Source organism: Hordeum vulgare, chromosome 4H, assembly GCF_904849725.1.
Source record: "Hordeum vulgare subsp. vulgare chromosome 4H, MorexV3_pseudomolecules_assembly, whole genome shotgun sequence".
Taxonomy (NCBI): domain Eukaryota; kingdom Viridiplantae; phylum Streptophyta; class Magnoliopsida; order Poales; family Poaceae; genus Hordeum; species Hordeum vulgare.
This window is the reverse complement of record NC_058521.1, coordinates 547,336,331-547,408,070: the sequence shown is the minus strand read 5'-3', so window position 1 is coordinate 547,408,070 and position 71,740 is coordinate 547,336,331. Positions and strand designations below refer to the sequence as shown.

Here is a 71,740-nt window from a genome sequence, read left to right as displayed (position 1 = left end):
AACATGCTACGTCTATTAGTTTGGATCTAGTCCATCACATGATTCTCCCAATGATGTGATCCAGTTATCAAGCAACAACACCTTGTACATAGTCAGAAGACCCTGACTATCCTTGATCATCTGGCTAGCCAACTAGAGGCTTGCTAGGGACAGTGTTTTGTCTAGTTATCCACACATGTATCTAAGTCTTCATTCAATACAATTATAGCATGGATAATAAACGATTATCTTGATACAGGAATTATGATAATAACTTATTTATCATTGCCTCTAGGGCATAATTCCAACACTTATAGAACTGCTTATAAGAATCCCGTGGGCATGTCTCCGTACAAAATGGTTTACGGTAAAGCATGTCATTTACCTCTTGAACTAGAGCATAAGGCTTATTGGGCAATCAAAGAGCTCAACTTTGATTTCAAACTTGCGGGTGAGAAGAGGTTATTTGACATTAGCTCACTAGATGAATGGAGAACTCAAGCATATGAAAATGCCAAGTTGTTCAAAGAAAAAGTTAAGAGGTGGCATGATAAAAGGATACAGAAACCTGAGTTCAATGTAGGTGATTATGTCTTGCTATACAATGCTCGTTTAAGATTTTTTGCTGGCAAGCTTCTCTCTAAATGGGAAGGTCCTTACATTGTTGAGGAAGTGTATCGCTCCGGTGCCATCAAGATCAACAACACGGAAGGTAATTTTCCGAGAGTTGTAAATGGGCAAAGAATCCAGAATTATATCTCAGGTACTCCCGTAAATGTTGAAAGCAATATCATTAATACCATAACTCCAAAGGAGTACATAAGGGATATTTATCAGCCTGTTTCAGACTCCGAAAACGAAGAGGTATGTGATTCGGTAAGTAAACCGACTCCAAAACTTTTCTAGTAGCAATTTTTCTCCGTTTTGGATTTTTTAGAAAATTAGAAAATTTTGAAGTAGTCCGGAAAGTGCACGAGGAGGCGACAAGCCTGCCAGGCCCGGCCTACCCCCCTGGTCGGGCTTGTGTGGCTTGTGGGCACCTCGTGTGCCTCCTAGACTCTGTTTTCTTGCGGAGCACTCCTTTTGGTCAGGAAAAATTCATTATATATTCTCCTAGAAGGTCTGACCCTCGTATCACGCAAATCTCCTCTGTTTTCGTTTCAAGCCTGTTTCTGCTGCAAATTTAGGGCAAGGATGTCGTCTGAGGAATCTGTCGGGGAGAATGACCTCCCTCAAGTTTATGAAGAAGTAAATGCCGATCTGAAAAGAATGGAGGTTATGGAGGCCGAGGAAAGGCTGCTTGAAGAAACTAAGGGCACAACTAAGGAGGAGAATCCAGCGTTGGACGAAGGGCAATCTGTGCTCAACAAGAAAGAAGCTGAGGAAGAGGATTTTCTTCAACCCTACCTCCACCTTCTACCTCCATCCTTGATCAAACTCTTGAGGTTATGTGAAATAACTCGTGTTCGTAATACTTATCTCACCCGTGAAGTTGTTTTGTTGGAGAAACATATTACAGAGCTCCAAAGTATAAATCGAAGATTGATGGCCCTCTTGGAACCAAAAGATAGGACAACTCCACCACCATCACCTTCGAAGGAAGACAACTAAGCACGGGTATGGGCAATTCCCTTGGCTTGTGCCAAGCTTGGGGAAGTTGCCCCGGTATCGTATCACCATCACATCTTTTGCTTTTACCTTTTTCTTAGTTCGATCTTTTTTGGTTTTATCTTTTTCTAGTAGATTAAAGCTCTTAGTATGTTCTAGGCTTGAGTTTTTCTTTGTGTCACCCCCGATGTAATCGAGCTCGTGAGTCATATAATAAAGAGTGCTTTAGTTAAGTGCCTTGCCTCATGCCATGATCTAAATAAAAGAATGATAAAAGAACAAAAGCATGAAAGATCATGTATTGATCTTATGGGAAGTGGTGGATTCACATATAAAAAGAATGCTGATTGAAACTTGTTGCAGGTGGAAAAACGTAGACCTTGGTCATTGTTGCAATTAATAGGAAGTAATAAAGAAGGAGAGGTTCACATATAAATATATCATCTTGGGCACCATCTATGATTGTGAACACTCATTAAACTATTACATGCTTAGAAGTAGATGTTGGACAAGGAAGACAACATAATGAATTATGTTTGCTTGGTTCCGAACAATGTTATATGACTAGAGATCCCTTAGCATGTGACGCTTGCTTCCACCTCATATCGGCCAAAACTTCCGCACTAAGTAGAGATACTACTTGTGCATCCATGAACCTTCAACCCAATTTTGCCTTGAGAGTCCACCATACCTACCTATGGATTGAAGAAGATCCTTCAAGTAAGTTTTCATTGGTGCAAGCAATAAAAATTGCTCCCTAAATATGTATGATCTATTAGTGTGCGGAAAATAAGCTTTGTACAAACCTGTGATGAGCGAGACATAAAAGGAACAAACTGCATAATAAAGTTCTTTATCACAGGAGACAATATAAAGTGACGTTCCTTCACACTAAGAGGTCACACATCCAAACCTCAAAAGTGCATGACAACCTCTGCTTCCCTCTGCGAAGGGCCTATCTCGTACCTTTACTTTTTGTCCTTAAAAGAGTCATGGTGATCGACACCAATTCCTTATTTCGCCTTTATCTTGGCTAACTTCATGTGCTAGGGAAAGATCTATATTCATATGTCAACTTGGAAGTAAGTACTCATGAATTATTATTGTTGACATTACCCTTGAGGTAAGTAGTTGGGAGGCGAAACTATAAGCCCCTATCTTTCTATGTGTCCAACTGAAACTTTGATCTCATGAGTACCACGTGAGTTTTAGCAATTGTAGAAGATGAAAGGATGATTGAGTATGTGGATTTGCTTTACAAGCTCTTATTTGACTCTTTCCGATGTTATGATAAATTGCAATTGCTTCAATTATTAAGGGTTATTGGTTGTTAATTCTCAGTAAGATTCTTGATCCATACTTTACTTTGTGAAGGAATTGTCACTTTAGCATACGTAATTTCTATTCTAATTATGATCATGATGCCTGCATGTCCGTCCTTTGTTTTGTCGACACCTCTATCTCCAAACATGTGGGCATATTTGTTGATTTCGGCTTCCGCTTGAGGACAAGCGAGGTCTAAGCTTGGGGGAGTTGATACGTCCATTTTGCATCATGCTTTTATGTTGATATTTATCGCTTTATGGGCTATTATTACACTTCACGGTACAATACTTATGTCTTTTTTCTCTTATTTTATAAGGTTTACATGAAGAGGGGGAATGTCGGCAGCTGTAATTCTGGTCTAAAAAGGGAGCAAGTTTGAGATACCTATTCAGCGCAGCTCCAAAAGCCGTGAAAATCAACGGGGAATTATTTTGGATATTATGAAAAATACTGGGCGGAAGAAGTACCAGAGGGGCGCCACCAGGAGGCCACAAGCCTGCCAGGCCCGGCCTACCCCCCTGGCCGGGCCTGGGTGGCTTGTGGGCCCCCTGTTGCCCCTCTGGTGCTCATCTTTTGCTATTTGAAGGGTTTTGTTCCAGAAAAAATCAAAAGGAATCTTTCGGGAGGAGGTGCCGCCGCCACGAGGCGGAACTTGAGCAGAACCAATCTAGAGCTCCGGTAGGGCCGTCCTCCCGGGGAAATTTCCCTCCCAGAGGGGGAAATCATCGCCATCGTCATCACCAACACTCCTCTCATCGGAGGGGACTCATCTCCATCAACATCTTCATCAACACCATCTCATCTCCAAACCCTAGTTCATCTCTTGTAACCAATCTCCGTCTCGCGACTCCGATTGGTACTTGTAAGGTTGCTAGTAGTGTTAATTACTCTTTGTAGTTGATGATAGTTGGATTACTCAGTGGAAGATTATATGTTGAGATCTTTGATGCTATTCATTACCTCTCTGGTCATGAATATAATTATGCTCTGTGAGTGGTCACTTTTTTCCCTGGGGACATGGGATAAGTCTTGCTATAAGTAGTCATGTGAATTTGGTATTCGTTCGATATTTTGATGCGTTGTATGTTGTTTTTCCTCTAGCGGTGTTATGTGAACATCGACTACATAACACTTCACCATTATTTGGGCCTAGAGGAAGGCATTGGTAAGTAATAAGTAGATGATGGGTTGCTAGAGTGACAGAAGCTTAAAACCTAGTTTATGCGTTGCTTCGTAAGGGGCTGATTTGGATCCACTAGTTTAATGCTATGGTTAGACTTGTCTTAATTCTTCTTTCGTAGTTGCAGACGCTTGCGAGAGGGGTTAATCATAAGTGGGATGTTTGTCCAAGTAAGAGCAGCACCCAAGCACTGGTCCACCCACATATCAAACTATCAAAGTAGCGAACGCGAATCATGTGAACTTGATGAAAACTAACTTGACAGAAATTCCCATGTGTCCTCGGGAGCGCTTTACCTCCTATAAGAGTTTGTCCAGGCTTGTCCCTTGCTACAAAAGGGATTGGGCCATCTTGCTGCACCTTTGTTACTATTGTTACTTGCTACTTGCTACGAATCATCTTATCACACAACTATCTGTTACCGATAATTTCAGTGCTTGCAGAGAATACCTTGCTGAAAACCACTTGTCAGTTCCTTCTGCTCCTCGTTGGGTTCGACACTCTTACTTATCGAAAGGACTACGATAGATCCCCTACACTTGTGGGTCATCATGCATCCACTTCCATAAACCCAAAGTTGTTCCATATGAGTCCACCATACCTACCTATATGCGGTATCTACCTGCCGTTCCAAGTAAATTTGCATGTGCCACTCTCTAAATCTTCAAGAAATCATCTATTTTGTATGCCCGAACCACTCATGTGGTGACAAGGGGCGGTCAGTATCTTCCATGCTAGGCGTGTTATCCTCGATACGTGTTTATTCACTATCACTCACGAGAAAGGGGCCGGTAATTGGAATGGCCAGTTCCATGCTCAAATCGAAAAGGTAATTGCAAACAAAACTCCGCCTGGATTGTTGTTGGTATGGACGGCACCCGAGGATTCGGCTAGTCGTGGAGTGTGATTGATCGGTGGTGGGGGAGTCAAAACTTTACTTTTCTGTTTGGGAACCGCCTATAATTTGTGTAGCATGGAAGATGGTGAAAACTCTTGGTCATCGCGTTGACAATGAAAGCATGCCACCCAAAATTATGTATCTCTCCTTTAAAAGCTTGAGCTTTGGCACCTCTGCAAATCAATGCTTCCCTCTGCGAAGGGCCTATCTATTTACATTTCTGTTGAGTCATCCTCTTCTTATAAAAGGCACCAGTTAGAGAGCACCTCCGTTATTTTTATGCTTTGCTATTAATTCATATTGAGTATGACTGTGACTGGATCTTCTTTGCCATGAATTACAATGTTCAGTCAACCCTTGGTCTTTGAAGGTGCTTTGCATTAATGTTTTGCGTTCTCAGAAAGAGCTAGCGAGATACCATCTGTTCATATTGCTTCATGATTGCTTTGATTGAAGTGTTGACGTTTGAAACTTATTATTATTGCTCGCTAGTTGATTTTGCCATTGATATGAGTTTACCATGAGACCTAAATGTCATTGCTTATGTGGTTAGCTTATGATCTTGCTAAAAATCTGAATATGAGTTAGACATAATTACAACAACAAGATCAAACAGAGTTCGTAAAAGTTTTTCTTTTGTCTCTTTCAGTTTGTCAACTGAATTGCTTGAGGACAAGCAAGGCTTTAAGCTTGGGGGAGTTGATACGTCTCCATCGTATCTACTTTTCCAAACTCCTTTGCCCTTGTTTTGGATTCTAATTTGCATGATTTGAATGGAACTAACCCGGACTGACGCTGTTTTCAGCAGAATTGCCATGGTGTTGTTTTTGCGTAGAAATAAAAGTTCTCGGAATGACCTGGAAATTTACGAGGATTTTTTGTGGAATATATAAAAAATACTGACGCGAGAATTACCTGGAGGGACGGAGCCAGGAGCCCACAAGGCCAGGAGGCGTGGGCCCCCCTGGCCGTGCCTTGCAGGCTTGTGAGGCCCTCGTGGCTCCGCCGCCTCCAACTCCAGCTCTATTTAATCTCTCTCGCCCGGAAAAAATTCAAAGAGAAGAGTTCATCGCGTTTTACGACACGGAGCCGCCGCCACCACGTGTTCTTTCTGTGGAGGGCAGATCTGGAGTCCGTTCTGGGCTCCGGAGAGGGGAAATCGTCGTCGTCGTCATCACCAACCATCCTTCATCACGAATTCCATGATGCTCTTCACCGTTCGTGAGTAATCTCATCGTAGGCTTGCTGGACGGTGATGGGTTGGATGAGATCTATCATGTAATCGAGTTAGTTTTGATGGCGTTTGATCCCTAGTATCCACTATGTTCTGAGATTGATGTTGCTACTACTTTGCTATGCTTAATGCTTGTCACTAGGGCCCGAGTGCCATGATCTCAGATTTGAACCTATTATGTTTTCATCAATATATGTGTGTTCTTGATCCTATGTTACAAGTTGTAGTCACCTACTATGTATTATGACCCGGCAACCCCGAAGTGACAATAGCTGGAACCACTCCCGGAGATGACCATAGTATGAGGAGTTCATGTATTCACTATGTGCTAATGCTTTGTTCCAGTTCTCTATTAAAAGGAGACCTTAATATCCCTAAGTTTCCATTAGGACCCCGATGCCATGGGAGGGATGGACAAGAGATGTCATGCAAGTTCTTTTCCATAAGCACGTAAGACTATATACGGAATGCATGCCTACATTACATTGACGAACTGGAGCTAGTTACAAATCACCCCATGTTATAACTATCACATGATGAATGCCATCCGGCATAATTATCCATCACCGCTACTGTTGGGGATATTACCTGCGGATAACCCGCCCTTAGTGGGTCGGGTCATGAAAGGGGCGACTTACCATTCAACGCGCGTCCCGTGACCCAGAAGCTGGATGGCGGTTGAAGAGGGCGTGCGTATGATGGATTACTAAGAAAGCTCATGATCGTGGAGGACATGGCGACTTAGAGATAAGGAAAGCCACAAAGAGTAGCATGGCAGGACTTTGTAAACCCTAGGGCCTCGACCTGTATATAAAGGCGAGTCCCAGGGAAAGGTCAGGCGAGTTAGAGAGAATCTAGATCTAGGTCAGGCGAGTTACGCCCTCCTTGTAATCGAAACCACCATTAATCCACACAAAGCAGGACGTAGGCTTTTACCTCCTCACGAGGGGCCGAACCTGGGTAAATCTGAGTCTCGCTTTCGCTCACCCCCTTCGAGTCGCCACCAAGGTGCGATGGCTCCATCTCTAAGTCCTTTCACGAGGACATGTGTCGTGACAAAACCACGACAGTTGGCGCCCACCATGGGGCTAGCGCACGGTGGAGTTGAGTTCTCGAAGGGATCCTTACCGGGGTTAGAAAGCTATGCGGTCAGCATCATTTTTGACAAAGAGCCACCGCGGGAGGTACTACATCGACAACTCGCTTTGGGAGCCGGAAGCCGATTCAGTCGAATCTGGCTACCGAGTCACCTTCGGCAGGATCAACGTCTTCATCGGCATGATTGGGACGCCCGTGCCTGAGCCGGACACCTCCACCGACATCGTCGAGACGGCCAGGTACGTCCTCCCCATCACACGGCGGGCCAGGAGTCGCCACGCTTTCGTCGGTTTTACATAGGGAAACGACGTGCAAGATGAGCCAGCGGTCCAAGAGATCACCCCCGTCAATTCCGACGGCGAGTCATCCATGGGTGAAACAGATTCAATCCACCCTCTTCAGGAAGGATAGCTCGGAGGACTGTCGTTTACGATGGATCCCGAGGTCGTTGAGAGATCCCGTCGACAAATCGCCATCTACATGGCGGGGTCGGCACAGCCTCAGCAAAATCCGGCCGGTAACAATGAGACCGGCGGGACGTCCAAACCCCCGGCACAAACCATGGCGGAGCTAACGGCGGAAGTCGCCAGCCTTATGGCAACTACCGTCACAACCGATAATCAGGAGTCTATTAATGTCGAGATCGCAAAGCTGCAGGAGGCGATGGCCCAGGCGCAGCGAGACATGGAAGCAGAAGCCGCCAGGGTGGAGACGCGGCAAGCTGCGATTGCAGCAGATACGGAGCAGTTGAACACCGAGGGATGACGGCTCGAGAGACGGCAGCACGCGTCCGATGTTGTTCACCAAAGGAGGCACCACGGGTGCATCCCGGCCGACTTACATCCAACTCGCCTTTTCGACACCCCGCGCACCCTCGGGGCGGGTCCTGATCGGCCTTTACAAACTGTCCCGAGGGGAGGAACGGTTCCACCGCCCAATCCGCCGTCGCCTCAGCCAATGGATGCCCATGCGACTCGGTTCCAGACGCCACGGAGTCACTTCTGAAATCCCGTAGACAATGTGTTGGTGGCAACCCGCCACCTGGAGTCCCTTCCGATCTACAAAAACTCCCCGACCGAGATAGAGGCCAGAAACGCCATCGAGATGCTAAAGACGGTCGTGGTCCAGCATGCGCAGTACTCTCATAGCCTCGATCGGCTGCACTCCACGCCTCAGGCGAGTGACACCAGAAGTCGCCATGAGGACTTGCCCGCAGTAACCAGTGGGCCGCGGCGATTCCCTCAACACGACCCGCTCGGGATGCCCAACGCGCGAGCCCAAGATATCATGGATGCAGCGCGAGCCGCGCTTCAAATAGAGCCAACAGCCGCGGCGGGTCAGGTTTACCCGGCTTACATGTCATCACCTCCCGTGCCCCTGGACGCCGGGGGCAAGCACATCGGGGTATCGTGTCTTGCACCGGTTTTGCGCAACGAGCGAATGCCAAAGGACTTCAAAGGGCCCCAGAAGGTCCCTAATTACTCACCAGATCTCGAACCAGGATCGTGGATCAATAGTTACGAGCCGGCGATGGACATGCTCGACGTAAATGAGGCGGTTTGCACTAAGTACTTCACTATGATGCTCTAAGGGACGGCACGTGCGTGGTTGAAAAACTTACCACCCAACTCCATCAACACCTGGGTGGAGCTAAAAGAACGTTTCATCAAGAATTTCAGAGGGACTTGCAAGCGCCCGATGACCATCGTCGACCTACAGCACTGCGTCCAGCGGCCGGATGAGTCGGCCCACCATTGGACCCGGCGAGTCACGGAAGTTATTCATCCATCGGAAGGCATGTCGGCGGCTCAGGCGGTGTTGATCCTGGAGAAGAACTGCCATTACGAATCTCTGGTACTAAAGCTAGGGCGACTTAAGCAAAAAGTACAAGACATGGACGAGTTAATGGATACCCTTACTAGGTATGCTGAGTGAGACGACACCAAGGATCCTGGGGAGGACGACGACAAAGCTAGTACCGCCAGGAAGGGCGAGTTACACAAGAGCCATTCTCAGTTTCAAGGCCGGGGCAACCACCACCATGGTGGGCACGGCAAAAAGAGACAACGGGAAGGTCCTACGGAATTTGTTTCTAATACTAATACCGGCAACGGAAACCCGCGTCAGAAGAAGCGGGGCTTTAGCGAGAAAAACCACGCAATTATCACAAGATGCTCAAAGGCCCTTGTCTGCAGCATTCCACGGCGGAAGGACCGGCGACTCACTCGTGGGAGGATTGCTATGTGATGCAGGAATTTTGGGCCGAGGCGCTCAGGAGAGGTCAAGGTGGCGAACAGGGCCAGCGACAGGAACAACCCGGCGCATCCGGGTCACGCCAGGTCACGTTCGGTGGTTTTCCTAACCCGGGACCACAGGGCGGGTCACAGCCCAACACTGGCCAGTACCAAGTTCACAACCAGCAGTACCACCCGCCGGGAGTGTTCCAGCAACCCCCCCCCCCCCCCGGCAAGGGGATCCCCAACAACAGGAAGATCGTGGTGGGTTTCAGAACAACCCCAAACAATTGAGCGGCGGGCAGTATCATGTGTTCACCACCAGCACCTGCAAGTGGGATCGTAAGGTAAAGCATAGAACCTTCAGCATAGCTGAGCTGGCGCTCCCTCGATACCTCCATTGGTCTGAACAGCCTATAACCTTGAGCAGGGAAGACCATCCCCCCGAGTTGATAACCCTGGCGACTTGGCTTTGGTTGTGGCTCCTTGATGTGTCTCCGTCGTATCTACTTTTCTGAACTCTTTCGCCCTTGTTTTGGACTCTAATTTGCATGATTTGAATGGAACTAACCCGGACTAACGTCGTTTTCAGCAGAATTGCCATGGTGTTGTTTTTGTGCAGAAATAAAAGTTCTCGGAATGTCCTGAAAATTTACGAAGTTTTTTCTGGAATAAAAGAATAATACCTGCGCAAAGATCCACCGGAGGAGGTGGACCAGTGGGCCACAAGCCCACAGGCCGCAGCCACCCCCCTGGCCACGCCGTGAGGGCTTGTGGGGCCCACGTGGCTCCACCGCCCCCAAACTCAGCTCTATATCTTCCGTTTTGCCCAAAAAAAATCAAAGAGAAGGTTTCGTCGCGTTTTGCGATACGGAGGCGCCGCCACATCCTGTTCTTCATATGGAGGGCGGATCTGGAGTCCGTTTCGGGCTCCGGAGAGGGGAAATCGTCGCCATCGTCATCATCAACCTTCCTCCATCGACAATTCCATGATGCTCTTCATCGTTCGTGAGTAATCTCATCATAGGCTTGCTGGACGGTGATGAGTTGGATGAGATCTATCATGTAATCGAGTTAGTTTTTGACGGGGATTGATCCTTAGTATCCACTATGTTCTTGATTGATGTTGCTACTACTTGGCTATGCTTAATGCTTGTCACTAGGGCCCCAGTGCCATGATTTCAGATCTGAACCTATTATGTTGTCGCTAATATATGTGTGTTTTAGATCCTATCTTGCAAGTTGTAGTCACCTACTATGTGTCATGACCCGGCAACCCCGGAGTGACAATAGCCAGAACCACTCCCGGAGATGATCATAGTATGAGGAGTTCATGTATTCACCAAGTGTTAATGCGTTGGTCCGGTTCTTTATTAAAAGGAGAACCTTAATATCCTGTAGTTTCCATTAGGACCCCACTTCCATGGGAGGGATGGACAATAGACGTCATGCAAGTTCTTTTCCCTAAGCACGTATGACTACATACGGAATACATGCCTACATTAGATTGACGAACGAGAGCTAGTTACATATCTCTCTGTGTTATAGCTGTTACATGATGAATCATATCCATCATACTCATCCATCACCGATCCACTGCCTACGAGTCTTTTACTACTGGTTCTCGCTATGTTACTTTGTCTAGGCTTGTCCCTTGCTACAAAAGGGATTGGGCCACTTTGCTGCTACTGTTGCTATTTCTGTTACTCTGTTGCTGCTGCTACTGTTGTTCCTTGCTACTCCGCTGTTACTTGTTGCAAGATCCTTTTCCGACACTGTTGTCGGGGAAGAATAGTTACTCGCCCACGTGCAACCTACTGGCGCTATTGATACAACAGTTAGGAATAGTCTGTCGTCAACAGATCGTTTCTGACACCGTTGCTATCATACTACTTTGCTACTGATACTTTTCTTGCAGACACTAATCTTTCAGGTGTGGTTGAATCTGACAAACTTAGCTGCTAATACTTGAGAATATTCTTTCGCTTCTCCTTTGGAGAACCAAAAATTTGGGTTGAATATTCTACCCTCGAAAACTGTTGCGATCCCCTATACTTGTGTGTCATCACTCCTCAAGTCGGAGGGTACACCCTTTCCAAGGTCCTCATGGATGGAGGCAGCAACATCAACATCTTATACTTTGATACTTTCCGGCGGATGAACCTCTTGGAGAAAGACCTGATGCCATCATCCACGGTCTTCCATGGCATTGTCCCTGGTAAGTCGGCGTATCCAATAGGGTGGATTAAACTTAACGTGGCTTTTGGCACAAAGTCAAATTACAGGAGCGAGTCTCTCCTGTTCGAAGTGGTCAAGATCAAGAGCCCCTATCATGCGTTGTTCGGACGGCCGGCCCATGCTATGTTTATCTCAAACTCAAGATGCCCAGCCCTAAAGGTCCCATTACCGTCAGGGGAGATAGGAAGATAGCTCAAGAATGTGAAGAAGGGGACGCGGCTTACGCCGAGTCGGCTTGCGCGGCTGAGGAGCTCAAATTTCACCAAGCTAACATTGACCCGGTAGATATGACACCGCTCAAAAGGCCAACCATCGATTCAAAGCCGCCCCTCAAGTTTACACCGACGGACGACACCAAGGTTATAGACTTCACACCTGGCGACTCCACGAAGCAGTTCACTATAGGGGCGAGTCTAGACCCCAAATAGGAAAGTGTGCTCATCGAATTCATCCGTGAGAATCGAGACATCTTTGCATGGAAACCCTCTGACATGCCAGGTGTACCGAGAGAATTCACTCAGCACCATCTTAACACTGACCCTAAAGTTAAGCCAGTTCGACAGTACCTTCACAGGTTCAATGAAGAGCGTCATAAGGCGATCAGAGAGGAAGTAGCCCGGCTTCTGGCCGCCGGGTTTATCATCGAGGTTTTCCATCCTGAATGGCTGGCTAACCCGGTCCTAGTGCTCAAAAATAATGGCACCTTCCGCATGTGCATCGACTACACCGACCTCAACAGAGCTTGCCCGAAGGATCCCTTCGCCCTTCCCCGCATTGATCAAATTATTGACTTGACGGCGGGTTGCGAACGTTTGTGTTTTTTGGATGCTTATTCGGGATACCATCAGATAAAGATGGCGGTGGCGGATCAGGAGAAGACATCCTTCATAAACCCATTCGGGGCCTTCTATTACGTATCTATGTCGTTTGGGCTCAAGAGTGCGGGGGAAACCTATCAGCGTTGCATCCAAAATTGCTTGCACAACCAGATAGGTCGTAACGTCCACACTTATGTGGATGACATAGTGGTCAGGTATCACCGAAAAGAGTCGCTCTTGGAAGATCTCAAGGAAACCTTTGACAACCTGCATGTTTACCAGATGAGGCTTAACCCCACCAAGTGCGTCTTTGGTGTCCCTGCGGGGAAGTTATTGGGTTTCTTGGTGTCGGAGCGTGGCATTGAGGCCAACCCGGACAAGATTGAGGCAATTACCTCACTAGGGAAACCAGCCAACATTAACCAGGTCCAGCGTATGGCGGGTCGAATCGCAGCTCTGAGCCGCTTTATAAGTCGCCTTGGGAGAAGGCCATCCCTCTCTACCAGTTGCTCAAGAAAACTGATCATTTTGAATGGGCGGACGAAGCCAATGAAGCTTTTTAAGCCTTGAAGCGGCAATTAGCTAACCCGCCAGTGTTGGCGGCTCCGACAGACAAGGAACCTATGCTCCTGTACATTGCAGCCAATTCCAAGGCAATCAGCGTGGCAGTAGTTGTCGAGCGGAATGAAGAAGGAAAGGAGTATCCGGTCCAGTGACCGGTGTATTTCATCAGCGAGGTCCTCACCCTCTCCAAGCAACGTTACCCACATTGGCAAAAGCTGGTTTTCGGGGTGTTCATGGCGAGTCGAAAGCTGAAGCATTACTTCCAGGAACACCCGATCACGGTCGTCAGTTCCGCCCCTCTCGGTGACATCATACAGAATCGAGAGGACACTGGACGGATTGGGGGCCATCGAGCTCGGATCTCATCATGTGCGGTATACGCCACGGACGGCCATTAAATCTCAAGCACTCGTGGATTTCATCAATGATTTGACCGAGTTACAAATCCCGGAGGAAAGACCCGATCTTACTTATTGGACACTCTATTTCGACGGGTCTAGACAGTTGGAAGGCTCAGGGGCTGGTGTGGTGATAACTTCGCCTCAAGGTGACAAGTTTTGCTATGTCCTTCGGCTCATGTTCCCATGTACCAATAATGCAGCAGAATACGAAGCCTTGCTCCATGGTTTGCGACTCGCCAAAGAGATGAATCTCACACGAGTCAGGTGTCTGGGCGATTCAGATATGGTGGCCGGTAGGTTTCTGGCACCTGGGATTCACGAGACCCTTTGATGGCGGCTTACAGACGAGATGTGTCAGATGTAGCGGGTCACTTCAATGGTTATCAAGTGGATCACATCGACCGGCGGCTTAACGAAGCAGCGGACGCTCTTTCCGTCTTGGTTCACAACGTAAGCCAGTTCCTCCCAATGTCTTTTTGGGTGTATTGCATAACCCCTCGGTAAAACTGCCTTCAGAGGAAGATTTAGTGGTACCGGACCCCGAGTCTCAACTCGTGGCGGCCCTTCATGCTACTCCAGATTGGGCGACTCCTTACATGGCATATTTCACCAAAGGCGAGTTACCTGCCGACGAGTTATTAGCTCGCCAAATCGTTCGTCGGTGTAAATCCATGGTCATACACAATGGCGAGTTACACAAACGAAGCACCTCGGGGGTATTTCAAAGATGCATCTCTTCTGAAGAAGGACGTATGATCCTCAATGAGATTCACGCGGGTGACTGCGGTCATCATGTTGGGTCCCGATCCTTGCTTTCTAAGGCCTTCGGACATCGTTTCTATTGGCTGACGGCTCATGCAGACGTAGAGGAGATCGTTTGCCGATGTGATGGTTGTCAAAAATTTGGACGCCAGATGCACGTGTCGACACAGGAATTGCAGATGATACCTATCACTTGGCCGTTCGCAGTCTGGGGGCTTGATATGGTTGGCCCTTTCAAGATGTCTTCCAACAAAAAGACTCACCTATTGGTGGCAGTTGACAAATTTACCAAGTGGGTGGAGGCGGAACCTGTTAGCAGTTGTGATGCAGATACGGCCGTCAAATTCTTGAAGAAGCTGATTTTCATATTCAAATATCCTCATAGTATCATTACTGACAATGGTACTAATGTATCCAAAGGTGCAATGCAAGAGTTTTGTTCACGAGAGCATATCCGGCTTGATGTTTCCGCGGTTGCACATCCCCAGTCTAACGGACAGACGGAGAGGGCGAATCAGGAAATATTGCGGGGGATTAAGCCTCGGCTCATGGTACCTTTGGAACGCACTCCAGGATGTTGGGGGAGGAGTTTCCGTCAGTACTATGGAGTATCAGGACAACTCCGAACCGCTCCACGGGTTTTACTCCTTTCTTTCTGGTCTACAGAGCAGAAGTGGTGTTACCAAGTGACATCAAACACGATTCCCCACGAGTCGCCGCCTACGTGGAATAGGACAACGAGCTAGCGCGACAAGACTCGCTGGACGCCTTGGAGGAGGAACGTGACTTGGCCGCATCACGATTGGCGATTTACCAACATGACTTACGACGTAACCATAGTCGTCGGGTCAAGAGCCGGGCTTTCCAAGAAGGCGACTTGGTGCTCCGTTTGATTCAAGATCATACCGGTATGCACAAGCTATCACCTCCGTGGGAAGGACCGTTTGTCATCAGTAAGAATCTTCGGAACGGCTCATATTACTTGGTGGATCTTCGCCCAGATCGGCCAACTACACAGGCTCAGACAACTCGCCCCTGGAACATAGCCCATCTGTGGCCTTACTACACTTAGAGCCATGAGCTCCCCCTTTTTCTTTACCAGTTTTCAGAAAATTGTAATCCATGAATTATGAAAGCAATAAAGCCGTCACCCATGAATTTCGGGGTCCCTTGCCGTTTCAGCTTTTGAAAGCATGAGTCTTTGTTGTTCTATAAGTCGCCCAAACATGGACGCTATGAAAGTCAAAGAGCGTAAGTCGCCATGCTGCACTTACTTCAAAACTGGGCTTTGATAAAGCCAAAGAGGACCAACGTTGCCACGTTGCACGGTTCAAACATAGGCGCCTTATGTGGTTTTGAGAATTAAGCCGGCTTACTTGGGGGCTACTAGTCCCCAAGTCGTTTCGCAGTAAGAGCGTATACGCTTCTGTGATCCTATGCTTGGTTTCTTCCTGAATCATATGTCACTTGGGGGCTTCCACTCATTGAGTTAGCCTGAATACCCTCTTGGCTAACGAAAAATTACCGCATTACAAATGGTTATACTCAACTGTGTGTTGAACAAGTCGCCACATGGACCTATGTACTCAGGGCGAGTCAATCCGTTATTTGGACCCTGAACTCGCCCTGGTTAAAACATAAAATGTACCGGCCAGAGTCACACATGGGAAATAGAGAAACCATTGGTTCATTGAACCTGCTTCACGGAAGCTTGACTCGCACCTTATCAGCCGGTCTAAAACAACAAGGCTTTTTGCAAAAAGCTTTCTAAGGGTAACACTATAGAGTTTTGCAAACTCGTCTTATCCTATCGTAACTCACTGAGTCGATACAATTTTCTTTGTTGATGGCAAGACCACAAGGTTCCATAATATATTTGAGTCGGCTTTTGATTATAACTCGCCCCGACTCATTTTTTAACCATTATTTGCCATAACTCGGGGGCTGATCTATTTTTTGACATAACCCGGGGGCTGATCTATTTTTTGACATAACCCGGGGGCTGATCTATTTTTTAACATAACCCAGGGGCTGATCAATTTTTTGACATAATCCAGGGGGCTGGTCTATTCTTTGCCATGCACTCACTGAGTCGGCTGATGTTTTTCCTTACACATAAGGTGAAAACTTGTTTGTCAATTTATGATATTCCCTGGTTCATCAAATTTGCAGGCAAGTCATGCATAGATTCAAGGAATAAAAGTGGTTCCAGAAAGGTTCCATCAAAAGGTACTACTGGATGATTGTTGTTCCACAAAATCTAACAAAGCTATTACATGGCTCGCATGGCCAAAATGGGTGTCATCCCCCAGTAAAGAAGGGATCCGTGGATGAATCAAGCCGCCTCCGAGTCACCTTGCCTTGAGCTCTCTCCGCCTTCGATTCGTAAGTCGCCCAGTTTCCAATTACACTTGGACAGGGCAACGAACTCATCTTCATCATCAAGGAAGAGAGATAGGTCCATGTCAAGATCAAAAGGATTCTTGGGTCGGCGAGGAACCAAGCTAGCAGTTTCGTATGAGGGAGGCGTCACCTTCTTTTTCTTCTCGTCATAGGTGGCTTGGTATTTACTCAAATCCAAGTTGGCTGCCAGTTGAGTCGTCGCAAAGCGAGATTCTATGATAACTCGGTGATAGTCCACCTCGGTGAATTCTGACCCGTCATCCTTCAGCTCGGGGTAGCCGGCGGCTATTTCCTCTGGTTTGAGCTCCGGGGCATAGGCTAAGCAGCGACTCAGGGTGTTCAGGACTCCATTCCGAGCGGCTGACCTTTTCAGTTCCTCTATCTGAGGAGGCAATGTGGACAGAAAGCCAAGCATTTGCTTGATGGTTCTCACTGGCTCCTTGCTGCCCACACCGCCTTAATCGTCAGCACGCCCCCGGTGTATAGATTCTCAGCGAAGGTATATATATAGCTTTTAACTTCAGCATGCAGTCGTCTGGAAGATTGGCGGCTCATGCACCTACAAAGGGCACATCAGTATTTGATAATTTTTGATACCAGATTAATTACTCAACAGTCCAGGGCTAACGCTTACCAAACATGGCGACAGTCATGTTGGAAATATGTTTCTTTAAGTCGGAAAGCTCCTGCTGGGCGGCTTCCAATTTTTCCTCAGCCTGCTCAACACGCTTAAGAATGGTGGCTTGGTCAGCTTTGGTTTTCTTCTCAAGTTTTTTCTGGCCAGCCTTCGTCTTCTCCAGCTCAGCCTGAATTAAGCGATATTTCTTCTCCAACTCGGATTGTGCATCTTGTTGTTCAGCCAGATTTTTCCTTAAGTCGGCTAAAGCTGACTCAGTCTGGGTCACAGATTCATGCACATTAAATTTGGAGAGACAAGTTTCAGCATTACTGCAAGCAATACTCCTGATACTTGGGGCCTAATGTATGATTTTCTTCAAAATCATACCATCTTCAAAGACCCGGCCCTTGGGGGCTACAGGTTGAAGATTTCAACTTTATTTAAGACCCGGCTCATCTTTCAAAAGATGACCCGGCCCTTGGGGGCTACAGGTTGAAGATTTTAACTTTATTTAAGACTCGCCTCATCTTTCAAAAGATGACCCGGCCCTTGGGGGCTACAGGTTGAAGATTTCAACTTTATTCAAGACCCGTCTCATCTTTCAAAAGATGACCCGGCCCTTGGGGGCTACAGGTTGAAGATTTTAACTTTATTCAAGACCCGGCTCATCTTTCAAAAGATGACCCAACCCTTGGGGGCTACAGGTTGAAGATTTTAAGTTTATTCAAGACCCGGCTCATCTTTCAAAAGATGACCCGACCCTTGGGGGCTACAGGTTGAAGATTTTAACTTTATTCAAGACCCGGCTCATCTTTCAAAAGATGACCCGGCCCTTGGGGGCTACAGGTTGAAGATTTTAACTTTATTTAAGACCCGACTCATCTTTCAAAAGATGACCCGGCCCTTGGGGGCTACAGGTTGAAGATTTTAACTTTATTCAAGACCCGGCTCATCTTTCAAAAGATGACCCGGCCCTTGGGGGCTACAGGTTGAAGATTTTAATTTTATTCAAGACCCGGCTCATCTTTCAAAAGATGACCCGGCCCTTGGGGCTACAGGTTGAAGATTTTAACTAATTCAAGACTCGGCTCATCTTTCAAAAGATGACCCGGCCCTTGGGGGCTACAGGTTGAAGATTTTAACTTTATTCAAGACCCGACTCATCTTTCAAAAGATGACCCGGCCCTTGGGGGCTACAGGTTGAAGATTTTAAACTATACTCAAGACCCGGCTCATCTTTCAAAAGATGAGCCGGGCCTTGGAAGGCTAATGGGTGGAGGAAAATACATAAGTAGACGTACCTCATGCCTAACCCTCATAAGATGAATCAAGCTCTTGTTCATCTCATAATTCCTCTTCAGATGACTTGCGAAGCCAGAACAAAGTTGGTCGAATTCTAGCTTCTCATACTGGGAGAGCTTGAATTTATATGTATCTCGATCAGGAAAAGGACGAGAGTCCTTGGAGGTATGCTTGGACAGTACCGCAACTGGAGGAGTGGAGTAGCCAATACCCGTGACTATGACATCATCTGGATCTTCAGTCGCCTTGAGAGGGCTTGGCGGGTTAACTTTGTCAGTAGTTTCCTTCAAAGTGACGGGCGAGTCATCCCGGACATCGGGAATATCGTCCACATGAATGTCATGAGCTGCCGCTTGCTCTTCATCAATCTCTGGGACAGAGGTGCTCGTGCCTAAGGCGTCAGTTGTTTTGGGAGCAGAAGATAGGTCGCTAGTTTTCCTTCTCTTCGCTTGTGCTCTGAGACAAAGGCACCAAGACTAAAAGCACATATCTCTGTTTAGAAGAAATTGGGATTAACAGAGAGACTCACCCTTGTACACGAATCATCGGCGGGAGAGTTGATATTGCCGAGTCACCAGATGTAGGGGGAGAAGTCTGGTAGAACAAAGGCTTGAAGTTAAAGAAGTGGCGAGTCATATTTTACACAAGGAAGGGTATGATAAAACAAAAGTGTACCTCGCTGGTGCGTTTCCGACCGGTTGCCTTCTCAGGTAGTCCAGAGATTAAGTCGCCACAGTGACTACGAGTCTTATGCTTGGGGGTATATCTTGCTTTCTTCAAAAGGAAATCAGGGTCCATATAAGCATATGGGTGAGACATGAGCACTTTCCCACAGATCCGTCTGGCTGGTCTAGGAGAAGGAGAAGGTGAGTCGGAAGAAATGGAAATTACCTCGACCACATCATCTTGGCTCTCATTGTCCTCGCCCTACACATAAAGACGCATGGTATAAACATAAGTCGGAATACATAGATAATGAGTGAGGGGGAAGCCTTACCTCTGAATGCGCTTCGTCAGCTTGTGACTCGCCAACAAAAGATGAATCTTTGGTGGCGGCTTTAATTTTTCTTGCCTTCTTCTTCTTTTTTGGTGGCGGCTTGGTGATTTTTTTGGTAGTCACTTTGGGGCCCCTTCGCCAAAATGGATCAGTTTTCTGATGAATAGAAGCGAATTTCAAACCAAGAGCATTGGTAAGCATAAAAAAAGACGAAAGGCGGCTTGGATTCTTACTGGCGGCACCGGGTTGGAGCGGCAAAAGGCCTTGAGCCCAATCTTGGCGCATTCTTCCAAAGGCTCACCGGTTAGCTTCTTGATGATTCCGACAATTTCACTCTCTAAGAGTCTCTTGCGATTGAAGCACTGCAGATGGTCGACCGTACCATCATATTCATACATAAGTCCATCTTGGTGACTCAAGGGAAGAATATTCCACTCCACCCAGTTGCGGAATAGATCAATCCTGATGAGTCCGTTGTTGGTCAAAGACTTTAACTCGGAGAAAATGGGGATAAACTCCGACTCTTCTTCTTCTGTGAGCTTCTCGGGCAGTTTCAAGTCCATGGGCACGCGATCTGCTCTGAAACCGGGAAGTGGGTTTTCACCGGGTGGAGAGGTATCTCAGCAATAAAACCATGACTCGGCAAAGCCCTTAGGATGGCTGGGCAGAAGAACTGAGGGGAATCCACGTTGCGGCGTCTTTGAATGTTGACTCCTCCGAGCTCGTGGTTGGGACCGTTGGGAAACTCGGTCTGGCGATTCAAATGGAATAAGTTCCAAAATAAAGGAATTATGGCTCTCTCTGCAAGTATACCTCACAAAAGACCTGGAACTGACACAGGTTGCTGATGGAGTTGGGTCCCAGATCTTGAGGATGAACATTAAGGAAATGGAGGACGTCTCGAAAAAACTTTGACCCGGGCGGCTTAAAACCTCGTTCGAGGTAATCGGTAAAGATGACTACTTCTCCTGCAGCGGGGTTGGGAGTCAACTCGCCCGGGGTGGTTCTCCAACCGATGATTTCCTTATTGTCGAGAAGACCCGCCTTAACAAACTTCTCGAGAGTGGCATCGTCGATTTTTGTCGGTAACCAGTTGCACTTCGAAATGGCCATGACTACAAAAGAGAGGGGAACGAGGCAATGCATTAACAACTAGGAAGTATTCTAACTTGTCGGTATGGGTCTACGGTATGTTCGAAAAGGATTTGGTGACTTGCCACATGGGTGAAATCATCATAACCCGCAATTCGGGCGATTCATGGAAGTATCTTTGAAGTATTGTAACTCGCCCTTCAAATTGGAAAGAGAGGGGTCATAGCTATGGTGATAAATTTAAGTCGCTATGGAAGTTGGAGCTAAACGGCGACTCTCACAGGTGCTTTTTTTCCTTAGGGATATTCTCGAGAGACGAGCAAACATGTTTCTAAAAACAGGCAGTAAACTATGGATCTACGAGTGGATCAAAATAAAGGGATATTGCTTGAAATAATGGTGGGAAGTTATGAGCATAAGGCAATGATGACCCACGAGTATAGGGGATCAATTGTAGTCCTTTCGATAAGAAAGAGTGTCGAACCCAACAAGGAGCAGAAGGATCTGACAAGTGGTTTTCAGCAAGGTAAAATCTGCAGGCACTGAAATTGTCGGTAACAAGTGATTGTGTGGTGAGATGATTCGTAGCAAGCAACAAGTAACAAAAGTAGCAACGGTGTAGCAAAGTGTCCCAATCCCTTTTGTAGCAAGGGACAAGCCTGGACAAAGTCTTATAGGAGGAAAAGCGCTCCCGAGGACACACAGGAATTTCTGTCATGCTAGTTTTCATCATGTTCATATGATTCCGTTCGTTACTTTGATAGTTTGATATGTGGGTGGATCGGCGCTTGGGTACTGCCCTTACTTGGGCAAGCATCCCACTTATGATTAACCCCTCTCGCAAGCATCCGCAACAACAAAAGAAGAATTAAGACAAAGTCTAACCATATCATTAAACTAGTGGATCCAAATCAGCCCCTTACGAAGCAACGCATAAACTAGGGTTTAAGCTTCTGTCACTCTAGCAATCCATCATCTACTTACTACTTCCCAATGCCTTCCTCTAGGCCCAAATAATGGTGAAGTGTTATGTAGTCGACGTTCACATAACACCACTAGAGGAAAAACAACATACAACACATCAAATTACCGAACGAATACCAAATTCACATGACTACTATTAGCATGACTTATCCCATGTCCTCGGGAACAAAAGTAACTACTCACAAAGCATAATCATATTCATGACCAGAGAGGTAATGAGTAGCATCAAGGATCTGAACATAAACTCTTCCACCAATTAATCCAACTAGCATCAACTACAAAGAGTAATTAACACTACTAGCAACCTTACAAGTACCAATCGGAGTCGCGAGACGGGGATTGGTTACAAGTGATGAACTAGGGTTTGGAGATGAGATGGTGCTGATGAAGATGTTGATGGTGATGAGTCCCCTCCGATGAGAGGAGTGTTGGTGATGACGATGGCGACCATTTCCCCCTCCGGGAGGGAAGTTTCCCCGGCAGGATCGTCCTACCGGAGCTCTAGATCGGTTCTGCTCAAGTTCCGCCTCGTGGCGGCGGCGAATCCACAAAAAAGCTCCTCCTCCATTTTTTGCTGGACGAAACCCTTCATATAGCAGAAGAGGGGGGGCAGTGGGCCAGCAGGCTGCCCACAAGCCCCCTTGGCACGACTAGGGGGGTGGCCGCGCCAAGCAGGCTGGTGGCCACCTGTTGGCGCCCCTCTGGCGCCAAGTATTTTTTATAAATTCGGGAAAAAATCCTCGTTGATTTTTACGGTATTTGGAGTAGCGCAGAATAGGTATCTCAACTTTGCTCCTTTTTCAGGCCAGAATTCCAGCTGTCGGCATTCTCCCTCTTCATGTAAACCTTGCAAAATAAGAGAGAAAAGGCATAAGTATTCTACCGTGAAGTGAAATAACAGCCCAAGAAGCGATAAATATCAACATGAAAACATGATGCAAAATGGACGTATCAAGCGACAACATTGGATCTACGGCATGAAGGCTTAAGCTAACAAAAAGACGCGATAAAGTGATCGTAGTTTGCTACTGCCTAAAGTCTATTGCGAAAATATGAAATGGATCTAAGGCAGGTAAGGACGTTCGTCGCGTCACGAAAGCTAGCTCGCAGGAAGCGATGGTCATGGTGTTCTCGGCTTAACCCTAATAAGGGAATGTGTGTGCTTGGGAAAAGGAGATCGGTGCCGGGGACAAAAGCGCAGTACTTCGTGCTTCTTGGCGCTCGGAAGACCACGGTCGACGGAGGAGCTTCAGGAGCCGGTGACGACATCGGGGCGCTGGTGCTCGAAGAGGAAGAGCGCGAGGAAGACGAGTGAGAGATGGAGGTAGGTGACGGGGCTTCCTCCCCCCCATTTCTCCTCTTGTTATTGAAAGGGCAGGAACGGAAATCGAGGCTGTCAAGGCGGAGATCGAGGCGAGAAGTCAGAGACTGCGATGATGGCGCCTAGATTTTCGGGATAAGTGATTATGGAACAAAAGATCCGTTGATAGTTGCAGTGCTGAAAGCCCCGTAATTAAGGAGATGAGGTGATGTCATCAAAAATTACAACGGGTGGTGACTTATCATTCGTTGAAGGATAGAAATGGTAAGAGTCGCCCCAAATTGGTGGAGGTTTATTGACATGAATGAATTCAAGACAATCTGGGGCCTAATGTTGGGGATATTACCTGCAGATAACCCGCCCTTAGTGGGCCGGGTCATCAAAGGGGCGACTTACCATTCAATGCGCGTACCGTGGCCCAGAAGCTGGATGGCGGTTCAAGAGGTCGTGCATATGATGGATTACCAAGAAAGCTCCTAATCATGGAGGACACGGCGACTTAGAGATAAGGAAAGCCACAAAGAGTAGCATGGTAGGACTTTGTAAACCCTAGGGCCTTGACCTGTATATAAAGGCGAGTCCCAGGGAAAGGTCAAGCGAGTTAGAGAGATTCGAGAGCTAGGTCAGGCGAGTTACGCCCTCCTTGTAATCGAAACCACCATTAGTCCACACAAAGCAGGACGTAGGCTTTTACCTCCTCACGAGGGGCCGAACCTGGGTAAATCTAAGTCTCGCTTTCGCTCACCCCCTTCGAGTCTCCACCAAGGTGCGATGGCTCCATCCCTAAGTCCGTTCACGAGGACATCTGCCGTGACAAAACCACGACAGCTACTGATGTCACTGCTGCTACTGTTACCACTACTGTTGTCACTACTGCTACTGTTACCACTGCTCCCGTTACTATCACACTACTTTGCTACTGAAACTTTGCTGCAGATACTAAGTCTTTCAGGTGTGGTTGAATTGACAACTCAACTGCTAATAGTCGAGAATATTCTTTGGCTTCCCCTTGTGTCGAATCAACAAATTTGGGTTGAATACTCTACCCTCGAAAACTATTGCGATCCCCTATACTTGTGGGTTATCACTTATCTGAGTATTGTTGCTGCCAAGGGGGGAGGGGGAGATAGACCCTCCAAATGGGCGTGTAAAAAAGAGAAGATGACTTGTTATCGCTGCAGTGAAATGGGTCACTTTGATTCTAAATGCAAGGCTGATCTTTGTGAGTTTTGCTTGAAACCCAAACATGGATCGGCTAAGTGCCCCCTTACGATTGGACAAATGCCGGTGGTGACTTTATATGGTGTCTGCTGTCAAGAATTGATGTTCTTTGAGTCACCGGCTGCTACGTCAACAGTTCACACACCGGATGCAGGTTTTATTGGAACTGTCACTGTGACCCGCGGTAATATAACGGTTGATCAGGGTGTACAGCAGCTAAAGGAGCTGGTGTCCTCAAATTTTAGGTGGGAACCAATGTTGATTGCAGAGAACATATTCAAGGTAGTGTTTCCTACCAAAGAGGATCTGGCACGTTTGCTCAAGTTTGGCATGTGCAGGGTGCCTAGTACTAGTTGTGTGCTTGAGTTCGATGCCTGGAAAAGCGAGGAGCCACAAGGAGTGCCTCTACCCCAGATTTGGGTGCACTTCACGGCTGCTCCATCCAGGGCGGTTAATGACTTCTTGGTTACTTGGAGCTTGGGGTCTCTCATTGGTAAAACAATGGAAGTGGATATGGTATTCACTAGAGCTAAAGGTGTTGCCAGGATGCTGGTTAGTGTGATTAATATTCAGCTGGCTCCGGATGAGGTCGTGTGGACCTATGAAGGAATGCGATATACTCTCTAGCTTGAGACTGAGAGTCCTCCACTGTTTGTTGAGGGTGGGACAGACATCGACATTCATATGACAGATGGAGATGATGCGGCTGGTTCGAGGGAGTCAGATAGACGTCATCCACCGCCTGGGAACTCTAGGGAGCCGAACTTGCCACAGTCTTCGCCTAGTACAGGTACAGGGGGTACCCGCTCGGCTAATGCTGTTGGGGAACGTCGCATGGGAAACAAAAATTTTCCTACGCGCACGAAGACCTATCATGGTGATGTCCATCTACGAGAGGGGATGAGTGATCTACGTACCCTTGTAGATCGTACAGCAGAAGCGTTAGTGAACGCGGTTGATGTAGTGGAACGTCCTCACGTCCCTCGATCCGCCCCGCGAACAATCCCGCGATCAGTCCCACGATCTAGTGCCGAACGGACGGCACCTCCGCGTTCAGCACACGTACAGCTCGACGACGATCTCGGCCTTCTTGATCCAGCAAGAGAGACGGAGAGGTAGAAGAGTTCTCCGGCAGCGTGACGGCGCTTCGGAGGTTGGTGATGACCTTGTCTCAGCAGGGCTCCGCCCGAGCTCCGCAGAAACGCGATCTAGAGGAAAAACTGTGGAGGTATGTGGTCGGGCTGCCGTGGAAAAGTCGTCTCAAATCAGCCCTAAAACCTTTGTATATATAGGTGGGAGGGAGGGGAGGAGGCAGCCTCAAAACCTAAAGGTTTGGCCGAAATTGGAGGTGGAGGAGTCCTACTCCAATCCTACTTGGAGTAGGATTCCACCTTCCCACTTGGAAACTCTTTCCACCTTGTGTTTTTTCTTTCTCAAACCTTATGGGCCTTAGTGGGAACTTATTCCAGCCCACTAGGGGCTGGTTTATCTCTTCCCATAGCCCATGAGACCCCTTGGGGCGTGACACCCCTCCCGATGGTCCCCGGCACCCCTCCCGGCACTCCCGGTACACTATGGATGAGCCCGAAACTTTTCCGGTAATGCACGAAAACCTTCCGGTAACCAAATGAGGTCATCCTATATATCAATCTTCGTTTCCGGACCATTCCGGAAACCCTCGTGACGTTCGTGATCTCATCGAGGACTCCGAACAACATTCGGTAACCAACCATATAACTCAAATACGCATAAAACAACGTCGAACCTTAAGTGTGCAGACCCTGCGGGTTCGAGAACTATGTAGACATGACCCGAGAGACTCCTCGGTCAATATCCAATAGCGGGACCTGGATGCCCATATTGGATCCTACATATTCTACGAAGATCTTATCGTTTGAACCTCAGTGCCAAGGATTCATATAATCCCGTATGTCATTCCCTTTGTCCTTCGGTATGTTACTTGCCCGAGATTCGATCGTTAGTATCCGCATACCTATTTCAATCTCGTTTACCGGCAATTCTCTTTACTCGTTCCGTAATACAAGATCCCGCAACTTACATTAAGTTACATTGCTTGCAAGGCTTGTGTGTGATGTTGTATTACCGAGTGGGCCCCGAGATACCTCTCCGTCACACGGAGTGACAAATCCCAGTCTCGATCTATACTAACTCAACGAACACCTTCGGAGATACCTGTAGAGCATCTTTATAGTCACCCAGTTACGTTGCGATGTTTGATACACACAAAGCATTCCTCCGGTGTCCGTGAGTTATATGATCTCATGGTCATAGGAACAAATACTTGACACGCAGAAAACAGTAGCAACAAAATGACGCGATCAACATGCTACGTCTATTAGTTTGGGTCTAGTCCATCACATGATTCTCCTAATGATGTGATCCCGTTATCAAGTGACAACACTTGCCTATGGCCAGGAAACTTTGACCATCTTTGATCAACGAGCTAGTCAACTAGAGGCTTACTAGGGACAGTGTTTTGTCTATGTATCCACACAAGTATTGTGTTTCCAATCAATACAATTATAGCATGGATAATAAACGATTATCATGAACTAAGAAATATAATAATAACTAATTTATTATTGCCTCTAGGGCATATTTCCAACAAATGCTCCTTCGGACGAGCTACGTTTCGGTTCCTTCGAACCTGCTTCTACGCCAGCTAGAGTTGGTGGAGCATGGGGGTTGGCGAGTAGAGAGGGCAAGCTTCAGGATCGGCTACCTAGGTTCCCAGGGAAGAACCCACGAAGTGCCTCGGCTCTTTCTATTGTGCAGCACAAGCAGGAGTTGCCGGCGGTATCTTTGGGGGAGTACCTGGCAGGAGCCAAGCCGGCTGGAAGCCTGGCGCGAGAGGGTGGCTGCGATGTGGTGGACCCTCACGCCGCTCAGGTCACTTCCGGGCTACAGGGAGGAGCGTCGGCCACTCACACCGCTCAGGTCACTGCCGGGCTACAGGGAGGAGCGTCGGCCACCATGTTTTCTTCTAGCACTACTTCTTCGGTCCTTAAGGCTGGATCGATCTTGGAGACCAAGGTGGACCCTGCGAGTGTTCAGGTGGTTGAAGTGCAGCAAGAGCCTGCACTGGTAACTGATGAGGAAGTCATAGCTTTTGGGGGTCTACAGAATCCAATGACGTCAGACAGAAGATCCAGTCAGTGCATTCAGACTCAGCCAGATGCGGATGATTTGCAGTTGGGACGTGCAATGCGGGCTGCAAAAATGAGAGATGCGGAAATCTCGACAGGTATGTCTATTAACAAAGAACATTCAATTCTTCATTATGCTCTGCTTGAAATCATTGATAATGACGCTACTATTGGGGTTTCCTTGGGGAATACGAGTAGAGAAGTTTCAAAATCTATTAATGATCTACTGGACCTTGAAGTAGATAGAGCATTAGACATTGTTCGTAATTTAGCTGCAATAAAACCAATGAAAGATTCTGACATCAAAGATCTCGGGGGCTTAAACTCTCTATGTGAGAACCTGGCCCCTTTGGAGGATCGAGAGGATGTTGATGATCATATGAGTGACCTGGGTTTAGCGGATGAACAGTCTATTCATGTGGACTCTCAACTACCTGGTTATATGGACTAGGTTGTTGAAGAAAAGCCAAAACGGCCCTGGAAACGGAAAGTTTATCCGGTTTCTGCAGGTCTTTGAAGTGCTAGATTTAAGACTGCCAGAAAATTCTATGATGAATGATGAGAGGAATTTTTTGGAATAGCTGAGGTCTTAGAGACTTGGCTAAAATCAGATTTCTAGCAGAGGCTACTCTAGAGCATCAGCTTGATTTTATCGAGCTTATGGAGACAGGGCGGGGTAATTTTACTTCACAATTCTTAAGTCCATTATCAGCGGGGGTTGATTTTGACTGGCACTATCTCCCTCCAACAGGACGATCCGGTGGGATTTTACTTAGAGTTCGGTGTGACACCCTTCAAGTGAGGGAAGTGGTATTTGGGGATTTTGCAGTTAAATTCAAGATTAGATCTAAGGAGGATGGATTTCGAAGGGCTCTTGTAGTTGTATATGGTGCAGCTCAACCGGAGCTTAAGCCTGGTTTTCTCGCTGATCTGGTTCGAATTTGTGACAAGAAATTACCAATTTTGGTTGGGGCGATTTTGATATTATTAGGAGAGCTGACGAAAAGAGCAGTGATGATTTTGATGGAAGATGGCCATTCATGTTTAATAAAATCATTGAGAGCTTGGATCTAAGGGACATAGAGCTCTCTGGGAGGAAATTCACATGGGCCAATTCTCTAGAAAACCAACCTTTTGAAAATTTGGACCGGGTGCTTACCAGTACGGAATGGGAACAGAAGTTCCCATTACTAACTGTTAGAGCGCTTCAAAGAGTGATCTCGGACCATACTCCACTTTTGCTGGACTCTGGTGATGCAAATCATATGGGCAACAAACATGGTTTCTCTTTTGAATCAAGTTGGTTCACACGGGAGGGATTCATCGATATGATTGCGAGGGAATGGAACATGGAGCTGGGCGGGACATCTAGTGTCGATAGATGGCAAAACAAGATACATCATCTTAGACAATACCTTCGGGGATGGTCCAAGAATGTTTCCAGGATTTATAAGGATGAGCAGAACATGCTTCTCACACTTATTGATGATCTTGATCGTAAGGCAGAGATTTGTGTTCTGGATGTGAAAGAACGGTCGTTGAAGCATGAGGCGGAACAACGACTTAGAATCCTCCTTAGGGAGGAGGATATGAAATGGGCACTTAGAGCCAAAGTGCGGGCGATAGTGTATGGGGATAATAACACTAAATTTTTCCACTTGATTGCAAATGGCAAACATAGGAAAAAGAGAATCGTGCAACTCGAGCAAGATGAGGGTACAATAGTAGGTCACGAGAACCTAAAATTGTACATCTCTAATTATTATAAACAACTATTTGGTGACCCTAACCATAGTTATGTGTCCATGGATGAGCATCAAGTTGCGGATATTCCTCAAGTTGGAGAGGCCGGCAATGAGATCTTATCCTCTCCATTCTCAGAGAAAGAGGTGCTTAAGGCTATTGGGAATATGAAGAATGGCAAGGCTCCCGGTCCATATGGGTTTCCGGCCGAGTTTTATAAGAAATGTTGGCATATCATTAAGAAAGATCTTATGTCAATGTTTCATGACCTATTCTCTGGTCACCTACAACTCTTTCATTTGAATTTTGGTACTATAACGATGTTACCAAAGAAGGAGGGGGCGACGCGCATTGAACAATTTCGTCCGATCTGTTTGCTAAATGTTAGCTTCAAGATTTTCACAAAGGTGAGAACGGATAGGTTGACTAAGATTGCCCAGTCGGTGGTGCAATCTACGCAAACAACTTTTATGCCACGATGTAATTGATACGTCTCCAACGTATCTATAATTTTTTATGGTTACATGCTATTATCTTGTCAACTTTGGATGTTTTGTATGCATGAATATGCTATTTTATATCTTTTTGGGGACTAACCTATTAACTCAGTGCCAAGTGCCAGTTCCTGTTTTTCCCGTATTTTTGACCCTTTTCACAGAAGAATATTAAACGGAGTCCAAACGGAATAAAACCTTCGGAAAGATTTTTATGTAACAGAAGATACGCACGGGACTTGAGAACCAAGGCAAAGGACCCCAGGGGAGGCCACAAGCTCCCTAGCCGCGGCCTGGGGGGCGCCTAGCAGGCTTGTGGGCCCCCCGTGGCTCCTTTGCCCTACTTCTTCCGCCTATAAATCCCCAAAAAATCCCAAACTGCCAGAGAGAGCCACGAAAATACTTTTCCGCCGCCGCAAGCTTCTGTCTCCGCAAGATCCCATCTGGGGACCGTTCTGGTGGCCTGTCGGAGGGGGATTCGGACATGGAGGGCTTCTTCATCAACACCATTGCCTCTCCGATGATGCATGAGTATTTCACCACGGACCTTCGGGTCCATATCTAGTAGCTAGATGGCTTCTTCTCTCTCTTGCATCTTCAATACAAAGTTCTCCAAGATCTTCATGGAGATCTATCTGATGTAATCTTCTTTTGCGGTGTGTTTGTCGAGATCCGATGAATTGTGGATTTATGATCAGATTATCTATGAATATTATTTGAGTTTCCTCTGATAACTTATATGAATGATTTCTTATCCTTGTAATTCTCTTCGAGTTATGGGTTTCGTTTGGCCAACTTGATCTATAATTCTTGCAATGGGAGAAGTGCTTGGTTATGGGTTCATACCGTGCAGTGTTCTCACCCAGTGATAGAAGGGATAGCAAGGCACGCATCGTGTTGTTGCCATCAAGGGTAAAAAGATGGGGTTTATATCTATTGCATTAATTTATCCATCTACATCATGTCATCTTGCTTAAGGCGTTACTCTGTTTGTTATGAACTCAATACACTAGATGCATGCTGGATAGCGGTCGATGTGTGGAGCAATAGTAGTAGATGCAGATAGTATCGGTCTACTTGTCTCGAACGTGATGCCTATATGTATGATCATTGCCTTAGATATCATCATGACTTTGCGCGGTTCTATCAATTGCTCAACAGTAATTCGTTCACCCACCGTAATAATTGCTATCATGAGATAAGCCTCTAGTGAACACTATGGCCCCAGGGTCTACTTCACATCATATTTTCAGCTCTACACTTTTACTTTGTTGCACTTTCCACCTTCAGATCTCACCTTGCAATTAATCATGAAGGGATTGACAACCCCTTTATAGCGTTGGGTGCAAGTTTGTTTGTTTTTGCATAGGTACATTGGTGACTTGTCTTGATACTCCTACTGGATTGATACCTTTGTTCTCAAACTGAGGGAAATACTTACTGCTACTGTGCTGCATCACCCTTTCCTCTTCAAGGGAAAAACCAACGCAAGATCAAGAGGTAGCAGTAATATCCTAGAAGGGGTCGTTGTCTTACATGAAACTTTACATGAAATTCACTCGAAGAAACTTGACGGGGTTATCTTCAAAGTGGATTTTGAAAAGGCATACGATAAAGTTAAATGGTCTTTTCTGCAACAAACCCATCGTATGAAGGGGTTCGATGAGCTTTGGCGAAAGCATATCGACTGTTTTATAAAAAAAGGGAAGTGTCGGTATCAAAGTAAATGATGACGTGGGTCATTTCTTCTAGACACTCAAGAGTCTCAGACAAGGAGATCCAATGTCACCTATTTTATTTAATATTGTTGCAGATATGTTGGCACTAATGATTAAACGGGCCAATGAGAAGGACCTTGTAGGGGGACTAATCCCACATCTTGTCGATAGGGGCGTCTCCATTCTACAGTATGCGGATGACACGATTCCTTTTATGGAGCATGATCTTAGCAAAGCCAGAAATATGAAACTCATCTTATGCCTATTTGAGCAGCTATCTCAGCTGTATATTAACTTTAACAAAAGTGAATTGTTTTGTTTTGCAAAGGCCAAGACTGAACAACACACTTATAATCAATTGTTCGGTTGTGCAAGTGGGAATCTACCTTTCACGTATCTAGGGATTCCTATCCATCACCGAAAACTATCAAATAAGGAATGGAGATGTATCGAAGATCGTTTTGAAAAAAAAGCTAAGCTACTGGAAAGGTAAGCTTTTATCCTATGGAGGACGCCTGATACTTGTTAATTCAGTATTATCAAGTATGCCTATGTTTCTCTTATCCTTTTTTCAAGTGCCTGTCGGGGTGCGGAAAAGGTTGGATTTTTATCGGTCTCAGTTTTTCTCGCAGAGTGATGAAGTCAAGACCAAGTATAGGCTTACAAGATGGGACATCATCTGTAGGCCTAAAGATCAAGGCGGATTAGGGATTGAAAATTTGGAGATTAAAAACAAATGTTTACTCAGTAAATGGCTGATTAGACTTTCTACAGAGCCAGAAGGGATGTGGGTACAGACTTTGACGAATAAGTACTTACATAACAAGACCTTGGCTCAGGTTATAACATGACCAACTGACTCTCCATTCTAGAAGGGTTTGATGAGGTCTAAAAATGCATTTTTCAACAGAACTAGGTTGGTCATTGGAAATGGTGAATCTACTAGGTTCTGAGAAGATACTTGGCTAGGGGAGACGCCTTTAGCCATTCTGTCGGGGGGATAACCCCGGGGTAGGCTCATCGAGCCTGCTCCTTCATCTCCTGTCCAAAAGGAATGACCAAGTATAATTCTCCGAGGCCCAAGTCCTCTGGCCGGCTAGGCTGCACCTACCGGCTGCAGGACGAGACGGCCAACTCTCTGGCCGGCCAGGCAACACCTGTCGGCTGGAAGCAAGACGACTACATCTTCCTGACCGCCTAGGCTGAGCCATCTGGCTAGGAATGAGGCGGCCGTCCCCAAGCCGGTTAGCCAAGCAGGCTAGCCGGCCGGGGATCTCAAGTCACATTAGATCGTAGGTCATCACGAGACCCTACGACTAAAGGTGGCTACACGTCAGCAAAGGGACCGGATCGCAGTGCACGGCAGGTACCAGCGTCGGCGGCCACGCCGCTGACCTACCCTGGCTCTGATCCATCACCCAGCATAGTGTCGGCCGTCAAACTCCCACTCCATTACTGCACTCGGTGTGGGAACAGTGGAGGCGGCCATACCGTCTGCCCATGACGAATCTCGCTGGACGACGCCGGACGTACCGCGCGTGCCCTGCGTCAACCTTACATGAGAGCTCCATTGGCTAGCCAGCGGGTCCCACAGCCAGACAGGACCACGCAGCCGGCGGGCCCCTCAAGCGACAAGACAAGACCCTCGTGGGCCCCCTGGCCAGCCGGCAAGGCTGCCAGCCGAGTCCCACTCTTGTACCCTTTATCCATATTGTAGGCCGGTGGGTTCGTCTATAAAACCCCCCGGCCCCCTCCATGCAGAGGGTCGGTCTACAGATTACACACACCTTCACCAACCACATAGGAGAGGCAGAGACAAGTCGGTTTCTCCCCTCTTCCTCCTCTGCAATACAGCTCCAGGAGCAACCTTGTAATCCCATCCATATACATCATACACTCCGGCAGGACTAGGGGTATTATCTCTATGGAGAGCCCTGAACCTGGGTACATCGTGCGTTCCATGCTTGTACCAACCTCGTCCCCAGCGCCCTCCATTGCGACTTCGGTTCTCACTGACTTTAACCTACCTATGGCATATGTTGTGAGTATTCACCGAGATTTGGCGCCCACCATGGGGCAGATCGCGGCATCGGCTGGCTTTACGCGTTGGGCGGGACCCCGCACCTATGCCACCGAATGCATCGCGTCCGGATCGATCTACATGCCCGTGGAGCCCGCCTTCGATGAGGCGACACCGATGATGATCGACGTCCCAGTCAGCCATGCAGATTCGGACGGTGAGTCCGACGACGAGGCGTTGATACGTCTCAAACGTATCTATAATTTTTGATTGTTTCACGCTGTTATCTTGTCAACTTTGGATGCTCTGTTTACCTTTTATACCTTTTTTGGGACTAACTTACTAATTCAGTGCCAAGTCCCAGTTCCTGTTTTTTACTCTTTTCAGATCTGATTTTGGAACGGAGTCCAAATGGAATAAAATTCCCGAAATATTTTTTCTAGAACGGAAGAAGATCAGGAGGCTTGAGGGCCAAGGCAGTGGGCCCACAGGGGGGCCACAAGCCCTGTTGCCGCCGCCAGGGGGAGGCCGCGGCAACCAAGCTTCTGGCCCCCCTCGCACTCCCCTGCCCTAGGTCTTTGGCCTATAAATTCCCTAAAAATCTAGAAAAAATCAGGGGATCCACGAAAACACTTTTCCACCGCCGCAAGCTTCCGTTTCCGCGAGATCTCATCTCGAGACCCTTCCCGGTGCCTTGCCGGAGGGGACTTTGGAGTTGGAGGGCTTCTACATCAACATCATCGCCTCTCCAATGACTCGTGAGTAGTCCACTTCAGACATATGGATCCGTAGTTATAGCTAGATGGCCTCTTCTCTCTATTGGATCTTCAATACAAAGTTCTCCATGATCTTCATGGAGATCTATCCGATGTAATCCTCTTTGGCGGTGTGTGTGTCGAGATCCGATGAATTGTGGATTTGTGATCAGATTATCTATGAATTATATTTGAGTCTTTGTTGATTTCTTATATGCATGATTTGATATCCTTGTAAGTCTCTTCGAGTCTTGGGTTTTGTTTGGCCAACTAGATATATGATTCTTGCAACGGGAGAAGTGCTTGGTTCTCCGCCAATACTAGCCATTCATCCTCGGGAATAAAGCCATGTAACATCACCGGCATTACCCGCTCTAGCCATATGTGCCAATCATGACTCTTGAGACCAAACATTTTTATTTTTTCAAGACTCGCTCCCCTCTTTAGATTTGCTGCATACCCATTGGGGAACATCAAGTGCATTTTGACCCACAAGATAATTTCCCTCATAGATGGCCTTCCAAGATTGAACCAGGCCTTTGGCTTCGACCACTTCTGCTTTCCTTTGCCTTCTCGCATGTTTTGTAACGGTCTATGACATAGTGTCTCTTGATCGACTCTAGCCTTAGTATTATCCTTTGTCTTCCCATCTATGTCGAACAATGTACCAAAAATAGCCTCTCCGATATTCTTTTCAGTGTGCATCATGTCGATATTGTGTGGAAGAAGGAGGTCTTTGAAGTAAGGCAGATCCCAGAAGCATGGCTTGTGAGCCCAGGCGTGTTTTGAATTATACCCGTTGAAATACCCTGGACGCTCTGGATCAGGCTCGAGGGCGTTTAACTGATCCAGGATCTGTTGGCCTGTCAACGCAGGTGGTGCCAAGTTTTTGACAACTTTACCTTTGGTAAAGTTCTTCTTGTCTTTTCTGAACTGATGGTCAGGATCCAGGAACTGTCTATGCAAGTCAAAGCAAGAATACTTCCGACCCTCCTGCAACCAATGAAACTGAAGAGCTGCCTTGCATTGGGGGCACGGGAACCTTCCATGCACACACCATCCAGAGAATAGCGCATACGCTGGCAAGTCATGCATAGAGTACATGTACCACACATGCATTTTGAAGTTTTCTTTTCTAGCGGCATCGTATGTCTTGACCCCATTATCCCAAGCTTCTTCCAATTCATCCTTAAGCGGTTGCAGGTACACATTCATATTCTTCCCCGCATAATTGGGCCCTGGAATTATCAACGTCGGAAATATGTTCTTTCTTTGCATAATCTGCCCTGGGGGAGATTGAGTGGAATGACAAATACAGGCCAACAACTGTATTGGGTTGCCGTCATGCCGAAGGGATTAAAACCATCCGTGGCAGCGCATACTCGAGGATTCCTTGGATCTGCCGCTTTTATCCTAATGCAATCTATCAAAATGTTTCCACGCTTCCCCATCCGATGTGTGTACCACCATCTTATTTCCATCCGCATCTAGTTCGGTTCTTTTGTCCAATTTGTGCCATGTCATCTGTCTGGCTGTCTCTTCGACCATGAAAAGACGTTGAAGTCTTGGTACGATTGGCATATACCGAAGAACACTAACTGCGATTTTGGTCTGCCTCTTCTCACCCATACCGTTGTCTACCACAAGATACCTGCAAGACTCGCAATTGGGACAATAGTCCAAGTGTGCATACTCCTTCCTAAATAAGACACATCTTTCTCACATGCATCTATCTTCTCATAGGGCATCTTAAGTACACGAAGTATTTTGTCCGACCGGTACAGGTTTGCAGGCATGACATGGCCTTTGGGTAGGAAGCGTCCAAATAGTGTCATCATCGCGTCATAGCATTCTCTTCCCAAGTTGAACTGAGCCTTCAGAGCCATTACTTGTACAATTGCATCCAGCTGACAAAGCTCAGTGTGCTCATGGAGAGGACATTTTGAAGACTCCAACATTTCATAAAAGGCCTTTGCAGATTCCTCCATCTCATCTTCCGAATCCCGAGCATCATCAAAGTCTTGCATCATGTCTTCGATCCCGGTACCATGCTCGTCCATGCGACGACGGACCACCTCAGCTCTTGTGCGTTGTATAGACTCACCATGAAATGTCCACGCCGTATAATTAGGCTTAAAACCCCTCCTCTGCAGGTGTTTAATCATTACAGCCTCTGTCGTCTTTTTATAGTTGTCGCATCCAGGACAGGGGCAATAGTTTCTTTCCTGGCCATTTGCGAATGCGGCTTTCACAAATTCCTTTGTTTTTACAAACCATTCTTTCGTCATCTCTTTCTGACTAGGGTGACCGGTATACATCCACGTACGATCACTCATCTTGCCTAGCTACTAAAGACAGAAGAAATATATTTATATATAATTTAGCATTTATATTCATCGGTTAATCAGGTTCGCCATTTTTATTACGTCCAGGCAACCTACACGCTAATAGGTAAAGATAGGTCCTAATCCCACCCGAGTATGTGTAGATTGGGTTCGTTTTCCCATGCTCTGCTCCGGATCCAACGCAAAATTTCGGCAGCACCTCCCCGCTGTTCTCCTGATACACGTCTCCGCAATAAACAGAGAGGATGTGCATCCGGAGAACAACAGGGAGGCACTGACGAAATTTCGCATTGGATCCAGAGCACAGCATACGGGAAAATGAACCCAATCTACACATACTCGGGCTGTCCATGGATAATGTTGGACAATTCGAAAGGATGGCGGTTATTAATATGCAAAGACATGCATATTTATAGATGTCGCCCTTTCGGACGGGAGACGCATACTGGTCACGCATACTGATAAATTAATTTAATTACCTAAATCTAGAAAGTTTCATCCGGAAACCGAGCCACAGTAAATGAAGGGGCGGGGAGGATATGAAATTTGTACTGACCCACGAATGCAGGGGCGGAGCTCGTACAACGCACGGGGAGGTCTTCGCACAGCAGACCTCACAGCGACGAGACAACTATCACATGTAAATCCACCCGATCAACACAAATATTCTAATTATGTCATTTTAGAGGAAAATAAGTTAAGAATATAATATTCATGAGCTAACCAAGGTTTTTATGCCATTTTGTAGCTAAATGGGCTAATTATCTCATTGTTGGGGAAAATAAGGTAAGGAGAATAAGATAGAGGAGAAGAAAGAGGAGGAGGAGAAGAAGAAGAAGAAATCAAGAAGAAGGAGAAGGAGGAGGAGGAGAAGAAGGAGGAGAAGGAGGAGGAGAAGGTATTCTTCTTCTCTTCTTCTTCTCTTCTTCTTTTCTTCTTCTTTTCTTCTCATTCTTATTTTTGTCTTCTCCTCCTCCTATTCTTCTTCTTCTTCTTCTCCTTCTCCTCCTCCTCCTCCTCCTCCTCTTCTCCTCTTCTCCTCCTCCTCCTCTTCTTCTTCTTCCTATTCTTTCTATTAAGCTAACTAACTAACTAACCTAACTAAACAAGCTAACTAAACCTATCGCTAAACCTAGATAGCACTAAACAGCAAAAAAATAACAAAAACTGAATCTACCACTAAGTAACTAAAAAAGAATCTAGCTACCACTAAATACCAAACAATAAAAAATCAACTTCTTCTTCTTTTTTCTCTTCTTCTCCTTATTTTTTTCTTCTTCTCTTCTTCTTTACTTCTTCTCCTTCTTATTTTTTTCTTCTCTTCTTCTTCTTCTTCTTCTTCTTCTTCTCCTTCTTATTTTTTTCTTCTCCTCTTCTTCTTCTTCTTCTTCTTCTTCTTCTTCTTCTTTTTCTTCTCCTCCTCCTCCTCCTCCTACTCCTCTTATTCTTCTCCTCTTCTCGTCCTCCTCCTCCTCCTCCTCTTCTCCTCTTCTCCTCCTCCACCTAACTAACCAAGTTAACTAACTAACCTAACTAATTTAACAGGCTACCACTAATTAACAAAACAAAATCTACCACTAAACTACCTACTAATTAACAAAAATAATGCGGGTGCGGGGGGTGGGGGTGGGGGGCTCACCGGGAGGGGCGGTTGTGGCGGGGCCGTGGTTGTTGGGGGTGGCAGGGCGGCGCCGGGGGCGCCAGGGGTGGCGGTGCGATGGTGGTGGGGCAGCGGCAGCGGGGCCGAGGTGGGGCAGCGGCGGGACGGTGGTGGTGGCGCGACGGTGGCGGCGGGGGCGATAGGGGCGGCGGTGGGGGCGACAGGGGTGGCGGCGGGGGTGACAGGGGCGGCGGCGGGGGCGACAGGGGCGGCGGCGCGACGGTGGTGGTGGCGGCCGGTGGGCATCGGGGATTGGGAGAGAGAGAGGGGGCGCGGGGTGAGCCGTTACACAGAGAGAGGGGAGGGGTGGGGGGAAGGAGCCGTTAACGGAGTTAGCTCTTTACCGTCTGCCTCCGGACACTTTGTCGTCCGCTAGCAGACGGCAAAGAAGGGACTCCGGTTTGACCTAACCATCCCGCGGTCAGGTGGACCCATCTACATCTTTGCCGTCCGCTGTGAGACTCTTTGCCGTCTGCTAGCTGATGGCAAAGATGTCCCTGATGGCAAAAACACTCTATGCCATCAGCCAGAGCTTTGTTGTCTGCTTTGTTGAAGCTGACGGCAAAGACACTCTTTGCCATCAGCTAGCAGACGGCAAAGACTAGGCAGATGACAAAAAACTGTTTTCCAGTAGTGACAAAACATATGGTTGAGCAATATCTAAATAGGCAATTAAGAGTAGGCTCAACCAAATTGATGTGTGTGAGTCATGGCAAGACACTTGAGAAGACTAAGATGAGGATCAACATTACTCATCTACATAGTCTTGAAGAAATGAGAAACAAAGTGCAAGACATATCCTTCCCACACACACACTACTAGGAAATGGGTTCACAAGCTTACTACTAAACAAAAGCGTTATGGACAATGCTTACCATACCATGGGATAACTTGATCCCTCTCGGTACATCTTGTACACTTTGTGTGTTGATCATCTTGATTTAATCTTTGCTTAGTCTTGATCAACCTTGTGTCTTTATGACCAATATTTGGATAATATCTTGAATACCAGCTTGGTCATCATATAAACTCCTTGAAACCAACAGATGGACTTCAAGAAGTGCCTATGGACAAATCCTTTGAATATAACTTAAGGCAACCATTAGTCTATAGGGATTGTCATCAATTACCAAAACCACATACAGAGAAATATGCTCTAACACTTTCTCACCCCTAGCGATGCTAAAGTCTGTTGGAATTATGTTAGCAGTTGCTGCATTTTTCAATTATGAAATCTAGTAGATGGATGTCAAAACATTGTTTCCTTGACAGTTTCCTTGAGGAAAGATTGTATGTGATACAACCAGAAAGTTTTGTCGATCATAAGGATACTAACAAGTATGCAAGCTCCAGCGATCCTTCTATGGACTGGAGCAAGCATCTCGGAGTTGGAATATACGCTTTGATGTGATGATCAAAGCTTTTGGGTTTATACAAAGTTTATGAGAAACTTGTATTTCCAAGAAAGTGAGTGGGAGCACCATAGAATTTCTGATGAGTATATGTTGTTGACATATTGATGATCGGAAATAATGTAGGATTTCTACAAAGCATATAGGGTTGTTTGAAAGGAGTTTTTCAAAGGAAAACCTGGATAAAGCTACTTGAACATTGAGCATCAAGATCTATAGAGTTAGATCAAGACGCTTGAGAGAACTTTCAATGAATACATACCTTGACAAGTTTTTTGAAGGCGTTCAAAATAGATCGGTCAAAGAAGGAGTTCTTGGCTATGTTGTAAGGTGTGATTTTGAGTAAGACTCAAAGCTCAACCATGGTAGAAAAAGAGAAAGGACGAAGGTCGTCCCCTATGCCTTAGCCGTAGGCTCTATAGTATGACATGATGTGTACCGCACCTGATGTGTGCCTTGCCATGAGTCTGTCAAGGGGTACAAGAGTGATCCAAGAATGGATCACTGGACAGCGGTCAAAATTATCCGTGGTAACTTGAGGACTAAGGAAATGTTTCCCGACAATGGAGGTGATAAAAGAGTTCGTCGTAAATGGTTACGTCGATGCAATCTTTGACACCAATCCGGATGACTCCGAGTAGCAGATCGGATTTGTGTAATGGAGCAGTCCTTTGGAATAGTTGCAAATGGAGTGTGGTAGCAGCATCTACAGTATGACATAGAGATTTGTAAAGTACACAAGGATCTGAAAGGTTCATACCTGTTGACTAAAAGCTCTCTCACAAGCAAAACATGATAAACCCCAGAACTCATTGGGTGTGAATCACATAGTGATGTGAACTAGATTATTGACTCTAGTGCAAGTGGGAGACTATTGGAAATATGCCCTACAGGCAATACTAAATTAGTTATTAATATATTTCCTTGTTCATGATAATCGTTTATTATCCATGCTAGAATTGTATTGATTGGAAACTCAAATACATGAGTGGATACATAGACAACACACTATCCCTAGTGAGCCTCTAAGGACTAGCTCGTTGATCAAAGATGGTCAAGGTTTCCTCACCATGGACATGAGTTGTCATTTGATAATGGGATCAAATCATTAGCGGAATGTTATGATGGACAAGACCCAAACTATGAACGTAGCATATGATCATGTTAGTTTATTGCTACTGTTTTCTGCATGTCAAGTATATGTTTCTATGACCATGAGATCATGTAACTCCTGGGCACCGGAGGAATACCTTGTGTGTATCAAATGTCACAACGTAACTGGGTGGCTATAAAGGTGCTCTACAGGTATCTCCGAAGGTGTCTGTTGGGTTGGCGTGAATCGAGACTGGGATTTCTCACTCCATATGACAGAGAGGTATCTCTGGGCCCACTCGGTAATACAACATCACAATGAGCTTGCAAGCAATGTGACTAAGGATTTAATCACGGGATCTTGTATTACGGAACGAGTAAAGAGACTTGCCGGTAATGACATTGAACTAGGTATGGAGATACCGACGATCGAATCTCAGGCAAGTAACATACCGATGGACAAAAGGAACAATATACGAGATTGATTGAATCCTTGACATTGTGGTTTGACCGATAAAGATTTTCGTAAAATATGTAGGAGCCAATATGGGAATCCAGGTCCCACTATTGCTTATTGACCGAAGAGTGTCTCAGGTCATGTCTACATAGTTCTCGAACACGCAGGGTCTGCACACTTAAGGTTCGGTGACGTTTCGATCTAGTTAAGTTATGTATGTTGGTGATCGAAGGTTGTTCGGAGTCCCGGATGAGATCCCAGATGTCACGAGGAGCTCCGGAATGGTCCCGAGGTAAAGATTGATATATGGGATGTTCCGTGTTGGTCACCGGGAAAAGTTCAGGCGTCACCGGTAGCGTACCGGGGGTGCCGGAAGTCAAGGTGGCAACGGGGACGGGGATGACTCCACCATCCCTGCCCTAATCCCCGCTAATCCCCATATCCGCGAGCCCCGTGAAGCTTTAAGGGGATAAAACACCCCCATCCCCGTTAATAACGGGTACCCGGTACCCATTGGGTATCCATGGGGATCTCGAAACTGACTAAGACATGTGAAATTGAAGAAGACATGGTTATTGGGAGAGGTGGAGAAAAATAATTCTGTAAAATATCTAGGTATTAATATATATATTATGCATGTGTACTACACATTGGCATAGTTTTCTAGTATCCATGGTGTCCCCATGGGGGGATTTTTATACCCATCCCCATCCCGCGAGACTAACGGATACCCATGAGACAATACCCATGGGATGAGTTTGTCCCCCATCCCCAATCCATGATGGGTAAATCCCCGCAGGTACCCATCCCCACGGGGAATATTGCCACCTTGAGCCGAAAGGGTTCCGGAGGTCCATCGGAAGGGCCCACCAGCCCCGGAGGGGCCACATGGGCTGTGAGGGATGCGCACCAGCCCCTGGTGGGCTGGGTACACCTCCCCACCTAAGGCCCATGCGGCTGGGCTGGTGGAGGGCCAACCCTAGAGGGGGCACCACCCTAACTTGGGTGGCAAGCCACCCCTAAGGCAGCCGCCCCTCCCTCTCTTGGCCGCCGCCCCCTAGGGTGGGAACACTAAGGCGCAACCCCTCCCCCCCTATATATAGATGGGGAGAGTAAGGCTGCAACACATCAATGCCACGGCGCAGCCCTGTCTCTCCCATAGATCAGTTTTCTCCTCTAGATCGGTTTCGGTATTGCTTGGCGAAGCCCTACCGGAACAGCTCCACCACCACCGCCACCATGATGTCATGCTGACAGAGAACTCATCTACCTCTCCATCCTCGCTTGCTGGATCGTCATCGAGCTATACGTGTGCTGAACGCGGAGGTGCTGCCCGTTCGACACTAAATCGGGATGGATCGTGATGAGATCGCGGGACAGACCGTGATTGGATCGCAAAGACGTTCGACTACATCAACCGCGTTATATACGCTTCCGCTTGGTGATCTACAAGGGTATGTAGATGGACCCCCCCCCCCCCCCCTCTCGTAGATGTTGGTCTCCATCCCTGTTCAATAATTCGTCCGATTAACCAGTTAACTTGTCGATTAATACCTACTCGTAGGGTCACCGAGTAGCCGATTAACTGATAAATCGCCCGATTAATGGATTAAATGGCCGATTAAATTTCCGACTAGCCTATTAACTCCCTACTCGTCAGCCAACCGAGCAGTTACCAGTTAACGATTTCCTCAACAATGGTCTCCATAGATTGATCTTGGTGAGCGTAGGAAATTTTTTGTTTCCCATGCGACGTTCCCCAACACTTCATAGATAGATCTTAGACGCGCGTAGGAATTTTTTTCCCATGTAATGTTCCCCAACACACACCACCGCCAAATCTCGTCGCCGTTCATCGAAGAAGGGCGGGAATTGCTGATCTAGGAAAAAATATATCACTCAAAGCACTCCCTTCGAAGGAATGCTGGCTCATGATACCAATTTGTCAGGACCGAACCTAGCTAATCGACTCAGATTAAGGGGTCGATGCGAAGACTGGGGGAATTCGTCCCAGATCCATAAGTATTACGGGAGTATTTCACCTATATAGAGTATAATTGGCCATCGAGGCAATGTCTTACACCCTGCTTGGATGTAGGAAACTGGTTTGAAATTGGAAATCTAGAATTTATGGACCGATTCCGCTGTTTGGGGTGGTTACAAAATTGGCCCATGGAAACGCAGTTGAATTCCAAGCCAGCCCCCGCGTGTCCGCCCCATGCAACAACTTTCCGAGCCTCGGACCTCGAAAACGCTCTCTGGCCCCACCCTCACGTACCCCTTCGCTCTCGTGCGAGACCCAAAGCCCCCCCCCCCCCCCCCCCCCCCCGCGCATCCGGCGACCTCCGTCGCCGCCGCTCCGACCACCTCCACCCCCTCATCCGGCGACCTCCGTCCCCGCTGCATCCGGCCACCTCCGCCCCTGCATCTGGCTGCTCCGCCTCGAGCAAGACCCGAAGCCTCGCCGCCTAGGGTTCGCTCACTACCGCCACTGCCATCCGGCCACCTCCACCACCGAGGCATCGACCACCTTCGCCCCCGCATCCGGCTGCTCCGTCCGTGATTCCATGGTTTGCACATCCAAACATGATTTGGAATTAGGTGCTAGCACAACAAATACCAAGCACATCCAAACAACAGAATTTGAATTGGAGGCCATTTCCTTTCCATCTTGGATTTGGTATTCTAGTCCAATTCAATTCCGAACCAGTTTCTCCTACATCCAAACAGGGGGTTAGGGATAAATGCATACCCAGCTCAGCCACACCCCTACTATGTAGGTGGACAGGTAGCCAGCAAGAGGGTGAAACGCGACAGCAGCCTGTGACAGATCGTAACAGTTGACATCTAATGGCTAACGACGAGCAGTAAACGTGAGGAGTGATCCCAGCCGTTGAGATCACTTGTCTGAACCAGTACAGTTAACTGAATATTTGTCAGCTGCAGCTTCAGGCCTGCCAACCCTGCCTGTGCGAAAAGATTTCTCTCAGGTTGCAGAGTGTCACACCCTTCAGAAGTTCTGTACAAACATGTGCTGCTGATCGCAGTTGAAAATGCATGGTCTTGTATTGTATCAATGTGCATCAAAAGCTTGCTGCCATCCTTGTGAGTGACTTTGGTTTATATCACTCCGTCTTCATTTGATCAGCTGAATTCTGGGGGAGACCGTATAGGAGCAACCCAAGCACCAAGACAGCAGCGCCGACCAAAAAGGATGTGCTTAAACTTGTTCCTCCAGGCATGTATGGAAGAGGAAGTGACAGGACGTATATCGAAAGAGGTACTGCAGCGGAAGAAGGAATCAGAAATTTAGAAATGAATAGGACTGACCACACAGAAGAATCATGTCTAATTGTGTATTTGCACGCACGTGGCAGGCGCTAGGTGCTTATTACTCCCTCCGTTCCATATTAGTTGTCGCTGATTTAGTACAAAGTTGTACTAAATCAGCGACAACTAATATGGAATGGAGGGAGTACTTATCAGGACATATGTGCTAGCACACTACGAAATGATTTGTAAGCCAAACTAAATATTTCAATTTTCAAACAGCTTTATCTTGGTACTTTTAACTAAACTACAAAAACCTGTGCCTCATATAGTCGTACGTATGAACCATCATAGTGCTTCTTAAACTATTCAGAGGGAGTGTGTTTTGTTACTGAACCTGCTAGTGTTGCTGTTAGCGAAGCAACCAGTGCTGTAGACATCTTCACCAGATTTAGAACAGAAATGTTGAAGGCCAGGTTCATAGTTATGAAGAGCAGTGGTAGCAAAGGGGCTCCAGGACAATCTGAAAACTCAAAACATCAGCACATTATTATGGTATCTTTAGGGAAAAGTGCCAATGTCAGCCTCTCAGATTGACATATAGCTTTTACTAATCAGTGGCCAAGGCATCGAGGCGACAAACAAGGGCCCTTCAACATAATGAACTGCTATATATAGCGACTGTTGTGTTTGTGTATGCCATTCATAACCAAACAATTTGTCTAGGTAACTGAGAAAAGTACGATACTTATTAGTGGAAAGATTCCAGGGAAGGTTTTTTCTCCACCCAACAACAGATTTGAAGTAATACATGGTACAAAGAGTACATACAATGCTCAATTATTTAGCATCTGAAGATACTACGATTATGAGTAACACTCACCGTTCAGATTACCACCAGCATTCAGAAAGCATGCAGCACCACTCTTTACATATGCAGGGAGCTCAGTCAATGGAATGCCTTTCAAATTAGAGAGGAACGGCAGGAGTAGCAAAACAAAAAGGGCCTGCATAGTTCAACATAGCAGATTTGGAGTGCACAAATAGGAGAAAAACCAGTGGATTGAGTGAATAAGGATACAACAACCATGAGAAAACTCCATAGCATCGTAAGGTACCAAACAAGACGGTCTGAGTAATGTTTCTTTTTTCACTTGTGACTATCAAACCTACAGTGTTTTAAAATAGAGATGACTTTAAGCTTACCTGGAATCCCGACCCAAAAGAGTTGACCACAAATATGTCAGGCCGCTTTCCCTGTGTAAAAACAAAGAGAACTAAGCCCGTCATCCTTTCAACTCAGAAATAGCTTAAAATAAGAACAAAAATAGGTACATCGAATATCCACATTAATTACTTCCTGAAAACCATTTTATTACGAACCTCAAGGCGTTTTGCACCATCAATGAAAACAAATTCCTGCCACGGTAATAACAAGATTTAGAGTTGGGATGACTGAAAGTTTCATCAGGGGTACACCAGGAAGTCCACTCAACCTTGATTATAGATGCACCAGCCTGACATGCAGATGAAGCCATCAAAACTGCTGGCCAAAAAAACTTGACATCAGACAGAGATGAACCACCGTTTGCTCCACTGCATTCATAAAGTAAAAGCACGGCCAGGAAATACTCAAAATCCAATCAAAACATAAAATGCAAGTATTCCACATTCATCATATTAGCAACATTATAGCCATATACCGTATATGCGCTGCAGTGCTACCATATCAGTGTCAAGCCATGCCCATTTCTCAGTCCGCGTTTTTTTTTTTAACTTTTGGTTCATTATTTGTGCATTTTGTCCTGACCACTAGCCGTGCATCTGAATGGTTGATCAGATGAGGACACAAGGCTAGCAAACAACCCAAGAAATAAGCCGTATATAGGTGATCACACCACAAAATGTTCCTGTGAGTTTTATTCCAATTATAACAAGGTTTTATGGTTATCAGAAGTATCTGCTACATGAGCCTAAAGCAGTGAGCCTTGCTGAAGAAAGACACATCTACCCCACTTGCCTTGGATGACTGAATACAATGCATGCTTAAGTAATCAATAGGAGGGGTTAATCAAGTGCAAGTGCTAGTATTTAGCCACAGCACCTTCACATACAAATAAGAGGGAGTTAGCTGCATGTCACTAAAAAATTACATGCTAGAAAGCTGCCGGAAAATGAGTAGATCGGATTTGTGCTAATAACTTTCCAAAACAAATTATAGTTACATTGCGTTCTTTTAGTGGATGGAACCTAAAATATGTCACTTAACAATCTTATTTTCTCGGCATTCTAGAATATAACCATTCCAGTGCATGAAGGTGCTCCAATAAATACTCCCTCCGTTCCTAAATATAAGTCTTTTTAGAGGTTTCACTAGGGGACTACATACGGATGTATATAGACATACTTTAGAGTGTAGATTCACTCATTTTGCTCCGTATGTAGTCCCCTAGTGAAATCTCTAAAAAACACCTATATTTAGGAACGGAGGGAGTAGTTAGCAGCTGATAATTCCACCTTATCATAAGCTTATTCGAACATGTCCAATACACAATACCAATGAATCCATGATGCCCAATATAACAGACAGTTAGAAACAAATCAGTTCAAATTACGAGAACTGTGATGTGAAGTACATACATGAGTCGTCCAAACAAGGCTAGATGTTCCTATTCATACCTTACTACTGATAGAATTACTCCAGTTGTAACAAGCAAGCATCCAAGAATTTGGTTTGCTCTATATTTCCTTCCCAAAACAATGACAGATAAAATAAGCTGCCATACCAAAAAAGACTGGAAAACAACAGCAGGTGTGTTAAGAGTATAAAGTTGTTCTAAAGCAGCGACAATTAATATGGATCAGAGGAAGTGCTAATCTTTATGCACAGATATTAAATCTAGCACTGCAGCTAGCAAGATTATCAAAGTAGTACGTCTAGAAAGCACTGAGATATGTAACAGAACAACAACCTCAAAAGGGGTGATCAGCAAATTGGAATAATAAATAAATCCAGGATATCACAAAGATGGGATATATATGAAACCAAGTTAATACAGGATTGGATGTAAGCAGTACAAGAGAATGTTTGTGCTTGGCACAGGATATTAAATACTACTCAGAAGTGAACATGTGGAGAATTTTAGACCCGTCAGGCAAAATAAAAACATAGTACCTGAGACAGCACTGGAATAGATGGCCCAGGCAACATAGCTGTGAGCATGGGCAAAAATGCAAATACGAAACTGATTTTAGTTATGATCGGAATTGTGAAGAAACCATAGTTCAGACAGTAGCTGTTAAGAATTGCATTTGAAATAGTGCAATCTAAAAGTAGAGTGCGAATATCAGTATCAGTAAATCACCTGCAGCAGCCATGCCTGAAGCAACACCCATTGCTTCTAGCAATCCAATTAACATGAAGCGAGATTTTGGAAGCGCTAGCATTTCTCTAGTGACAATACCGGCCTGATATCTTACGAAGAGGATAGTGAAGTACACCGCAACATACCTGCAGAAGTTAGGAAGTTCACGAGCACTTAGAAAATCGGTATGTGCATTGACTTCGCAGAAATCAGTGTACAAAAAGGATGCGCAGAAAGAAGTTGCACATGCATTCAGTTGGCGTGGAACTCTGAAAAGGTTGCACGTTGTTTTAAAGCGTGCAGCGCCGAGTGTAAATTTCGCAAGAATTGAGCTTAAACATCCTCGGAAGCTTCAAACTTACCCAAACGTGAGAACTTGAGCGAGGAAGAAGGGGTAATTCTTCATGGGCACGAGCGCAAGCTTGTACAGCACCCGGTTCATCACCGCGAGCGCCACGGTGGCCGCCGCGGCCGCGGTGATCCCCGTGCCAGCCCCACTCTCAGTCTCACCATCGCCTCCTCCCCCTGAAACCCTAACCGCCGCGGCCGCCCGCACGCGCCGCGTCTCGACGGGCAGCCGCCCGCCACCACCGCCACGGGCGGCGGCGAGGGCCAGGCGAAGCGGCGGAAGCGGGAGGGAGGAGCGGAGGGGCGCCGGGACTCTCCGGGTACCGTGGCGGAGGAGAGGCGGCGGCGGGCAGGGGAGGGGGGCGGAGAGGAGCAGCGAAATTGGCATGGCGGACGCCGTGGGGTTTGAAGATTTCGCGGGGGTTGGTTTCTCACTTTCTGTGGACGGCGACAATTCCAGTTCGCAGGCCGCTGGTTTCTCTGGCCAGTGGGACCCGCGGACTAAGCTGCTGGGGTTAATTAAACCCCTATTAGGAAATGTGTCGCACGATGTAGCTCAATTGGACTTGGGCTTTGCATTTGCACCTCTGATCAGGAGTTCGATCGACTAATATTGTTCTAGCAGCTGATATTTTTAAATTGAATTTCGCAGATTGTTGTGCATGCCTTGTTAATCTAGTTTTCAAGCAGCTTGCTTATTTTTCAAACAACTCCGAAACAAATAAAAATAGGGGGCTGCTACCAATCCACCGGTGGATATTTACTAAAAATCCATCACCTCCACAGCCGTTCGATCTCGCCCATAGCCGTCCGATCCGTAATTCCTGAAACGACGTTCGAGTTTCAGAAACAATCGCTTTGTTGCAAAAAATAAACTTTGGATCCATTAAATCCTGAAACAACGGTCGAGTTTCAGAAACAATTTGCTTGTTGCAGGATTTTTTCCTTCGTTTTTGCGGAAGAATTTTTTGCAACAAAGATCATGTTTCAGGAATTTTTGCAACAAAGGTCAAGTTGCAGAACCACTACTAGCGAGCAGGGAAACTCTTGGCGGCGGGGCGGGGGCGGCCGGCGGGGCGGGGCGGCCGGCGAGCTCTAGGCGGCGGGGCGGGGCGGCCGGCGAGCTCTACGCGGCGGGGCGGCCGGCGAGCTCTAGGCGGCGGGGCGGGGCGGCCGGCGAGCTCTACGCGGCGGGGCGGCCGGCGAGCTCTAGCCGGCGAGGCGGCCGGCGGCGGGGCGGCCGGCGAGCTCTTCCCGTGGAAGCCGTCGTCGCCATGCCTGGATTCCTCGTTCTGCAACTACTTCTAAGTTGCAGGAACAACATCCTGAAACAATGGAGTTGTTTCAGGAAACGGCTCGTCCCGCCCGGCCACGTGGCGAACAAAGGAGACGGTGGACGCGAAAAGCAAAATCTGTGGGTTGAAAGGTAACATTTCCCATAAAAATAGGTAAACTTTGCTATAAGTAGACTATTAGCAGCCTGACGACCACTTCCTAACAGATCATTTACTATGGCTCAGTTGGCTGTTGCTAGGCCCATCCGGGGACCGACACAAATTCCGAAACCAACAAATAAAACTGGATTATAGGTTGAGTATAGAAAATATTAAAGACTTCTTTATAAAAAACATACGACGGATTAATAATACTAATACCTATTTTTTAGATCGCGATAAGGCCCATATATGTGGTAAGAGTAACATCCGGCCATACATCTATAACATACAAATTGTGTCACGTCATTGCATGCATGCATGTAAGGATCTTTTTTTATTTCCAATTTTTAGAATGTTTCATCTCTTAAATTAAAATTTGATTGAAGACCCGTTTTCATCATAAAATTTATTGTGACAATATCTTTGAAACTAAATCTCATATTAATATGTTTCGACGATTTTTTTGTTAAAAGTTGTCATTTCTATTACACGTGAATTACCATGGTATTTACATTGAACATGTTTCAGCTCTTTTTTTCTTCTATCTTTAAAAATAAATTTGGATGGATTACTAAGAATTGCCATGATCCATGAATTAAATTTATCGTAGTAAATTTCTAAAAATTGTCATGGTCAATTAATAAAAATTGCCGTAAAAAGTAGTTGAAAATATAATGATAGCTTTAAATCTAGAAGAAAAAATAGATAAACATGTCATGGCAATTTTAGTGTAAACACTATAACAACTACAATGTAAATATCACGACAACTTTTGACAAAAAAAATCATCGAAACATATCAACATGCATCTAGTTTTGAAGATTTCATCGAGACGGATTTAATAATAAAAACATATTTTAAATTAAAAAAATTTATTAGAAAATAAAATATTTTTAAGTCATTTTTTTCCGCTAATATCATCTATTTTGACATGAAAAAATCTCTCCCTAATAATAAAGCACGGAGTGCTTCTGTCGTCCGTCGTGGTCGTTTTGCAGAAAATCCTCTGGAGTTTCTCTAAATCAACCCGCAGTACGGATTTAAGTGAGAAGCGAATCGGTTTTTGTATTTTTACAGAAACCCCCTATAAATTTCGAAAATCAAACCGCAATACATAATTAAGTGAGAGAACGAATCGTTTTCTTTATTTTTTGTAGAAACCTTCTTCAGTTTTTATAAAATAAACCCGCAATACATACTTAAGTAAAAAAAAACCAAAGTTTTCCGCATGTTTTCGAAAACACCGCTACAGTTTTTAATTAATTAATCTGTAATTCAATTATAAGTGCAAAATACTTTAAAAAATTATATCGTTTAAACGGTAACTCCAATTTTACATTATTATATATGAAATTTTATTAAAAAATATGTAGAATCTGAATATAATGTTAGTTTATCTATTTAATTATTTAAATTTTTTTTATAATATAATTTTAATTAATAATGATGCGCACAATCTAAATATAATGTTGTTTTATCTATTTAATAATTTTAAAATTATATTTATGCTGTAATTTTAATAAATAGCGTACAATCAGTTTTTTTGTAACAATACCGATTCATGTTGTTAATTAATCCGTGGTTCAATTATAATTAACAAATACTTGAAAAAATTATATCTTTGAAAATGTAACTCTAATTTTAAATTATTACATATGAACTTTCATTCAAAAAATATGTTGAATCAAATATAATGTATGTTACCTATTTATTTTTTTAAAAGTTTATTTATAATGTAATTTGAATCTATAGTGATGCGTACAATCTAAATATATTGTTATTTTACTTATTTAATAATTTCTAAATTCTATTTTTGTAGTAAGTTTAAATAAAGATCTTAAGTCATGATTATTAGGTTAAAACGTGTTGTATGGTTTGATCCCGTTGCAACGCACGAGCTCTTTTGCTAGTAAATGATAATGGAGACGTGTGGGCGAGTTGCAAACTCCCGGGCGGGCCGTTGGCTTTTTATTAGTAGGTACTTCCTCCGTCTCAAAATAAGTGTCTGAATTTTATACTAGATCTTATACAAAATAGTAGTAAGCTCCAGACACTTATTTAGAATAGATTACCTGCTGCCGACGCTCCCTCCGGACCCAAACCCCTCCGCCGCGGCGGCGCCTCTCCTATGGACGCTACGGACGAGCTGCGGTCGCTGGAGGCCACGGGAATCTACCGCCTCGCAGGCTCCCGCGCCGCCTTCGTCGACCCGGTGCGCCTCCTCGGCGAATCCTACCGGCGCTTCCGCCTCGTCCCGTCGGCGTACTACTCCCGAAGCTTCGGCCCGTCGCGGCAGGGAGGCGAGGGGACGGCGCCGTCTCCGGACAGGAAGAAGCGCAAGCGGAAGCGCCAGCCGAAACCCCGGGAACTCAACGCCGTGGAGCGGATCGCAGAAGCGCGGCACCAGGTGACGATGTGACACATTGGTTTAGATTTGTGCTTTCTCATTCATTGATGTTTACTTGTTCTAATACTCCTCGTTGGTGACAACAACTTTGCATTTGGCTCATACGCAGCAACGACAGTATAAACTACTCCCTCCGTTCCTAAATATAAGACCTTGTAGAGATTGTACTACAAACTACATACGGATGTATATAGACATATTTTAGAGTGTACATTCACTCATTTTACTCCGTATGTAGTCTCCTAGTGAAATCTCTAAAAGGTTTTATATTTTAGAACGGAGGGAGTATAAAAAGTTTAATGGTGTCATCAGCAAACAAGAAATTTGGAATTGCATTTTTTTAGGTATTTTTAGAGAGTAGCTATTATTAACATCTGGTGTCTTGTCAGTCTGTTCATGAAACAGTCATACTGTGCCTATACCAATTGATAGAGAAATAGGCTGAATAGTGTTCTGTTCTACTGGTATTTGGATGTAATGTTTCGATCTCTTGTGGTGTTCCATTTGCTAGGAAGCAAGGCCTTTGCTAATTAGCGCTCATAATTCACTCATCGAGGCGAAAAATCTCTTGGAATTCATTCCGGGGATGATCAAGGGAGATGAAAGCTGCTCAAATGTCGAAACTAGTTCTGAGAACAATTTTGTTGAGCTTGGGGGCTCATGGCGAGCCCCTTTCTACGAGATGACTATTTGCTTTCAGAAGCCTCTTGGTCAGTACGAGGCAGGTAAAATAATCAAACCAAAAATTGTACGAGTACTTCTTGGTGACCATGTTTATAGAATTATTGGTATATATGATGCATAAGTGCATAAATTCCTACTCTACCATGTTTTAGGTACCTGTGATGTCCAAAAGAGATCCAGTCCGTTGTTTAATAGGATAGTCAATGTTGAAGAAAACGATGAGGCAGAAGGAGAATTTCAGAGTAGACTTTATATTTTACCAAAAGGAAGTTGCTTCATGATGGTGAGTTAATCATTCTTTAGTGCAGGTGTCTCATCTAATTTCATCCAAGTGAAAGTCTATCCTTAATTCTTTTTCCTTTTTTGGCATATGATGCTGATGATACATAAACTGAAGACTGACTTCACACATGTTCGTGATCTCATTCCTGGTACGTAGAATGTAGCATAAAAAATGTTTTAATACGTGGGATAGATCTTGCTGTGCTTGTTAAGATTGCATTGGCAAATGTACTTAATTCGTTTATTTTGTGGATGATGTCCTCCTTCTCCAGATAATCCTAATATAGGGTACAACCTTATAGTTATTGACCCACCTTGGGAGAATGGATGTGTTCGACAGAAAGAAGCGTAAGTTATCTCTTTCTTTCTTCTACTTCTGCCAAGTAAGCGAAACTTTAGATTGTCCGGGCTTATTGATGGCTGACTTTCCAGTGTTTCTCCCTTTTGTTTATTTGTGAGATGCCTTAATTAATCTACACTGAATTGTTAACTTTCTGCCTCTCTTTTTTAACTAACTAGTTAAACTCTGGATTGCTATGCTTGAATGTTAGAACAGCTATGTGATATTTGAGCTATAACATGGTTCTTTTCGTACTATTCCTGAATATTGCATTTGTAATTACAGCATTTCTTATTTCTTGAGTCCTTTTATATGTATCTTTTGTTGTGCCCTATGATTTACGGGAGTTTATGATACACCGACCATGAACCATGTGTGCTGATATCATGTTCTCCTGTAATAAAACCTGATTTGGGGATATGCTTGGTGATTTCATGAGAACTAAATGTTCTTGGACTAAAACGGATCCATCTTCTCTATTGTTTTCATCTTTTTAATTGTAATAATTCCATTTATGCATTATCAGCTAGGCATCTTTATGAATTGCAGTTTATTTATTCAACACTGTATGCCCTAGGTATCCTACACTTCCCAATAGAAATTTGTTGTATCTTCCAGTTCAAGAACTTGCACATCCAGCTGGAGCTCTTGTAGTTTTGTGGATTACAAATCGGGAGAAACTGCGAAGATTTGTTGAGGAGGAATTGCTTCCATCTTGGGGAGTCAAAGACCCCACGGAGTTTTACTGGCTGAAGGTTTCTGGTTAATATCCATGTGCCACCTTCTATCTTTTAACAATGATTTCATTGACTCATTAGTAATTTTACAATGGTGTCATTAGTTTTGTGCAATGTGATCCTGAAAATCTCAACAAATCACAGGTGAAGTCGGATGGTTCACTGATTGGCGATCTAGACTTATTCCATCACAGGCCTTATGAATGTCTCCTTCTTGGCTACATAAATGTTGTGAGTTCTTTCCTCTAGATTATTTGCCTTTTTGTGGAATTCAACGTTTGATCTGGACCGTGTACCCTGAAATTGATATATTATGTTCCCGTGGCTTCCTTCCTGCAGAATAGAGAAGCTGAATCAGGATCGGAATTTAAGTTTCTGCAAGGCAGCCAAGTAATTATGAGTGTTCCGGGCGCACACTCAAGGAAACCTCCCCTTCAGAGTATCCTTGCCCGTAATTGTCATTGTCTATCCTGTTTATTTATTATTTGGATTATTTGCAATGAAGCATATATTCTGTCATAACCACAATGCGGCTCTTTGTATAGCTGCAATATGATTTTTGGTCATTCCTTAACCTGCAAAAGAAATACTTTCAGAATATATTCCTGGTCCTAAACCCCCGAGGTGCATAGAGCTTTTTGCAAGAGAATTGGGTTCCGGGTGGACCTCTTGGGGAAACGAGCCGCTCCATTTTCAGGATTCCATGTACTTCTCAAAGAAGTAAACTGATAGACAGGAGCATGATATGCAGAGTTGAACAATCGCTGTATCGACGTAATGCTGTGTCTTGTGGCGTTGTGTCTCGTGTGTTTTCTGTAAGTAGCTCCTTATGTCCATTCTCCTATGATTAGCAGTCATGCCTTGCATTTTACACTGTTGTATTTATAGCTTCTCTTATTAACTGAGAGTGTCGTGGCTTGTTGGTCTTTAGGCGGTCAAGAGCACCTTCAGCGTGATGCATTTTGGACCATGAACCTCAACTGGTTGTCACTATAGCAGTCAGAAACTGCATAGCAATAGCTAATTGGTACGGAATGGCAACTGACAAGGTTCAGTTTTGTCAAAAGTTGGTTGGTTCGATTTGAAACTATCTAAGCTTGACCGAAGGACGATCAATACTACACTGCGGTTCCCCACATAACTGTATCCTGCTTCTTATTTCTTCTTCTTCTTTTGCGAATAACTGTATCTGCTTCTGCCCGGCAAGTGAGAGCACGCCGCAGAGATCAAAAGTTGCTAGTACCTACCGTTTTGAAAAGGAAAAAAAAAAGTTGCCACCTAAAACTTGTGACTGGTCTATCGATCTAACATGAATCCTGGTCCATTCTTGAAGGGAACATTTGGATGTAAACTGTCCATCCTCTTGTAGCAAAACGACTCCCTGGCGCTGGAAGTTGCTGGAACCAATGCTGTTACCCGCATCCATATGTGCGCACTGCTGTCCGTTTCCTTGTACAGAACGTGCATTTTTCTCTTCGGCTAGAAGAAATCTGTTGTCGCTGCCGACGAGAACCACATAGGTACGTCCCCAGAGGCAGAGCTCGGTGCGGACGTGCTGATGGAGGAAGCGACAGCGAGGTTGTGCGAGAGTGGCGGGGCGGTGCATGGCGGCAACGCCTGCGCGTAAACGGTACGAGCCGTCGGAGCCAAGCCTCGTTCGTGCCGAGGCCGTTGCACCCGCACCCGACGGCGACCTCCAGCCCGAAACAACGTACGAGCACCGACGTAACGGAGCCGCTCGTTTCAAAAACCTTGTTATTAGCCGCTCGCCCGTCGAGCCCGCGTCTGTCTACATGCGCCTGCCTGCTCCAGACCGTTGCAAGTTCGATCGATCGATCGGTTGCCGCTTTCGGATATGCCGGGCGTCAGGTCGGAGCCTCCGGCGAGCGGCTTGCCGGAGCTCCCGCGCATCCGCACCGCTCGCCCCGCGGCCCCTTCCATGGCAGTGGCAACTGCCAAGGCGCATGGCGGTAGGAAGGCGAAAGCAGAGGATGATCGGGAGAAGCGGCGCAAGAGCGTTAGCAGGGGGGGCTGTGGCGGGTCCGCATTGTCAGAGAGACGTAGGAGCCCGCCGGAGCTGGAGAAGAGGAGGTGCTCCTGGATCACCGCCAACTCTGGTGAGGACCTCCCACTTCCCGGTCACAACTTTTCCTCAAAAAATGAAAAGAAAAAACCTCTGGTGACAACTTTGGTTAGTCTCTACGTACTTCGTTTCGTTTCCGGTGTGCCCCGGAGTCCGCTGACCGCTGGAATCGACCTATGAAATACTCTTTCTGTACCTAAATAATTAAAGTTATAGAAAACTAGTCTATTTCTTAATAATTATAATTATTTAGATACAGAGAAAGTACATGATAAATTAAGACTTAACCAGTTATGGCAAGCATGCATCTGATGGTACGTACCATCACTTCTTCAGAGCCCCTGTACGTTGCATTCCATGATGAAGAATGGGGAGTTCCGGTACACGATGACCGTAAGCTGTTTGAGCTGCTTACCTTATCACAAGCCTTAGCTGAGCTCTCCTGGCCCGTCATTTTGAGCAAGAGGGAGGAGCTCAGGGAGATGATTGATGCTTTCTACAATGCGTCCGTGCGCGACTGCACGGACAAGAACATAAACCGGTTGTCCAGGTCAAACGGAGGCACGTTGTTGTCGGAGCAAAAGATGCGAGCTCTGGTCGCAAACGCCAAGCAAATGAAAAAGGTATTTTTGTTTTGTTTATGGTGAATTCAAATGGTAAATTGAATATTTTACGGAAGTTTCTCTAGTTTATCATTGATTTGAGACATATAAATTGATTTACTTTTTCGTTCCTCCAGTCAATCATAAAATGCTATAGCAGAGGAGCTTCTTTCAAAATAAAATGAAGCCATTCCCCACCTACCTGATAAAAGCCCATGAATTTTCCATGGGCCATATGGCCCATACCTTCTGTGCTTTGAGAGTTTCAGATTCTGAACAATGTGACACTCGCATTAGTATTAGTAATCGTACCATAACGATTTCTCAAAAAAAAAATTGTAATCATACTGTAATATACTCCTCCATTACTAAATATAAGTCTTTTAAAAGTTTTCACTAGAAAACTACATACGGATATATATAGACATATATTAATTAGAATGTAGACATATATTAGAATATAGATTCACTCATTTTGTTCCGTATGTAGTTCTTTAGTGAAATATGTAAAAGACTTATATTTAGAAACGGAGGGAGTAATCATCATCACTTGCTTTATAGAGAACGGAACTGTTCGACCACCACCACTATGCTATACGGAGTACTTATCATTTCTTTCTTGGATACTTGGATTACTGCTACTCCTGCAACATACTGGAGTACTACTTTGCAACATGCAGCATCCGTTCAGCTAAACAGATTCAGTGGTTTCCTTCGAATAAAATGTACCCTTGGATTTCAGCAACTGCTGGGTGCTGGCGGTACTAACAATATATCCTCGCTATCGCCAATGACCGTCTGCAGGTAATCCGTGAATTCGGATCGTTCGACAAGTATTGCTGGAGCTTCGTGAACCACAGGCCCGTCACAAACGACCTCCGCCACGCTCGCCAAGTGCCCACCAAGACGCCCAAATCTGAGGCCATGAGCAAGGACCTGATGCGTCGAGGGTTCCAGTGCGTCGGCCCCACGACGGTCTACTCCTTCATGCAGGCCGCCGGGATCATGAACGACCACCTACGGTGCTGCTTCAGGTTTGATCAGGCTCGCAGCCAGCCCAAGGCTGCCGAGGAGAACATGAGAGCCGAGATAAGATTGGGGTCGCCTGCTTCAGAGGATTCAGAGATCAGCGAGGTGTAGTTAGCCTCTGAAACTTGCCTTGCTTTGTATCATAGTACACCATTCTTTATCTTGTACTTCCTCTGTAAACTAATATAAGAGCATTTAGATCACTAGACTAGTGATCTAAACGCTCTTATATTAGTTTACGGAGGGAGCATATGTGTGCTCATCTTGTGTTTACCGCTCGTCAGACATGACAGTTATTACTACCTTCGTCAGACAGTTGGTTTGACAGTGCATTTCTTCTGATGTGTTAGGTGTCAGGTCACTTGTAGTGTGAGTACATTATACTCCCTCCGTTTCTAAATACTCCTTCCGTTCCTAAATATATGTCTTTTTAAACATTTCACAAGGAGACTATATACGGAGCAAAATGAATGAATCTACATTCTAAAGTATGTCTATATACATCCGTATGTAGTTCTCTAATGAAACCTTTAAAAAAACTTATATTTAGGAATGAAGGGAGTATAAGTCTTTTTAGACATTTTAACAGGGGAATACATACGGAGCAAAGTGAGTGAACCTATACATTAAAATATGTCTGTATACATCCGTATGTAGTTTTTTATTGAAATGTCTAAAAAGACTTATATTTAGGAACGGAGGGGTAGATCGTACAAAATGGTGAAACAGGGTGCATGGTGAAGTTGTGGTTTGCTTTGTAAAGCATCTGTATTGTGGAGTGTGAACGGGTGGCCATCATGCATGTATAAAGACTACATACAGTAAGCAGTGTGGTATGGTTTTCTGACTATTAGCACTCGTGTCTATGTACTACGAACAATGCTGACAATTATCCATTTTTATGGTTGTTCTTTTGACCCCAAAATGTAGCGTATGAGTCTATTGGTGCGTCGACATGGCAACAATGCTATTCGTCAGCCCTTATGTCACACACTTGCCTTGTATGGCAAAATCACAAGATAAAGTTTGTTCCCTAGAGAAGCGAGCCCCTAAACAAGAAAGTTCCGCCACCTTTCATCCATTCATCAACCTGTTGTTAATTAGGCAACTAGAGTAACCAAGGAACACGCCCCTAAACTAATCACGACACGATGGCCACGTTTCGCCTCGCCATGGCCGTGATCTCCCTCCTTAAACATCCCTCTCGCACATAAACCCTTTGTTTAACCCCACACTTGGGGTGCTGCTTAAACATGGGAATCAAATCATGTTGCCAAAAGAATAAGCCTTCCACACTCCTCGAGGGCGGCATCCTCGGTATGTGCGGGCCCGGGTCGCCCGCTCCGCTCACACGATCGGCGCGACTTCTGTGCGCGTGTCGCTCTCTCGGGCAGCCAGGTCGGCAAGCATGGGCCCATGTCGTGGCACCGCAACGATAGAGGAGCACCTGTGTGAGCCTTGTGGTGTGGCCGTAGCTGAAGTCGGCAAAGTTAACGGGGTTTGTTTAGTTAGCGTTAATGAGGCTTTGTCCGGATGTTTCCCGGCGCGATGGTCCCCTACCTAGGAGCGAGCTAGCCTCATCCTTTGCCCGATTCAGTGGTTGGTGCTTAAGCTTTACTGACATGCAACTGGGATTAGTTTAAGGGAGGGGGAAAAAGATGGAGCACGATCTTAACAGACTATCATGGCCTGAAGCATGCCATGTGTGTTGGTTCTAGTCTACTCTAGCTGCCAACCTTGGGGTTGAAGCCTTGCGCGCTTGCCGTCCAATGGATGGATGGATCGATGCCGCATCCCTTGAAATGTGGCGCCTTTCTGGGAAAGCATGCATGCATGCAATGCAATGCAATGCCAGACGGCCGGCCATGATTCCGGTTAGAACTTGGCATTAGCGCTGATGTGAGTAGGAAAACAAAACATCGAGTTTATTACACCTCTTGCCGCGATGGACTCCGCCTCTAGTACCGAGGTTACGTAATATATATACACATGTGTCGCGCCCTAGGTGGTGGAGGGCCTCTCACAAGTCTAAACGTAGCGTACGTACACTGGCTGCTCTCCCTAATCCGGTAGAGTAGTGCTAGAACAACATGCATAGCTTATATACCGAGACGGAGGAATCATAAGATATTTTCGTGATCCAGTACTCTCCAACCACGGACAAAGGAGGCATCTTCCGGCTAACACAGACGTAGATGCCTTGGATTGACTTAACATTTGTTCTAGTCTTCTGCAACTTGCAGAGATACACAGTGATCTCTTTCAGTTTTAGGTTTTATTACCACGTACGTACTGTGACAGCGGCGGTACCTTGCCTTGACTAGCTGACCTACTCGCTAGCTTGGAGTTGGAGGAGACACATTGACTGACTCGACGGCGATCGGTCGGTCAGTGATGGCAAGGCGAAGCCTCTGGGTAGTGCGAAATTAGCTGCACGCGCGAGTAAACGACGAGGGCAAGCCAACGTCCACCTAGCTAATAATAAGCTGCTACTGCTGATTTGAATAACCCTAGCGATTGATTAGTAGCGCTATCACGCAAAAGGCCACGGAGGAGATCGGCCGTATCACGCCCGCACCGTCACGCGCGCGCGCCTCGAGGACGACGAAGAGTGTGCGCTGCGTACTCCTCTGCGTTTGCTGCTCCGTCCGGCGTGCACATGCACGCCAGGAGACGGCCGCCCGATCAAGACCAAATACTGTAATGGGATTTGATCTTGTCAAAGCGCCTGCATGCTACGTCCTCCTCCTAGGCCTGGCTAGCTAGCTTAAGCTTTTCCCTGCAAATTGCGACGAGGTTAAGCCTTGACCGCTTGTTCAGGTCGAAAGGCATGGTTAGATTAGGCGAGGTAGGAGGGCCTGCGTCAGGGCTAGCCCGCGGCCCGAGGAGATTAGGTTTGGGTGGTCACCACGGCGCGACGCTCGATTTGATTAGGGAGCGTTTATCGGTGGGTGATCGACGGGTTGATCTCTTAACATATATATGGCCTTGGGATTCCGCAAGTTGGAGATGGGGAAACAGGAGCGGGAGGTGTCTGAGATAAGGATGGCAGTGGCAGCGCATAGTTTAAGCCCCAAGCAAAAGCCAGCTCTAGCTAGCTAACCAATGAGTTAATATGAGTGGTGCTGCTAGTACTGGTACTAAACTTTGATTAGTTTAGCTGCCTGATTGTGCGATTCTGCGTGGTGTGCGTGATGCCAAAGGGGAGCCAGGCTACGAGGGCGTAGCTATAGGCATGTGACAAGGAATCACCCGGCGCTCTGCATTAGTTTAGCATCTAATTCCAACCGGTACGTCTGACAGAGCTAGCTCTCAGGTTTTTGTTCATAGATATACATACCCCCCTCGAGCATGTCGATTCTGGATAAAGCACATGCAAGGCTTAGTTTTGTGTGCAGACTGAAAAGCCAAAAGCTGGCAAGCTATATATGTGTGAAACCTGTGGAGCAACTTACCGTGCCCTAAACAAAGCTAACCATGCGAGTTACCGTGCCCTAAACGAAGCTAATGAATCAGCACTGGTGTGGTCGACCATGCATATGGATGATCCTTATCTGGTCTCCAAACCACGGGGGTGGCCTGATTGATTGGCCGGTGGTTGACGTGGAATGAGGCTGGTAACCATGGAGGTTGGCTGCACGTGGAACGCCGACGGATCGTACGCGCCTTTCACCTTTGGTCAGGTCAGGCCGGCGCGCGCATGCCAGATAGGTCCAACGCTATCTTGATCGTGCTAGGAGTACGAACCACGTGATGGTTAATCCGGTCTGCTCTCAGTCCCGGACGGGGTGATTTGCCCAAAGCGCAAACACATGTGCGACCCATGCATGCTCCGATTAGTTAAGTGGTCTTCATCTGATTGTGGACGTAGAAGGGCGGGCTAGATTTGGACTAGTATGCCGTCAATCAATCTCTCTAGCTTTCTCTCTCGCTGCGTGTCGACCGTCCTACCGGACTGGAAATAGACTATGACGTATTTTTCCTCTTATTTTCGCAATTGCATATAACGATTCTACGCTCTTGGAGTTTAAGCCGAGTCACTCATGTGAGGTACGTACATCTTACTTTCGAGTACTCCCTATACTTCGGCGTAGTGCCTCCTTTAGAGCATATACAACCGGCATCTCCAAATCCTCCTTAGAGCTTGTTCGTTTAATCCCTTCCCCAAGAGGATTGGAGAGGTTTGAAGGAGATTGAGGAGGAATTATACTTACAGGAGATGTAATCCCTTATAATCTCCTTTAACCCCCTCAAACCCAATGCAACCGAATAAGGCTTTAAGCGTTCGTGAAAGGGTCCGATCAAAGACCGGGCAGAAGAAGATTAATAAAAATCGAATCGGATTTCTCATATCATCTTTATATATTTATGTTCTCTGTAAATCATTATATTGACGACAAATGTAGGAAGGGTATGAGGGTTCATGAACGTGTCCGGTCAATCCGTAACGTAGCACGAAGCCTATCCTGAACCACTTTTTTCTTTGTTCATTACTTTATTTCCCTCTATTTATCTCCATCAATCACATACAAGTGATCGGACATATGATGAAGAAAATGAGAAATACGGTTACATAGAGGACAAATAGGGTTCATAATGGACACACTCGGTCATTAACAGAGCGCATACGCACACGTTTAGGGGGGGAGGGAGAAGGGCAGATTTGATAAGTCTGACTTTAGATGCTTTGAGGCTTTTGCTCAAGGTATTAATCGTGAATATCAATTAGTCGAATTAGTACTAAAGTGAATATAGATGTGAAGAACTACGTTTTGACTAGTAAGAATGATTAAAAATATCGACAAAACATGCCCGTGTCTTCTAATACAAGAGTGTGCCGTCTCGATCATCCTCAACATCATCCTCGACGAGGCGAAACTATGGGTCGCCGTGGGTGCAAAGAAACTAGGGGAAATAATAATGCACGAGTAGTTGTCATCAATGTTGTATGTGACAATTGTAAAACTATATTCTCCTCTTAATTAACACTAGTAGAACGCTCGTGCGTTGCTACGGGTTATAATGCATATACTTTAGGAAGCAACTCTGGTCTGAACTCTTAACCTAATTATGCCCCTGATACGTCCATTTTGCATCATGTTTTTTATTGATATTTATTATGTTTTCAATCAATATTTCATTTTATGATGCAATCCTAATCCATTTTCTCTCTTATTTCACAAGGATGATACAAAGTGGGAAATTAACGACAACTGGAATTGTGGACCAAAAAGGGCTATAGAAGATTTGGATATTTTCTAGAATTCCAAAAATGACCTAAAAATTGACGGAGAATTATTTTAAAAAATATAAAAAATATTGGCGAAAGAATCACTAGAGGAGGACCCATCATGTGGCCACAAGCCTTGTGGGCGCGTATTGGGCACGAGCACTTTTGCTTTTCGATGGAGTGATTCCGCTGGGAAAACTTCCCACCGGGAGCGGGTAATCGAAATCATAATCATCACCAACGCTTCCTCCATCATGGGTGGACCAATCTTTTCATCAACAACTTCACGGGCATCATCTCATCTCAAACCCTAGTTCATCTCTTGAATCCAATATTTGTCTCAAAACCTCGGATTGGTACCTCGGGGTTGCTAGTAGTATTGATTACAACTTGTAGTTGATGCTAGTTGGTTTACTTGGTGGAAAATCATATGTTCAGATCCTTAAGCATATTCATTAGGGATCTCTATTTTTGTGCCCTCGGTTGCTTATCACTCCTCAGTTTCCCCCATCCAACTAACGCCCCTCACTCCCCCATCACTTGGCCCTGCACCCAAGTGTGCCCAAAACACAACATTTACGTTGGGTCAATGTAGTTGACCGTTACTAGGCGCATATGCTGACACGTGGGACACACATGACCCACCTATCCGTGCATAGTATATTACTTAAAAAATAGTTGGGATACCGCAGGACCCACAGGACCCACTTGTCAGTGTTTGATTTATTTGCAAGAGGAAGTGGAATAATAATGCCTCTTGTGGGGGTCGAACCCGGGACCATTCATAGATTAAGTAAGTGTTCATAGACTAACAGTAAAACATGACATATAAAGGGGAGGGGCGAACTAATATGTCGGATTAAATTAACAAACACGTTCCTTATGGGCTTCCCCAAGGTGGGTTGCCCCCCCGGTGAACTCCCGGAACCCATTCGTCATTCCCGGTACATTCCCGGTAACTCCGAAAACCTTCCGGTAATCAAATGAGGTCATCCTATATATCAATCTTCGTTTCCGGACCATTCCGGAAACCCTCGTGACGTCCGTGATCTCATCCGGGACTCCGAACAACATTCGGTAACCAACCATATAACTCAAATACGCATAAAACAACGTCGAACCTTAAGTGTGCAGACCCTGCGGGCTCGAGAACTATGCAGACATGACCCGAGAGACTTCTCGGTCAATATCCAATAGCGGGACCTGGATGCCCATATTGGATCCTACATATTCTACGAAGATCTTATTGTTTGAACCTCAGTGTCAAGGATTCATATAATCCCGTATGTCATTCCCTTTGTCCTTCGGTATGTTACTTGCCCGAGATTCGATCGTCAGTATCCGCATACCTATTTCAATCTCGTTTACCGGCAAGTCTCTTTACTCGTTCCGTAATACAAGATCCCGCAACTTACACTAAGTCACATTGCTTGCAAGGCTTGTGTGTGATGTTGTATTACCGAGTGGGCCCCGAGATACCTCTCCGTCACACGGAGTGACAAATCCCAGTCTTGATCCATACTAACTCAACTAACACCTTCGGAGATACCTGTAGAGCATCTTTATAGTCACCCAGTTACGTTGCGACGTTTGATACACACAAAGTATTCCTCCGGTGTCAGTGAGTTATATGATCTCATGGTCATAGGAACAAATACTTGACACGCAGAAAACAGTAGCAACAAAATGACACGATCAACATGCTACGTCTATTAGTTTGGGTCTAGTCCATCACGTGATTCTCCTAATGACGTGATCTAGTTATCAAGCAACAACACCTTGTTCATAATCAGAAGACACTGACTATCTTTGATCAACTGGCTAGCCAACTAGAGGCTTGCTAGGGACAGTGTTTTGTCTATGTATCCACACATGTAAATGAGTCTTCATTCAATACAATTATAGCATGGATAATAAACGATTATCTTGATACAGGAATTATAATAATAACTATATTTATTATTGCCTCTAGTGCATAATTCCAACACTTTGTTGGTTTCAAGATTTTAGAGAATTGATGGAAGCGGAATTAGGTCAGACGGGGCCACGTGGCGCCCACAAGGTATCAAGGCGCGCCTTTTGCCTTGTTGTCTCCTCGTGTATAGTCTGGTTTCCCTCCGAATCTTCGAGGTCCTCTTTTGGTCTAGAAAAATCATCAAAAAGTCTCGTAGCGTTTGGATTCCGTTTGGTATTGGTTTATGAAAAGCCAAAAACACGTAGAAAATAGCAACACGCACTTGGTACTAGGTTAATAGGTTAGTTCCCAAAAATATATAGAATAGCATCTAATTCCATACAAAGCATCCAAGAAATATAATATAATAACATGGAACAATAAAAATTATCGATACGTTGGAGACGTATCAGCGCACGCCACCCACCACACGCTCCACCACCGCTACCCAGAGGAAGCTGGTGTCGGTGACCGTCATGGCCGCCAACCCAGTCCTCGTCGCTGTTGCTTCCACCCCACTAGCAAATGCCTTAGCAGCCACCACACCATCGCCCACCTCCCCCTCCCCCACCATCAGCCGTCGGGGCCATCACCCGCTCCACCATCGTAGTCCGAAGGCGGGAGGAGGAGGACTTCAAAGGCCAGTCACTCGCTTTTGCGTAAGCGCCCTTGCGCACTACATCAACTTTCTAGATGAGGGGTAGGAGCACTAGGTCGAGCACGCAAAGAAGCTCATTGCCATCGTGGCCGCAACAGAAGACACAACTGTGGGGCGGAATGAATACATCAACGTTGAGTCGTGCTGCTTAGAGAAGGCCTGTCAGGTGCGGCGGAGGGCAACAAGAGTAGGCGACGGATTCGACTCCTCCGCTTGTTGGTAGTCTCCTCCTCTGCCTCTTACTGAACGCGCTCGACACAGGAGAGGCTTCTAGAAGTAGTACAAAGCCCATCCATAGTAGTATTTAGGGGCTATTTTATTCAGTTCATCTAACCATAGATATGGTTAAGCTGTACCGCATACTTTAAATTAGCTAGTATGCGTAGTTGAACTAGCTACTTTAGTACATGTGGTTGGCAACAATTGGGGAAAAGTTTGTTTGGTTTAGCAAACGAGTTGAATTGTTTTGTACAAAAGATGAGTGCTTAATCTATGAATGAAATTTATATCTAGTGAATTTCAGTTGCAAAATTACACGGTACTGGTGGTTTTGTTCCTACAAAATTTGACAAATGTTAGTGTTACAATGTTGACAAATGCTAATGTTACTAGATCGACATATGTCAATGTTTCCAATTTGACAAATGGCAATTTACCTAATATGACAAATGCAAATCTTACTGAATTATCGATACTAAGCACACGGGTCATCATACAGAAACGTTTGCAATGACGCGATGCACCAATCCTTCACGCCATGTTTTCACTGGGCTTAGTGACAAAGGAACCATGGCCCTCGGTCTGCATACGGGTATTGAATCTGAAATATTTGCGATGAGGGTCAAAGGACACGCCTCCCCAATGACTGTGCGAAGGACTGCTAACACACATCTCGTCTAACAGTTGTCCGCATGCTACCTCCTAGCCGGTGAAGAGTGTGACACACGGCAGCACGTCCAACACCCTCACACCAAGCATGTTGACATACGTCATCATTTAATCCGTGATCATGTGCAAAAAGCTTATATTGCAATTAAGCATGTTGGTATAGAGATTCAACTTGCCAACATCTTCATCAAGCCACTGGATGAAGCCTGGTTTTCTCAACTAAGGCATAAACTTGGTATCTTGGAGCTAGCTTACATTGTCGTATGATATCATCTACCTGTGTATGCACTAACATCATGTCCTGTCTAGATGTAGGCATATATTTACCGGGGGTTAATTAATGAATCTTCTTGTCTCTATGTGATGCACAAATAAAACAAACACTCTCAAAGTCACTATACTTGTCAAAACTATAGTACTTTAAATGAAGGAGCAGTGTTGTTGGACCCAAGGTTTAAATATTCTCCGTGCCAAATCACTTATACTCACACATGGTAGCCTTGATCGTTATCATGTTGTGAGGTATAGTAAGTCTACATTATTTGAAGTCATGTGATTTCCTATATATGTGTGTTACCATTTAACCTATATAGCTCTTCTAAATCTCCATGGTGGAGTCTTCATATGGCCTACCTATAGTTTACCATGAAAAAGGTCTCAGCTCCTGCACATTCGACACCCCCCCGGATTTCTGGCCTGTCTAGTAACCACAAAGCAAATATGGCTACCCCAGGCGCCGGGCATCTGGCCAAATTGCCGGATATCCGACACGTCCTATTTCCACGGAGCAAAAAACAACAAAGCTCTAGGCGTCAGACATCCGGCACCACTACCGCACATACGGTATGTCTTGTTTGTGCTTTTCCGAGGCCTTGGATTTCTGGCACACCCTGTCGGAAATCCGACCCTCTAGTTACCAGGGAGCCCCGAATTGCCCTTTCTTCCCCCGGATGTATGGGCCTTTGCTTGGACGTCTGACTCGTAGGGCTCATATAAAATCTGGATCTGGAGGGCTCGGGCCAGTTCTTCCCCAACCCACCTGCCCACCCCCTGCCCTATCAGTTGTCGGCGCTAGCTATCGTCCTATGTTGTCGCCCCGACCTCCCTCATCCCTCCGAATCCCCAATGTTCCTACTCCACGTCCTCCTTCCCCAATCTCCCTCCTCACCCACTCTATTGGTGAGTTGGTGGTATGCTTCTTCCGGGAGTTGGACTTCTTGGTGTCGGGGTGCCTTGATGCTCCCTGATGGCTTGGACCAAGAACAACGGCAAGGGCCTGATAGTCCCCGAGTGCAAGGAATCATCGTAGCAATTTCGAAAGATGGAAGTGGTAAGTATGGAGTGTCCAACACATAAGGAGCAAAAGGTAGGATCAATATTCTCTCAAGTCCTATCTGCCATCGATATGACTCTACATACACCGAATGTTTGCTTCTATCTAGTAGCGAGAAATAACACCGCGTTGCGGGTATAGCGAGGATAGATTTGCATGATATTGGAGAAAAAATATGGAAAATAGTCGCTGCCTAAATAAAGTTAGAATATATTACAATATATTACAAATAGTGAGTGTGGAATAATGATGGTATGGTGTGCGGATTCATCCTAGGCAATTAATAACAAGATCGGTAATCATTCTTGTAATTATATGAGGGAGAGGCATGATATGACATACTTTCCGTACTTGGATCATAATATGAACTTATCATTGGATATCTAGCAAGCATCCGCAACTACTAGAAATCATTAAGGTAAACCCAACTATAGCATTAAACATCAAGTCCCCTGTACTCCCATACGCAAGCAACTCCCTTACTCAGGTGTAAGCTTCTGTCACTCTAGACACCCACTATAAGCTAATCATGAACATATTGCAAACCTCATGACGAGATGATGTATATACTTCTCGCACCTCATTGGTTACCCCAAGTGGAAGGTTGAGATGTAGTCAGCAGCAGTGGCGGAGGACGAAAAAAAATAAGGTGGGGCGAACTCCAAGCCCAAAAAAGTTGGATGTGAAACCAACGTATATAACACACAGTAACCCATACAGCTGCTAACACACAATGTACATTAATATTTTAAATGATCCTAAACAGAATAAGCGGTAAATAAAATGTAAACATGTTTGTCTAAATAGAATAACAATCTAAAACATACCGCTTAATAGTGAAGCTTTAATGGCGCCTAGAGGACCCAGGCAATGGTAGTGCCCTACCATCCTTTTGAAAACTTTCCTTGATTTTACCAAGATCTAGACTTTTGAATATCCCACGTTCAATGTAACACACCATCAAGTCATTAAGCCAGCAACCGGACATCTTGTTGCGCAACTCGGTCTTAATGATTTTCATTGCTGAAAAGGCCCTTTCAACCGTTGCCGTGGCCACCGGTAGTAGCAGTGCCAACTCAATGAGGCGATAAACCGTAGGGAACATGATATGCCTTTCAAGTTCAACCATCTTTTTAGCTAGGCTTGCAATATCATGACAAGCTCTAAAGTCTTCGACCCTTCTCATATGAATAATGAATAGCTCAAGGTTATCTTCTATCTGTTCACGTTCATAATTAGAGAAATCCGCATGATAAATCTCTGTGAGTTGTGCAAGCTTAACCACATTGAACCTAGAAAATGAGTTTCTTGGGTCAAGACAAGAGAAGTTTTGGAGCAGCTCTGAAGATACCTCATTGAAACGATGATCAAACTCTGTAGTGATGGAGTCTATAGCAACATAGAAGGTGTCCACACGGAAAAAATGATCAGCAGTGACATTGTTTCTTCCACCTTTTCTTGATTTCCCCCATTTTGTAAACATGTCATCCATATTTGGTATTGGAATGTCATTTTTGGTGCAAAATGCTTTAACATCTTCCAATAGTGGCTCCCAACCATCATTTCTCCAATTGATCAAACGTGTTCTCACGTCCGTAACCAATGACATTGCCTGGAATGACGCAATTATAATTCACAAGGTTAGATGCAAGTCAATTTACACGAACAACATATATCATGCTTACAACATAACCATCACATACCTGAACAACATTTTGATCCTTCTTTTGCAATAGAAGAGATAAATCATTTGTCATACGAAGGAGTTTTAACATCATCTTTAGGATGAACACAAAGCTAAAAGTCTCCATTTGATGAACCAAACCTCCTGCCCTACATGGAACACGCACATCATCCTCAACAATGCCCAAAACTTCTATCACCGCATCCCACATTGATTCAATGCGAGATAAAGTTCTGTAGTGAGAGCCCCATCTTGTATCTCCCGGTCTAACTAAAGATGTTTCTTGATTTTCCCTCTTCCCGTGGGCACCTCACCTCCCTCAATCTTAGCCAAAAGAACTTCCTTTTGCTTATCAAGTAACATATCCTTCCTCCTACAAGATGAACTGCTGAGATTGACAATCATGGTCACATAGTCAAAAAAAAAATCCTCAACGCCCTTGCAACATCTCGAAACTGCAACTACTATCAACTGAAGTTGGTGAGCAAAGCAGTGAATATAGAAAGCATGTGGGTTCTCATCACGAATTAACTTTTGAAGGCCATTAAATTCTCCTCTCATATTAGATGCACCATCATACCCTTGCCCTCTTAGTCTTGCAACAAGCAGACCATGTTTAGCAAAAACCTCCAATAATGCCTTCTTCAAAGATGCTGATGTTGTGTCTGGGACATGCTTAATGCCCAAAAACCTCTCCATGGTCTCCCCTTTTTTGCTCAAAAACCTGCACGAAAATCATACAATTAGTTGGCTCACTATACTATTCTAGATAGAACAAACTCAAAAGTACTTAACATACTTCAACACGAACCTCACAACCACAGCCATTTGTTCTTTCACTGAAATATCACGACACTCGTCAATAAGAACAGAGAAAAGGCAACCATCCATCTCTTCTTTGATTGCTTTGGTGACCGCCATTGCACAATGCTTAGCAAGTGCTTTTTGAATGATTCCAGAAGTCATTTTGGCATTTTTAGGACATAGCTCATCAAATGCAACCTTCACTTCCGGATTCCTTTCTTTGACCCAATCAAGTAACTCTAAAAAAATTCCCTTGTTCAAAGAAGTAGTGGATTCATCATGTCCACGAAATGGTTCACCTTGTAATGCAAGATAACTTACAATGCCCAAAGATGTGTCCACATGAGTTTCATATTTCTCGAGTGAACCTTTGGTGTAAGTTGTTACTTTACTTTTCAAACTTGCCTTTTGAGTTTTGAAATCATCACATGTTGTCCTTGAAATATTGTGGATGCTATATGGCCCACCAACATGTTTACGGAATGCTGCAACTGCATTTTTCCAATTGTCATACCCTGATTTGGAGAAAACCTCATAACCAAATTTATCATCCATTCGATCATGCTTAAAGAGAAAACAATCAAAGCAGTAAGCCTTTTCCTTTTCTCCACTATATTCCAACCAATCAAAGTCCTTATACCATGCTGGCCGAAAGCACCTTTCATCTTTATTTGGTGGAAAATTGTGATCAATTGGTTGAGTTGGACCCATCTCTAGGTAAGCAAATCTAACATCATCTCTAATATTGAGGCTAAATCTATCTATTGGAATGCGAAGTCCTGGATCACCTTGTATGTCATCTACACAAAAAACGGTTATACCTTCAAGTCCTGAATCAACATTCTCCTCCACTATGAAATTTGCATTATCTCCTTCCACGGGATCTGTAACTCGTTCAACATGTGCTTGATTTTGATGAACAGAATGTGTCGTAGCCTCAAGACTGTTTGTAGCATTCCGACTTTCGTGGGTACTTGGATTTGGATTGGAGCTACTGCCACTACCAACAACCTCAAAATATCTTGCCAAACCCGCAATCCATCACAGAAAATGTCTCTAAAATCATCAGAAATTGCTAATACATTCTCTGAAAGACTGAATCTGACACTAAAATTCAGAAATATACCTCTCCCGTTCGTCTTTGAGGCCCTCTTTCTCTTCTTGTCCATCTTGCCTGCGGTCTGGCTGCTGACCGCCGCCCCCGTGCCGCCGCACCGGCCCCCCGTGCCGCCGCGGTGCCGCCGACCCCCGTGCCGCCGGCGCCGCTGCCTGCAGGCTGCGAGCGCGAGGTACGTCCCTGCGCCCCTGCGCCTTGCTACTTACCGGCCAAGGCTGCTGCGTGCTGCTGGCCGTCGACAAGACGGGAACGCGCTGCTGGTGGCGGCGGCTAGGGTTTCTTTGACCGTGGCTCGAAGCGAGGAAAGTAGAGACGCAGACGCTGGTGGCTCGAAGTGAGGAAAATAA

At 45.5% G+C, this 71,740-nt stretch overlaps 3 protein-coding genes across 5 annotated transcripts; 2 read left to right on the top strand and 1 right to left on the bottom strand.

Annotated features, from left to right (window-relative positions):
* Positions 1-44,010: 44,010 nt before the first annotated feature.
* Positions 44,011-48,574, bottom strand: LOC123449423 (protein CLT2, chloroplastic-like). The gene is made up of 10 exons (XM_045126646.1): positions 48,140-48,574; positions 47,778-47,923; positions 47,588-47,625; positions 47,092-47,207; positions 45,909-46,008; positions 45,796-45,831; positions 45,619-45,669; positions 45,296-45,419; positions 44,810-44,935; positions 44,011-44,425 (listed from the first exon to the last, which is right to left on the bottom strand). The coding sequence occupies exons 1-10, from the start codon at positions 48,511-48,513 to the stop codon at positions 44,268-44,270; spliced, it is 1,269 nt and encodes a 422-aa protein (XP_044982581.1). The 5' UTR covers positions 48,514-48,574; the 3' UTR covers positions 44,011-44,267.
* Positions 48,575-51,633: 3,059 nt separating this feature from the next.
* On the top strand, positions 51,634-55,362 carry LOC123449421 (methyltransferase-like protein 2). 3 transcript variants are annotated; one of them, XR_006632014.1, is made up of 10 exons: positions 51,634-51,968; positions 52,480-52,693; positions 52,805-52,935; positions 53,050-53,083; positions 53,207-53,282; positions 53,852-54,029; positions 54,156-54,239; positions 54,351-54,450; positions 54,596-54,826; positions 54,943-55,362. XR_006632014.1 is itself a non-coding variant. In XM_045126644.1 (9 exons), the coding sequence occupies exons 1-9, from the start codon at positions 51,690-51,692 to the stop codon at positions 54,733-54,735; spliced, it is 1,239 nt and encodes a 412-aa protein (XP_044982579.1). In that variant the 5' UTR covers positions 51,636-51,689; the 3' UTR covers positions 54,736-54,937. The 3 variants fall into 3 exon arrangements, 1 of the variants encoding a protein (XP_044982579.1); XR_006632013.1 differs by having other exon boundaries at positions 51,636-51,968; positions 54,156-54,242; XM_045126644.1 differs by lacking the exon at positions 54,943-55,362 and having other exon boundaries at positions 51,636-51,968; positions 54,156-54,242; positions 54,596-54,937.
* A 435-nt stretch (positions 55,363-55,797) lies between these two features.
* LOC123449422 (DNA-3-methyladenine glycosylase) lies at positions 55,798-58,177 on the top strand. Its single transcript, XM_045126645.1, has 3 exons — positions 55,798-56,128; positions 56,431-56,717; positions 57,501-58,177. Exons 1-3 carry the CDS (start codon positions 55,867-55,869, stop codon positions 57,834-57,836), a joined length of 885 nt encoding a protein of 294 aa, XP_044982580.1. The 5' UTR covers positions 55,798-55,866; the 3' UTR covers positions 57,837-58,177.
* Positions 58,178-71,740: the final 13,563 nt, after the last annotated feature.

Excerpts from the sequence above, each read along its gene's own strand:
- LOC123449422 (XM_045126645.1), top strand. The coding sequence starts at position 55,867 with ATGCCGGGCGTCAGGTCGGAGCCTCCGGCGAGCGGCTTGCCGGAGCTC. Across the intron at positions 56,129-56,430 it reads CTGGATCACCGCCAACTCTG|AGCCCCTGTACGTTGCATTC; the intron begins GTGAGGACCTCC and ends TCACTTCTTCAG. Across the intron at positions 56,718-57,500 it reads ACGCCAAGCAAATGAAAAAG|GTAATCCGTGAATTCGGATC; the intron begins GTATTTTTGTTT and ends GACCGTCTGCAG.
- LOC123449421 (XM_045126644.1), top strand. The coding sequence starts at position 51,690 with ATGGACGCTACGGACGAGCTGCGGTCGCTGGAGGCCACGGGAATCTAC. Across the intron at positions 52,694-52,804 it reads TCTTGGTCAGTACGAGGCAG|GTACCTGTGATGTCCAAAAG; the intron begins GTAAAATAATCA and ends ACCATGTTTTAG. Across the intron at positions 53,283-53,851 it reads TGTGTTCGACAGAAAGAAGC|GTATCCTACACTTCCCAATA; the intron begins GTAAGTTATCTC and ends TGTATGCCCTAG.
- LOC123449423 (XM_045126646.1), bottom strand. The coding sequence starts at position 48,513 with ATGCCAATTTCGCTGCTCCTCTCCGCCCCCCTCCCCTGCCCGCCGCCG. Across the intron at positions 47,626-47,777 it reads TTCAGGCATGGCTGCTGCAG|CTATGTTGCCTGGGCCATCT; the intron begins GTGATTTACTGA and ends CCATGCTCACAG. Across the intron at positions 46,009-47,091 it reads GTAATTCTATCAGTAGTAAG|TGGAGCAAACGGTGGTTCAT; the intron begins GTATGAATAGGA and ends TTATGAATGCAG.